At 41.6% G+C, this 71070-nt stretch overlaps 4 protein-coding genes across 6 annotated transcripts in view; 3 read left to right on the top strand and 1 right to left on the bottom strand.

The window, feature by feature from the left end:
• plekhg5b (pleckstrin homology domain containing, family G (with RhoGef domain) member 5b) overlaps nucleotides 1-12408 on the top strand; it is a 21695-nt gene extending 9287 nt beyond the window's left edge. The window contains exons 7-18 of the mRNA XM_030768665.1: nucleotides 5048-5233; nucleotides 6953-7120; nucleotides 7757-7852; nucleotides 8069-8269; nucleotides 8551-8661; nucleotides 9116-9265; nucleotides 9427-9564; nucleotides 9897-10016; nucleotides 10146-10278; nucleotides 10634-10749; nucleotides 10889-11043; nucleotides 11406-12408. Coding sequence (XP_030624525.1) covers nucleotides 5048-5233; nucleotides 6953-7120; nucleotides 7757-7852; nucleotides 8069-8269; nucleotides 8551-8661; nucleotides 9116-9265; nucleotides 9427-9564; nucleotides 9897-10016; nucleotides 10146-10278; nucleotides 10634-10749; nucleotides 10889-11043; nucleotides 11406-12408 — 2577 coding nt within the window. The remainder of the gene's footprint in view (nucleotides 1-5047; nucleotides 5234-6952; nucleotides 7121-7756; nucleotides 7853-8068; nucleotides 8270-8550; nucleotides 8662-9115; nucleotides 9266-9426; nucleotides 9565-9896; nucleotides 10017-10145; nucleotides 10279-10633; nucleotides 10750-10888; nucleotides 11044-11405) is intronic.
• An 8968-nt stretch (nucleotides 12409-21376) lies between these two features.
• LOC115808357 (ankyrin repeat domain-containing protein SOWAHC) lies at nucleotides 21377-37786 on the top strand. 3 transcript variants are annotated; one of them, XM_030769706.1, is made up of 14 exons: nucleotides 21377-21581; nucleotides 23934-23995; nucleotides 24622-24933; nucleotides 27102-27224; nucleotides 29422-29478; nucleotides 29732-29833; nucleotides 30082-30094; nucleotides 33058-33062; nucleotides 35004-35090; nucleotides 35344-35346; nucleotides 36202-36204; nucleotides 36458-36530; nucleotides 36950-37039; nucleotides 37173-37786. In XM_030769706.1, exons 1-14 carry the CDS (start codon nucleotides 21458-21460, stop codon nucleotides 37346-37348), a joined length of 1230 nt encoding a protein of 409 aa, XP_030625566.1. In that variant the 5' UTR covers nucleotides 21377-21457; the 3' UTR covers nucleotides 37349-37786. The 3 variants fall into 3 exon arrangements, with proteins under 3 accessions (XP_030625566.1, XP_030625567.1, XP_030625568.1); XM_030769708.1 differs by lacking the exons at nucleotides 21377-21581; nucleotides 23934-23995 and adding an exon at nucleotides 24130-24256; XM_030769707.1 differs by lacking the exons at nucleotides 35344-35346; nucleotides 36202-36204.
• Nucleotides 37787-45318: 7532 nt separating this feature from the next.
• Nucleotides 45319-49154, top strand: irx7 (iroquois homeobox 7). The gene is made up of 3 exons (XM_030767672.1): nucleotides 45319-45525; nucleotides 45788-46477; nucleotides 48990-49154. Exons 1-3 carry the CDS (start codon nucleotides 45319-45321, stop codon nucleotides 49152-49154), a joined length of 1062 nt encoding a protein of 353 aa, XP_030623532.1.
• A 1001-nt stretch (nucleotides 49155-50155) lies between these two features.
• Nucleotides 50156-56409, bottom strand: cd40 (CD40 molecule, TNF receptor superfamily member 5). The gene is made up of 9 exons (XM_030769640.1): nucleotides 56322-56409; nucleotides 55631-55715; nucleotides 54970-55095; nucleotides 54596-54742; nucleotides 53799-53892; nucleotides 53109-53161; nucleotides 52192-52284; nucleotides 51532-51563; nucleotides 50156-51165 (listed from the first exon to the last, which is right to left on the bottom strand). Exons 1-9 carry the CDS (start codon nucleotides 56343-56345, stop codon nucleotides 50908-50910), a joined length of 912 nt encoding a protein of 303 aa, XP_030625500.1. The 5' UTR covers nucleotides 56346-56409; the 3' UTR covers nucleotides 50156-50907.
• Nucleotides 56410-71070: the final 14661 nt, after the last annotated feature.

The raw sequence follows: 71070 nt of genomic DNA, 5'->3' as shown, positions 1-71070 counted from the left end.
ACCTTGTGTTCTGGTGATCCTGACTGGGTCAGCTGACCCTCTCACCCTGTGTTCCGGTAATCCTGTCTGGGCCAGTTTTGGAGTTTTCTCTTTCGGAAGTGGACCTTGGCTGGTCTTCTGAAGCTTTGACAGGGATTTTGCTGAATGTCTTTGGTTGAATTCAGGAATAAGACAGGGTACACTGGGATAATGGTACGTTTTGGCCGTCTGTCTTCCTGGAGGAGTTGGGATCTTCTTCACATGGTCCCAGAGACCCTGCCAGAGGCAACACCCCACCAAACCCCCTCTTCCACGCAGTGTCAGGTGAGCAAAGACCCCCCCCCCCCCCCCCCCCCCCCAGCCTTCTCCAAATGTTTCATTCAGTCAGACGGCCAGCGGTTGTCCCTGTGTAAAGTGATCAGCAATGAAGGTTCTTGATCAAGACATTTGTAAGAATGTTTGTTTTGATTTGACAAACTGGACAAATTTCCCAGGGCTGTCATAACGAATCCATGGCAAACTCAGTGTTTTGTGTTTTCAGAGAAAATGTGGTAAGATCCTTTGTCTACATTCAGTCTCCAAACCCAAGCATTCCATCTGTTCCAGGGAAGGTGTTATCAGTCCTCAGCGTGATGTTTATCTAGCATCTTCCTTGGCACTGGGGGGGGGGGGGGGGGGGGGGGGGGGGGGGGGGGGGGTTGGTCCTTTTTTGGTTATGACTTTGTGATGTCAATCAAGCGTGTGTGTGTGTGTGTGTGTAATGGAATCACAGGCTCAAACTTGGTTTCCCACTGACAGGCATACACAGCCTTATCTGGGTCAGATGATAAGAGTCAACCTGGTCATTGCTGTTTTGATCAGTGAGCACTCTTTTCCTCTTTTCTAAAAGGTCCTTTGTTTAGTCCCCCACGGCCCATATGGGACGTGCAGGTTTGATTTATGGATGTGTGTCTTGTTGACCCTGAAAGCAGTGCCTTGTTGAGAGTGGAGAGATAGGCAAGGAGAAACGTGACTTGTTTGTCTCCGTGCTTGTTTGCATTTTGGTGTGTGTACATTTTGTTTCCTGGTGTTTTGTGCTCTGTGTGTGCATGCATGTGTGTGTGAGTGTTAAGTGCATGGTTGCTAGTGGGTGGGTGTGTATTTGTGTTTGACCATGCGTCCACACTAGTTAATGCTTCACCACTTTCCCATCGTTAATCAGAGTGTGATCAAAGGACATTCTTAATTTCCCCTTAGTAGAAACACCCCCCCCCCCACCCCCACCCCCACATATTCCACCTGCCATTTATACCCACTCAATCCACATGCTTGAACAGTTGGCTGTTTTCCTGGAAAAAGTGTGCCCCCTCCCCCCTTTAGTTCCTCTGAAGGCAGGTTAAACACACATGCAGTGGAGATAAGATAAGGGACCTAGCAGTAAGGGGATTTGATCTCATTAACTTGGCCTGTAGGTAGGGAGCAGAGACCAGTGCAGTGGTTCCCACACATGCCTCATCATGAGCAGCGAGAGTTCAGGGTTGTCTGTGTGCTGATGAGTGTGGCACAGAGGCCAGGGAGACAGGCACCTGTAAACAGATAAGGTCAAACTGCCTGTAAACAGACGAGGTCAAACTGTCGCCCCTTTGCTTGAGATGGGCAGGCCCAGAGCTCTTGGTTAAGAAAAAAACAAAAAACGGTATTATCAACAGGGCCTTCTTTTAAAAAACTGAAGGCCTGTTTTCAGGTATGTTAATGATGTTTTTGAGCAGCTGACCTAAATTTTACTGAAACAAAAGCTGTTCTGTATTTAAAAAAAGGAGGTAACGGAATAGCAAACATCACAACTTGAACCTTTAGCCAAATAAATGAATCCCTTAGTATTAAAATCATTTTATGGAACACAGTTAAAAAAACAAAAACTTTTATTTAGATTATGCAGACTAAACAAATTCTATTTGTAAAAAGAACTGTTTCTGTACTTGTAAGCTGGCATTATTGAAGGTTTGGTGAGTACCTAATGAAAATATCAGGGCTTTGTAATAAGTTACTCCAAGTCCAAATTAGTCCAAATCAAATGTTAAACTTCCAGATTAAACAGTGACAGTATTCACATGGAAATCAGAGTTCAGGAGCGCACAGTGGAAGTCGCCATACAGATCCGACAAGGAAAGTGAGATTGTCGGCACATGCACTGATTTGGGAATTCCCCACAACACAGATTCCCAAGGTCATTTCCTTGTTTAGATAGTTTACCCTGGAAAATCCTGCTTGAGTGTAACAAACTCATAATAATACCTGACCCTCACTCTACTTTCCCATCTTCAGTATATCAGTGTATCAATATGTATGTTTGTATGTATGTATGTATATTATTACTATTGTACCGGAAGGGTCAGAAAGGGCAGATAAGGTCAGGTGTTTCTGGTATATTACTTACATTGCTTGTCTGTTGTTCTATAACTTAGATGGGACGGTGGAAGGGAGGGGGGCATTCTAAGTGAAAAACCGGCATCTCTAAATTATATCGGGCAGTCCAGTTGGCCTCTAATAAACTACCCCATTCCTACTCTCTCCCCTCCAGACCCCGCCTACCTATGCAAAATGACTGTGCATTTCCTTAACCCCTCCTCCTCTTTCCTGCTCCACACAATAGGACAAGATCCTCCTTGTTGCTAAGACATCGGGGTAGTCCTCAAAGCTATGCAGGCAGACAGGATCAGTTAGCTGGCTTTTCCTATCAGCACTTCCATAACGCTAGGACACACACACACACACACACACAGTAAAGTGGTCCTCACTGCCTGCTCTGATCCACTTCACATTTGACAATAGAGGGAAGAAAGAGGAGTAAATGTGGACTGCTTGGTCTGCTCTGTCACTGTGCAGACAGCGGAGCAGCATCAGCGCGCTGACAGCCCTGACACTACACATGTATTTGTGAGCGGAGGGTTTAGGGAGGAGGGAGGGGTTTCAGAGGGTGTAGCAGCTGGCTCTGCTGGGAGTCAGGCTTGTTAAGCTCAGCTGAAGGATTACCATGGTTTTCCATGCTTTTGACATGCCTCTCGCTGCCATGGTGAGTACGCTTCTGCACCCACTGCTTAAATTGTTGGTTACACTGTCCAGTAGTAATCCTAATTTGTTGTTCATGTTCTCCAAGTAATCAATTCTCAGTTCTCAAAGTAATTTAATTTGTTAGTTATTCTCTCCAGTAGTAATGTTAATTTGATAGTGGTAGTAATCTTAATTTATTATTCGTTACCCCCAGTAATAATTTCAATTTGATGGTCATTCTCTTTAATGACATGATATCCTAGAGTTTAACTATTATTTCCCCAGTATTATTATTGTTGTTGTTGTTGTTGAAGTGAACTGCTAGAGGATTTCAAGCTTTTACTAATGAAAAGGCAGAAGGCAGAAGTTTTTGCTTTGCCCTTTATGAGTGTATGTGTGCATGTGCGTGTGCACAGGTGTACAGGTCTTCTGTAAGCCGGAGGAAGACAGGTGATGCTGTGAAGTGTTACCAGTGCAGTTTTATTCTTACAAACAGGATTGTAGTACCCTTCAGATGACAGTTTCACCCTGGCTAAGCATCCGTTGTCTTTCCTCCCTGAAGAGAGATGTTTCCTGACATCTGTGTCCACGTCCTCTTAGCCAAGTTTCATCTGAAACCCCCTCATTAAAGCCGTGGTCAACCTATTTGTCCCAACACGGCAACTCTAAATTTAGCAGGGGGAGAGAGGGAGGGAAGTGGGGGTTGTCTGAATGCTTGTCCTATGTCCTTGTCTGGTTTGACATTTTTCTGGAGGTTGGAGGAGCTTAAGAACTGTACTGAGTGGTAAGAACAGGAGAAATCTCTGTTGGAGCACTCAGGCCAAAGATATGATGTTGAGGGCTGTGATGTATGAGAGCAGCATACCTGCTGATGGCCGAAGTGAGAAAAAACGTCCGTTTAAAGGGACGTGAGAGCCTTGACTTGTTTGTGTGGTTTTAAAGAGCATTAAGGCATTTGTTCTGAAAACCAGCTCTTGCAATCCACATACAGTAGAGACCCGGTGCAGAGCTGCTGTCGTAGGCCTCTCTGCATTTCTGTAAATTACTCAGCTTCAGTGCTACTGACGGTCATTTTGCTGAGGTATTTTCCCCTGCTGCCACACTCCATACGTCTTATTCCATCTGAACATGGGGGGAATCCCACTGTTTTCCCCGGGATCGTTTCCTGTTGTTACACATTCCTTCTTTAATGTGCCTGAGTCCTCTCCAGAGGTCATGGAATGCCGAGAAGAAGCATTGTTGGGGGACATCGACAGACAGAGAGGAATGTCATTGGTTTTAAGGAGCAGTTTCGCACATCAGGACCACATCTCTGCCGTGCGCCAACGACAATAACAAGCACTTCCTCAGATACTGCAGTTTGCCGGATTGTTTGTTTGGTTATACAGCACTCAGAGAGTTGATTAAGATCTCTGGACAGTTAAGTTTTGTGCCAGCAGAACAATGCTCACCAGAACAATGACTGACAGCACTTGTGCAGGCTAGGAGAATTTAGTTTAAGGACTAAATGACTTCCACCTTTACATACGACGGCAGAGGAAGCTGGAGCCTTGCATGGAGTCACTCTGTTTTGCTCAGGTCAGGGATGGCCGGTTGTAATGACTTGACCACGGGCTGCTGAGGTCATTCTGTTTTCAGGAACCCCCTAGATTTCCTACCAATTGTGTAGCCATCTTCTCTCCACACATATTCCTGTCCAAGCTTTCCGCCTGCAGTCAGAACGTTGTTCGTCATTGTTTATGGCACCAATGTCATTTTGTGATCTTTTTTCCTCATTTCCTCTTGTTTTTTTACTTTCCTTTTTGCTTTCTGTCTAAGTTTCTGTCTCTGTATGAGACTTAGAATCCCAGTTGCCCTCTCACAGCTGACTGGCATAGTCACTGTTCTCCACCTCGTTCTCTCAAACATTACACATTCCCCTCTTCTTGCCTCTCATTGTGTACAAGTGTGTGTAGAAACTCAGCTCTGCTGCTTTTTACAGGGTTACCCCAGAACTCTGGCCTCACTCTCAGTGCTTCTCTCTCTCTCTCTTCGCCAGGGTCAGGCACGACGCCGAAAGAACATGACCGAGTTCTTGGGCGATGCCAACATCCCATCCCCAGATTCGCTGGCTCAGCTGGGTGGCTCACTGCCCAGTATAACGCCCCTGACAGCTGGGCCGGACAGCTGGAAGAACCGTGCCGCTAGTCGCTTTAGTGGCTTCTTCTCCGCCGGAGCGGGCAAGGTGAGAGACACACACACAGACAGCGCCACAGAAAGGTTTTTTATCAGAGGTCAGAGGTTATGTTGGCTCAGCTTTCCGTGTGGGGTTTCCCCCTTCACACAAATCCCGCTCCTCACACACACACACACTCACACACAAACACAAACAGAGAGAGATCCAGGGAGGCCAGTGGATGCTGAGTGGCAATGTAATGTTATTGCTTTTATTGTAACATCAGTAGAATTGCTGATAATGGAGATGATTAACTTGTAGCTTATCGTAATCTTCACTGGCTACTCCCTCTTTTAAATACCACCGAACAGAATGGGTGGACGAGCAGAATGAGTCATATGGCCACACACATTAGAGCTATAGAATAGAATGAATTGACTAATATTTAGTAGGACATAATTCCACCTAGGGCTTCATCACTCATTCCGGTGAAATGTCTTGTAGTTCACTGTCTGGTGAGTGTCTATAAAACACTTTATGAGAAGACTTAAGAAAAAAACCTAATTATATACTCATTCTTCTTCTGACATGGACACTTACATTAAGCTGTGTGGTGAGTCTTTGTGTGAGGTGCAGTGAATCTGTAATCTGAAAAGAACTCTGTTGTTTGTTTGGGTTTTTTTGTTTATTTGTTAAGATAGCAGGACATCTCCATCATACCAGTAGATACACAGTTGGTTGTTTGTGGTATGCTTGTCCACGGTTCTCTAATGCTCTCCCAACCCTTGTGACTCATATGCGCGGCGTGATCTGTCCAATGTCACACAGAGACAGTAGCTGCCATTTTACAACTCATTCACTCTCACAAGGGCAGGAACCAGCCCCAAAAAGGAGGGACCAGGAGAACAGGCCCAGTGTCCTAGTAGGACCTGCCCTCCCCTGAACTACCCCCCCCCCCCCCCAAAACCACCATCACCATCACAACTGTGTGTTTCTCTGCTCTATTGTCTGAGACCTCAGGGGAGAGTGTCTCGTCAGAACAATGGCTCACAGGGGACCTGGTCAGTCAGAGGTGTGTGACAGGGTGTAAGGAGTGTAATTGGACACTAAAGTAAAGGGTTGGAGAGATTTGAGTGGCATGTTGGTGGAGTGTTGTAAACATCTGTCAGAGAGATTCTTTTAAATGAGGATGCAGACAGCCAGCTCTGTGTCTCTCTCTGTCTGAGTCACCTGAGGTCAGAGTGGTGCTGTGTGGTTAGCTCTGTGGCTGCCATATGGAGGGAGGAAGAGTTGATTGCTGGGGGGGGGGGGGGGGCAGCTGGGCACAGTTTTGGTGCCATGAGTGTCAGAAAACTGACGAAGACATTGCACCTTCAGGATGAGGTTTGTGGTTTGTTTGGAGACATGTTTACGGGAAAGCTCTCTCAGCAGATAAACAGCTTATCTTTTCAGTCACACACTGTCTTTCCTAGCAGCAGATATTCATCAGAAAAAAATCTGTTTATGTAAATAACTGAATTGGAGGAAAGATTTAAGAGATAAATGTACTCATTTTGCTCCTCTCACTGTGTACGTGTGTGTGTGTGTGTGTGTGTGTGTGTGTGTGTGTGTATCTCTGTGTGTATCTCTGTGTGTATTGCGTGTGTGTGTATTGCATGTTTGTGTGTGTATTGCATGTTTGTGTATTGTGTGTCTGTGTGTATTACGCGTTTGTATATTCTGTATGTGTGTGTATGTACGTGTGTATTGCATGCTTGTGTGTGTGTGTGTGTGTCTATGCTTTGTTAGGAGGTGGATCGAGTTGAGCAGCTCCAGAATAAACTGCAGTCGTACACACACTACGGCCTGCCCAGGGTACCAGCACAGCTCTCCTTCCACCATGACTCCTGGGAAGAGGAGGAAGAGCCCAGTCTGACCCTGGAGGACAGCTGGCAACAACTATTAGAGAGCCCAGAGGTAGTGAACGCACACACAGAGATTCGTATCTGAGCTGGCATGAGGCTTCATGTTAAACCCAAAACATTGACTTGCGACATACATATAGACCCATATACTCGCTCAGCTCTCTCTGTTAAACAAAATCCTTCACCTACACCGATGCATTTCACTGTCCTGCTTAACAGAGCAGAAAAATGCATTCTCTTCAAGAGTACACAAGACCTAAAGACAATGTGGTAACATCATTTTCAGATTAGCAGACTTACTTGTAGTTTCCTCCTGTAGTGCAAATTTATTTTCATCCATCACCATTCATGCTGATGTGTGCACTCACATTACCTCAAACAGCTGTTTGCATAATCAGAACAAAGCAAAAATGTTTGCATATGTTTGAGAAGGTACAGCTGAATGTCTGTGTACAGTTCTCCCTTTCAGAGGCTTATTGCGCAGTTAAATAGGTGGCTTTTAAAAGCAGACACACGTGCTGTCAGTCAGCGGAGCACGGCATTGGTCTGTCTGTCATGCTATATCCATATCTCTGAATGTACGTTTTCCAAGCATCATGTCTCATATAATGTGCTAATGCTGTTTTTTGTTTGAGCTGTTTTCTAATGGTCAGTCCCTCTGTTTGCCTTTTTTCCTTTTTTCCTCCAGACCCTGAGTAGGCGTCAGTTTCATCAGCAGGAGGCGATATGGGAGCTGCTGCAGACAGAGGCAGCCTACATCAAGAAACTTAGAGTCATCACTGATGTAGGTCCATCCAAAACAAGCTCTCTGCTCTTTCACGGCACTCCTCTCCCTCCATGCTCAGGCCCATTCCACCGTTTGTCTTGTACATACATGTTTCAAACTGTCTCCACCTATTTAAAGTATAAGCCATGGGTGCAATGTGGTCCCCCTGATGCAGCTCCATGCTGAGGCTCTGTGTGTGTGTGTGTGTGTGTGTGTGTGTGTTCCTGTGTGCAGTTGTTCCTGTGTGGCCTGTTGAACCTGCAGGAGAGCGGACTCCTGGGTGAGGTGGAGTCTGTGAAACTCTTCAGTAACATTCAGGACATAGTGCGTGTACACACAGCCCTGTGGGTGCAGGTGATGCAGCCGGCGCTGGAGAAAGCCAGACAGGCTCGGACGCTCCTTAACCCAGCCGACCTGCACCATGGCTTCACCACTGTGAGTTCAGCAACACTTACACAAACCTAACTGGACAAAGATCACTAACTACACTATGTGGCAGCTGTACAGCAATGCAGTAGACTTAACAAACACAGACACAGTATACACAAATGCACACACACACACACACACACACACACACACACAGAATGCTCACACATGACTGCACACTGTTCTAGCACCCCTGATACTCTATTTTTGTTGAATTGTATCTGACTGTGAGTTCTGATTTTTTTGTGTTTGTGTGTGTGTGTGTGTGTGTGTGCATGTGTGCGCAGTTTGCCTCCAGGTTCCAGCCCTATATTCGTTACTGTATGGAGGAGGAGGCCTGTTTGGAATACATGCGTTCTCTGCTGAGAGACAACGAACTCTTCAGGATTTATGTGACGGTGTGTGAGCCCCTCTGTATACTCATCTATAAGCATCCAATCACCATTTCTGTCTCCTCTGTATTCACCTATGACCGTCCAATCACTATCTCTGTCTCCTCCATAGTCACCTATGATTGTCCAATCACTATTTCTGTCTATTATATACTAATCTACAAATGTCCAGTCCACATTTCTTTGGTGTGAGCTTTAGGGCTGATCTTATTTGTATCATGTATCATGTAGATGCAGTCTGGGTTTATTAGGTTAATTCAAGTCTAATTCCACATATTCTCTAATGGACTGTTTCAGACTCTATAATATAAAAATATAAACTCAAAACATGAAGGTTCTCATCTCAAATATTAATCCTAACATCAAATGCGCATTCTTTTGGTCCATTTCCTGTAGTCCTGTGTGTAGCCTCAGCTGTGTATATTAAACTGTGTTAAGTGTGTTGCCATTCTGTGTACAGTGGGCAGAGGCCAATAAACAGTGCAACAGGCTCAAACTGGCAGACATGCTAGTCAAACCCCACCAGAGACTCACCAAGTACCCACTGCTACTGAAGAGCATCCTGAAAAAGACAGACGAACCCACGACCAGAGATGCCCTCAACCACATGGTGAGAGAGAGAACACTGGACGCCACTGGCTCTTAATCTCTTTATGATTGTATGGACGTAGTCTCAGTCTGAATAGTTCCTTTACTGACTGGAGAAAAGGAGCATTGTAGTGAAGGGAGCGATGTAACAGGGCGTGACGTGAGTGGCCTTGTGTTTGTCAGGTGGTCTGTGTGGAGGGCTTCATTAACAGCGTGGACGCTCAGATGCGACAGCGGCAGGAGCAGCAAAAACTGGCTGCCATCTCGGCTCGGGTGGAGTCCTATGAGGCGGTGGAGGGGGGCAGTGAGGAGGTGGAGAAGGTGAGGAGACGACACACCAAAATGTTGTCTTTTTCTTCAGGGATCTTATTCATGAATATGCTTGTTCATGTCTGCGTATGGCTAGCGAGGTCAAACTACATGTCCCTGACCTGGAATGTATAACACTGTCCTGCAGAGGTTTAATATTACATTTTCTTTGCTGTAAACACCATTGGACTTCACTGAACTGAGATACCTAATGCTCAGCGTTGAAACAAAAACACACAAACACGAGGACCAGTGAAACACCTTACTGAGATCTGCTTTAGCCTTCTGTCCCAAAATAGCGTAACAGAGTGGCCCACAGTTAAAGCTCTTTTCCCCGACTGCAGGCCCTGAAAGACTTCAACCGCTTCGACCTGATGGCCCCCATGTTAGACGTTTCCCCAGAGGAGACCAGACAGCTGCACCTGGAGGGGGCACTGCGCATGAAAGAGGGCAAAGACAGCAGAGTAAGCCTCACAAGTCAACTGTGAACCACCCATTACCCGTTTACTTCATCACCAAACGAAAAACACCGACAGTCACTCCATGGGCGGTACAGAGCTGAGCTGAATGTTTTTCTCTCTTTGTGTCTGCAGATGGACGTATACTGTTTCCTGTTTACAGATCTCCTACTGATCACTAAACCAGTGAAGCGTTTAGAGAGAGTGAAGGTCATCAGACAGCCTCTGCTTATTCACAATGTGGTGTGCAAAGAGCTCAAAGATCCAGGTAGGAAACACGCACGCACGCACACACACACTCACAAAGCAAGGATGTCTCCATGACATTTAAAAAAAGAAGATGCATTTATTATGTGTGTAGGGATCTAAAGTGCAGAGACAGAGATCATTAGTAATATTTATAAAAGAGAGCTCTAGCCAGTGAGTATTAAACATGCTCTTCACATATAAAAACCGTGTATGTAGCCATCCCTACAGCCACCTGAGATTCAGAAACTTTAATGTAAATGTTTATGTGTCTGTGTGATGAATGGTGTATGTTAATGGAACCGCTCACAATCATCATCTCCCATGTTTGTGCTCTTTCTCTGTCTCTCCACCCCCACACACTCACACCCTCGCAGGCTCGTTCGTACTCATCTACCTCAATGAGTTCAAGAACGCTGTGGCTGCTTACTCTTTCCAGGCCAACAGCGCCACCCAGGGGCGAAGCTGGGTAGATGCCATCTGTAACGTCCAGGTATAATCCCTCGCAAACTTTTTTTTCCTCTCTGTCAGCTCTAATAAATAAATAAATAAGGTCATGAAGACCAGTGTTATTTAAAGTCCTGTAAGTGCACAAATGACATTTATGGTGTGTGTGTGTGTGTGTTTTGTAGAATCAGTTACAGAGGCTCCGGACAGAGGAGGCACACAGGCGACAGGCCTGTTTGAAACAGAGACTGGAGGAGGAGGAAGAGGAGGTGGATGAAGAGGAGAGCAGTAATTCTGCCACAAGCTCTCCAAGCCTAAAACACAAAGAGCAGAACAACAGGTATCATTTGATTCTCATCAGCCTTTTAAAGACTGGCATTTTAAGGAGCATCTGGTACAGCACCATTGAAACAAGCAGGACCATAATATAAAAAAATCATAGAGAAAATTCTGGATTCTGTAATTGCTATTTGCCACATATCAAAGCAACATTTTCTGTTCCCATAGTAATGTTTTTTGGCAGAAAAGATTAGAGCGCTTACATCATAACCTAAAATTCGTTTTGACTGAGGAGTAATTAAGTTTGTAATTTATTATTATTGTTATTATTATTATTATCAGTGAGGTCACTGATTTGACCTTCCTCCTTCTCTTGTCTCTTTCCTCTCTTAAATTCTCTCCTTTCAACTATCCCTTTGTCAGTCTGTCAGATGGCTCCACGGAAACACTCTCAGTAATGGACACGGAAGATTCTGGAATTCCCTCCGACTCCTCCACCCCACAGACAGATCCAGGGGGGCCATGCACCATCATCATAACGCCTAATTCGCCTGTGGCCACCCACCCCCCCGCGGACTACCCTCCAGTGCCCGAGTGTGAGGAGGGCAGGGTGTCCCCCCAGGACCTCGACCCCCAGTCCCGTTCTCTCTCCATGGACAGCGCCTACGGCACCCTTTCCCCCGAGTCTCTGCTCGACCTACGGGGTCGCACCGTGGCCAGCGAGGGGGAGGACACGGAGGCAGACGAGGCCGAGATGGAGGGAGAGGAAGAAGACATGGACAAACAGAGCCGTGTCCTGAGAGAGGAAAGAGAAGGAGATGAGGATGATGATGGTGAGGAGGAAGAGGAGGACAGGACGTCATTCGGCTCTCAGCTGTCGGTGGCACACTCGCTGAAGCCGCGGCGTAGACCTCCAGTGCAGTCACGCCTGCACTTCCTGCAGAACCTGGCCCTGAAGTCCCGGTCTGAGGACAACCTGTTACAGTGTGTCCATGAGCGCGGGGGCGGTCGCAATGTTGCCAGGGCTGCCACCGCATGCTCCGCCTCTAAACGTGTGACAGATGGGTTGTCTTACAGCAAGAGCATGTCCGAACTAAACCATAGCAACGCGGACGCTTCTCTTGGTGAAGATGGTGAGAGTGAGGACAAAGAGCGACTGACGTGTAGTCTTCCGTCGCACATACTCTCAGACACACTGAAACAGGACGAGGCCCGGGTGACCCAGAGGAAGCGCCCGGGCAGGGAGAGCAAGAGTCAGCCCTCCAGCAGTGGTTCTGATGGAGAACTAGCCTCCCACGCCTCTCTGGATGAGGGCTTAGATAGCAGTAGAAGGTTGCCTGGGCAACAGCACAAGAAGCTGACCTTGGCTCAGCTCTACAGAATACGCACGACATTAGTTCTCAACTCCACACTCACTGCCTCGTAAGTCTCCCTCACTAAACTGTCTGTGTGTCTGTGTGTGGGTGTGTCTCTAAGTATGTATGTGCATGTCTGTGAGTCTGTGTGTGGGTATGTGAGAATGTATCCTTGTGAGCCTGTGTGTTTGTGTGTGAGTCGCTGTGTGGGTATGTGTCTGTGTGTGTTTGCCTATGTCTGTGTCTATCTGTGTGTGTCTCTGTTTGTATCAATGTGTCAGTCAACATGAAGTTAATGATTTATCTGTCATATCTCAGAGAACTACTATTTTTTGTATCGAAATTAACATCAACATCATGAGGTTTTTTTTTTGTTTGGCTGTATTGCTGAACTGTAGTTTTTCTGTCTTTCTCTGCAGGGAAGTGTAGTCTCACAGACACACGATCAGCTGCAAAACAGCACCTGGGTGGCGCCAAACTCCTCATGACAGCAGTGCACTCTAACCAATCAACTTGTGGAGCTTGCCCTATGCCTTCCCACTGCCCAATGAACTGAGTTTTGATACTCGTCATGTCACAGTGTCCTTCAGACCTGGACGGACCCTTTTTTTCTCCTCTGCTCCTGCCCCCGGGGGAAAGAGCAGGGCACAGACTGCTTTAAACGTTTGCACTTTCTAACACAAGGAACTTTGGAAGAGGTCAAGGCAGGACTCTTAATGGTAAACGGGACCGTTATTGAGAGATTGCGAACAAACAGGGACCCAAAAATATAAGCGGAGCCCAGAGTGGCTCTGCTCTGCGGAAAAGCCAAGATAATATGGATGGAGGAACAAACGAATATGAGATGGGCTCTATTAAAATGAAAAGAATGAGGCATGACATGAAATTTCACTTGAAAATGTGGTTTAAAACATAGCACCATTAAATCTCCTTGAATTTGGAACAGCTCTGATTTCACTCATAGAACATGTATGTAAAAAGAGAAGTTGGAATTGCACAGTTTGTTTCCTTGCGGAAACAGTAATCAAAGGAGCTGTCTTTGAAACAGAGCATGTGTGTATGGGTGCCTGTGCGAGTTTGTAAGTTTGAATGAAAGAGTGTGTGTGTGCGTGTGTGTGTGTGTGTGTGTGTGTGCGTGTGTGTGTGTGCGTGCGTGTGCGTGTGCGTGTGCGTGTGTGTGTGCGTGCGTGTGTGCGCGCGTGTGTGCGCATGTGTGTGTGTGCATGTGTGTGTGTGGGTGCGTGCGTGCATATGTGAGAGAGAAACCAAAAACCTTGCAAACCAAAATAATCACTTTAATTTGACTTAGCTTTTTTGCCCAAAGAGGACTGAGAGTGTAAAGACAGTGAGCTGTTACGGACCTGTGTTACACACGATGCAGTAATGACTGAGTGAACATGCACAGACTCAGAGTCAGTTAGTGTGCATGGAATATCTTACACTGCTTCACTGCATCATTCACAGCATTTCTCTCTGCTCCTGTCACCTTCCAGGAGCTTCCAAATCATATGGCTTACATGCGTATGTTATTATCTATTTGACCAGAAGAGGTGAAGAAGGAAAATACTGATGCTGGTTTATGCATCTTCAGGATAAAGGATCTCAGAGATAGGAATGGATTTGATTTGTGAAGGCTTTATGTGAGTGTGCATGGACATACAGCCTTCACCAACTGTAATCCACCATGGAGCCATGACCTCACTGTATGGCCGTGTATAGCATTTCACCATTAATACAAGGAATAAACATGACTGTTAGGTTGTTATGGGTTTGTGTGTGTGTGGGTGGGAGGGTTGACTAAGCATTAATTCTGTTACCACTCAATGCAGGTGATTCTTTTCCTTATAATGGACCATACAGGAGTTGTAGGAAAGAAGCCTGTTCCTGGATCAGCACTAATGAGTGCACTCACTAAGAGACTGTCATTAAGACAGTGCATTTGTCTGATCAGATGTCAGTTTCTGAGTATGAGCTCTGCATGGAAGACCAGCTCACAGTGTACCTGGACTGATTACATGACATGCATTTCCTCCCATAAGAATTGAGCAGAAAACTAATGATACAGGAGGCCAACAGGATTGGGCTGAAACTGTGCTTGAAGCATTACTGAAATCAACCAACATTCTTCACCTCCTCCATCTCTGACATGTTGCTCAAAATGTGTTTAATATTTGTTTACTTTGAGTCTTTTTGTGTGTGTGTGTCATATTTATTAAGCTTGCCCTCTTTATGTGTGTGTGTGTAATACAATTTGTGTTGTTTCATTTCATGAATTTGTACATTATATATTTTTTTTAGTCTTAATTTGTTTATTGTTAATCTGTGTTGTTGTTTATTATTCATTTTCAGACATTGATCAGCTCTGAACCAAAATAACATTTTCATCTCCCGTATCAGGCAGTGTCCTCTAAATGTCTAATAAAATAAAGCGTATTTCAATGTTTTCCATGTATAGTTACTGTTCAGAAACTGTGTAGCCAATCCCTATGGAATGGCCTCTTATGAACCACTTGTGTCTCCAGTGGATGAACTCCAAGAGTGCCTTCATCACTGTTTAAAAAAGAAAAGAAAAAAAAAAAGACCAAAATGTTTGATTATGCAAAAAGTTGTAACGAGAACTAGTTTTGTGTTGTAATTTACATTTAATGGACTGAGGCTGTTAATGTAGGCACATAAACAAGGTTTTTTATGGCGTTCTCTGAACTCCATTGTCTGCTTTTCAATGAAATACTCCTAATGATAATGTGGCTCGGTGCTGAGAGTGATACTGTTACTCCATTGTGGTCCAGTAACAACCCATTAAAACATTACTGATAAGAAATTGTTGTATTCGGCCTCTTGTGTGTGTGTGTGTGTGTGTCTGTGCGCGTGTCCGTGCGTGTTTTAAAGTGAGGGTTAGGCTGTTTAGTTCTACACGTCCTTACTGTGGGCTGCTAGTACCTGTACCTGTAGGGGGCGCTGCTGCTACAGTGTTGCTGCCATGGGTTTTTTGTCTCATTGATGCTGCCGATGTGGATTTCTGTTTGGGGTCAGTGTCACTCCGGTAGATTTCGTCTGTGCCACATTTTGTAAGTTAGGGACCAGTAAGTTAAGGTTATTTGCCAAAATGTTTTAAAGAATAACAAAATTCACATCCTCAGCTGCAATTCTCATATGCCATTAACAGTGTTGGGGGTAACGAGTTACAAAGTAACCTGTTACTGTAACTATATTACTTTCCTCCATAATGAAGTTAAGCATTACAGTTCCTGGATTATTAAAATGTCCTTTCCTGCGTGACACGCCTTTTCAAAAGAATATTTTTCGTGTCGAATATTTAAATTAATTTATAAAACGGATAGTTCCGGTCCTGGGTGCTCGTTGGTCACTAGGCCTACAGTGTTCCAGCAATGTTAAAACAGGCCTACATGATTATAGAAGCAGCTATGATGCGACACACTCCTGTTCACCTTAATTGTGTTTCTATAATATGACTACCCACTGTCACTAAGGAGAAACTGGGTCCTTGACAGTAGCTCCCGTTAAATTGGAAAAGACCGACAACTGGTTAAGGCGCTTTCGCACCGGAGAAACTTTTCCATAGTTCTTAGAACTGTTGGAGAAAGTACCCCCTTTTTCGCGTGTTCGCACCGCAGGAACTTAGAACGATTATAGTTCTTAGAACTCCGTTTTGAGGGGCTTTTTTAGCTCCTACTTCAGGGTAGGTACTTTAGTTGGCTAGCTAGCAAGGTCTGCTACATTTTAGAAAACCCCAAAATACGGTGTAGCCAACCAGGACAATAATATGGAGAGCTTTAATGTTACTTTTAATCACAAAATACAGACAACGCAGCTGTCGGCTGATGATGACACCAAAATGTATTATTAACTACCTCAGAAACTATCGGTAGTTAACGCTAAATGACAACATCCGGATTGATGTACCCTATAGTTGTCGTTAGATGGTTAAGCTTGTGTCTTCCTGTTTTTTGTCACTGGTCAAAAATGAGCTCGACATCATTGCATAATGACATTAATCATTATCTTTCAAATTAACATTAAATACCTACGCGTCTTACCACGTTATTAACAGTTTTTAATTGATTGTTAATTGATCGAGACGTAGCACACGGACAACCACCACTGCGCAGAATCAGTCATACAATCAAAATCATCATGGTCACATCTAAAAGGTTAGCTGGTTCACTCAAGGCACTCGATGACATCAGGTGGCCAAAGAAAGTATTCCAGCTAAAGAGGTACTCCAAGTAGGGTTAAACTGACAACCGTTTTTGTAAATTGTAAATGAGTGACTATTGTACTCTTACGTAAATATTTTTCGGGGGGAAGAGGGGTTCCTTTACCGTACTTAGAATACTTTATTAACAAAAGTGTTCCTACTTTTACTTTTGTCATCTCTGGACGACATCGATCACCGATGAGTAATATCTTTTGCGTTGAAACTGCTCTGCATTGATTAAAGTTGTGATTTCTGTACCGGTCTGAATCCGTCTCTCCTTGTCCCTCCACATGGCTTCACAAATCTGGTGTTCTTTTGACGCAGGGTGTATATTTATGTCCCTTCCCAGTGTCCACTGCATGCTTCCAGTAGTAAAATATACTAACCGTGAACGTGGGGGGCATTCTAAAACGCTTAACGTGAAAAACGTTTAACGTGGTTTACAGTACCAAGTATGACAGGTAGACACTCCAAACTGCTCACATATATAGCTATTCCATAGTACTAAATACATCCAAAAGCTTGAGAACGTAGTCAGAGGGGAAATATTTTAATTATTGATTAAGTCTGTCAAGTTTGTCAGGAGCTGTATGGGTAAAAATTCAAAGCTATTTTATCCTATATGATTTTTCGCATGCATATTATGTACATGTTTGACACTATGGCAAGTATATGTGTATAAGGCAAAGCTGTCCTTTAGGTCCAGTTCACTCATTTTAAATATATATATAAAATTTTTAAGAACCTGAGCTGTTAGGAGGGGAGTCCCCTATGCTCACCTGGCCGGGCAGAGACAGGTTGGGCTGTGTGCAGTGAGGGGAGTCTCCTATGCTCACCTGGCTGGGCAGAGACAAACAGGTTGGGCTGTGTGCAGTGCAGGGTGTATTTACAGATGATTAGATCAGCTAATCGCTGGATTACAGCATGTTGACTCTACATAAGACTCTAATCCGCACAGAAAAGACAGAGCTCTGGCCTCCGGGATTTTTGCCTCTTTAATCCGATCCTAACTGCCCCACCCTTCACCACATCTGGCCCTGCAGGACTTACCGATGTAATCTTCCATTTTAAAACAATTTTATTATGCTTTAGCGCTGATACTCTGGACTTTAATTATAAAAATGCAGATTTTCCATTTGAACTCCAAAGTAATTACACAACCCTATTTCCCTGATTAATTAGCTGCTCTTACATGTGGCCTATGTGTGTGCATTTGTATGCGTGTTTGTATGTGTGGTTATGCACAATAATAGATTGTACAGAATGGATTTTTTTTGTAAGAACACTGTTACTTTAATTGTGCGTTATCATAATGTTTACACTATTCTTTTTTTGGCCCAGATGAATTTGGGGCTTGTCATATTCTGGCTGCAAGTAGAAAATGAGATCAAATTTCTAATATTAAAAAGAGACTGTGCCTGCAAAGTCTATGGCGAGAGTTCTAGGAGGAGGGTAGTCACACAGAGTTTGTCACTTCTTTTCAGTCACTCATACACAGTTCAGCCGCAGATATACCATTGCTGTGCACTTTAAAACCAGTGAACTTTGATTTTGCCTGGCATGCGTGACAGCACATGCTGGTGTAGTGTTTTGAGTCTAGAATTGAAATGTTGTTGCTGATTTGACATTGAGCAGCCTGGTCCAAGAATTCTGTGACATTTCAGACTGGCTCCATCATATTTTAACATTCTACATTAAAACATCAATATTTGTAATGGCCGTTAATTTATGAATCACACGGTAAATTAGTGTCATCCATGTAAATCAAAATAAGTTGTGACAACCAACTCCCTGACCATGTTCAGTTTGTCATCGTGCTTTGGTACAATTGGTACATTGTGTTTATGGCTTTAAGGACTTCTCACAGTGTTGTGTAGTCTCTCTGGTTGTGGAAGAATAAAGTCTATTTAAATCTAAAGTAATCCCTTTTAACAGTCTGAATGTGATTAATGATGAGTTAGCCTTGATGGGCAATATGCTTAATTCTCAAATCCTGCATCAGGATTTATGTTTCAGTAACTGGATGTTCTGGTTCAATAAGTGAATGTCTTTGAGTGTCCGTCATAAATAGATGAGGTGATGACATCATACAGAGCCCTTGCATTGTTCTCCTGAGATTACATGAATGCTTAAGATCAGGAGTCACTGTTTACCATTCTCCAACGTCAGTGAACAGACTCAGCACACAGTCACTCACACCAACTTTCACTTAGTCTTCAGAGGCAGAGGGACATCACAGGGTTAACATTTCTCCCAGGCGACAGATTGTCAAAAAAACATCCTGTATAAAAAAAAGTCAGATTACCACAAAAGGGCACTTTGACAAATCCCGCTTATGGAAGCACTTTCATTTATTAAACGCCAGCAGTCCTGGCACTCTTTGCCGATAGCCAGGATTAAAATCAGGTAGACACCATTGTCTGTCTAAACAATCCCCTGCTCTAAGCCCCTGGCCACGTTGGAACGGCATGGACAGGGAGGGAGAAAGAAGCTGTAAATGCTAGCTGTTAGAGAGGCTTACATGGATGTTGCATCTCTCTGCGTTCTCTTTAATCAACATTATCCCCTTTAAAAGGCCTAGGTGATAGGATTTAGTCAATGTTTGTACAGAGGGGGAGAGAAAAAAAAAAACGGGAACAGCACACTAAAGCGTGTTTACAAGGGCTGTTCCTGTGAAAAGGCCCTCAAACAAGATACAGCCATATGGAGTGGATCACCATGAGAACAGCTGCCCGCCATCAGTGCATGTGCATCACCGCCGGCGACTGATCGACCTTCATGTTTGTCACTTGGTCCTGCCAAGCCACATCTGGCCACGTTGATGGAAATACAAGACTGTCCCAGCCTAAAGTGTTAGCTTTGAAAGATCTCTGTGAAGAAAAAGATACATCAGTAAGGAAAAGCAGAATGTAGATAATGACTGTTTTGTTCTAGGCAGACAACTGAACTTATCTTTTCGCTATATTTGTGCTTGTTTGAAGCATATACACCTACAAACATAGTCCAGGATCTATGAACAAAACATATCCCACTGCTGACACCAGGGCAAGATTCACCTGTAAAACATGTTAACACTTCTCTCTTCTTTCATCCTTGATGCTTTTTTTTTCATAATACATTGATAAACATAACAATGTAAGAGCAAATTATTAAGATGTGTAGGTAAATGTAAAAATAGAACATCATTTTGGCCAAAAAGTAACAAAAACAAATCATATAGCTTGGTTTTTATTCATGAAAGCATAGTGAATTTTTCCATACTTTCTTCTGTTGTCCCTACTAAATCAAATCACAATTAAAAAATACACACACAGAGACACTTATTTTTTTTCCCCTACAGCCAATATGTTCATGGGGATGAGTTAAGAGAAAACCACTAGAACTCCAATGTTCTGCATTACTCATGATAATTTCATTTATAATCTGTCATAATACACGTCAATATATATTTAACGTAAAGCATATGTGTCGCTCTTCATGACTGTTTATTATTGAGGTGCTCTGAATGATGAAAGTGACCATAAGGCACAATTTGAAACAATCTGAAAGATTATTGTAATTGTATCAGGTCATAAGAGGCTTAATGTCATTTCAATATTGTTTTTTTAACGGGGTTAAAGCATATGAAAATGGAAATCACCAGCATATTTCTTAATTAAATAGGAATCCCTTTAGAAAGGAGAAAGCCGCAGACTGTTAGTGAAAAAAAAAAAAAAAAAACGACCGGCAACATTACAGTATATCTGCAGTACACCGACACAATTAATCTGGCCCACAGCAAACGAATAATACCTTAACTGACTATAACAGACCCACCTCTATCCAGGCCTCTCTCGTTTCTCTCCATCACCGCTCTCAGAGCTGCGAATGCACACAGACAGCGAGCATGTTGCTTTCTGTTGTGGCCGCGTTCGGAAACGAATGACAAGTTTACGTTGGTTTGTTGAGAAGAGATGACAGCTGATAGATAACATGTTTGGTTATCGCTGGCTTGCCATCCAAATTCCACGGCCTAACACAGGGGAGTAAGACTCAAGTTAAGAAAATGGCCATTATAAACGTGCATCTGAAAAATACAGTATTAGTCAAATTAAGTTTTTAATGTTAATGTGCCTTGCCACGTTTGAAGCTGTATCTGTACTGTTCTAAAGCGACCTCGACATAGTTTTGTGGTCCGCCCTGAACTACAATGTCAGTTTTCCACTGAGAACAATGATAAATGTGAAAGAGGAGCGCGAGGCGGTCTTTATGAGTAGCCTACTGTGTCAGCTACATGTGTAACGAAAAAAGGACAGTGGTCTCCAAAAATTCTGCTGCTACATTTTCACATGTTCGACCTTTCCAGTTCAAGTTGTAGTTAAACATTGACGATCTTGCTGATACCATGGGAACCTTGAAACTTTCCATACAAAACCTTTTCAACATTTTAGTGACCAACTAATTACAATTACTCAGAGTTTTCGTCATATAATTAGTAGAAAATGCATATAGTTTCACAATTAATTTCATAATGATGCCAAATGTTTTTGTAAATTTTGAATATTCAGAATGTATTGATCTTGATTTTACTAAGAGCACTTTGCATGCATTTATTTTTTTACAAGGCTTCAATGAGTTTATATTTTGATATACACTTCATATCTCAGTATCTATCTACTTTCTAGTATTTGTGGTTTAAGACAGACTTCAATGGGTTAAACTGTAGGAGGCGTGCTGACCGGATTTGGGTGGGGTAAACTTTGACTGGCAATGTGTATACTTTTTCCCTCCTCTTTAATTAGCTAGTGTAGTGTAGCGTCAAAATGTTTTAACGGGGAACGCTCTCGTAGGTATCCCAGACTGTTGAGTAGGATTTTTATTAATAGATTACTATAATATATAAAACTAGCCATTAGTCAAATATGGGTGATATTAGCGAGGCGTCTTTACTGGATTACATCTATTCCTCTGGAGGAAAAATTAAAAATTCAGACTTGTTACAAACGTATAAGCACTTCATAAGCCATAACGACTTGCAGCTACGTGGTGAGTAACTGTCGCTAGTGTTTAGTGTTTTATCGTTTGTTTGTTTTTTGTCCGTTGCTTGTCTAATGGTGGAGCGGATTCTTGCCCGCCTCTGACGCGTCTTGCCCCTATTGAAAGCTCATCTCTTGCGCTTGGCATGTGGTCACATCTGCTAAATACATATTCCACTGATCTCCGCATGTAAGCGTCAGATGTTCGCATGTCCTTTAACTTGCTTGTATTTCTTTGTGTTTAACCGTTTCAAAGCGCCCAGTAGATCCCCTGAACCAAATCTGTTAAACATCTGCTTTACATTAGAAAGGGTCTGTAAACAGATACAGTTACACAAGGAATTCTGTCATTTCCTCTCGCTGGTTTGTGCGGACCCTGGGAGTGCCCGTTACATTTTCACATGGTGACTGTGCACTGTATCATACTAGACAGTCCGTCCATTTTATCAACAGGGACGACGAATGGCAGAGAATGTTCGAGGCAATGACAGACTTTCAGTCAGATGAGAATAATGCTCACTCAGGCGTATCGCTTGACATCTGCACACCGCTTAGCACACTGGTGAACAGTGCCGAGGTCAAACACGAGTAGCATTGATCTGCGAGTAGTGTGTGTGTGTGTGTGTGTGTGTGTTTTAAGTTTAAGTTTTAAGACTCTAAATATATATGTTTGGCGAATATGTAATGTGATAATTGCATGTAATGAAATTACTCATGATCATTTAGAGTATAGTGGTAGAATATAGTATGCCTAATGTAAAAGAGAGCACAGCTCCCTGAAAAAGCACAGAATGATTATCCTGTTTGACCTCAGAGTCCAGATGCTCTCTGTGTCTCTGGTACAGTTGTGTACAGAGGTTCTCTAAAGCTGCTTTCATACCCCTACCATCTGACACCACACTCCAATAATTATAATTATTTCCATATACTCTCAAGTCCAGTATGTTCTGTGTTCTAGGCACAAAGTAACAATCGTTTTCTGTGACTCTGGCCAGTTTATTTTGGTGATCTCAGAAGATTGAGCAGTTGCTATTTTTTCTCTGTGGGAACATGATGACATTACCAGTGAGCAACTGCTTTTTCTGAGACTTTCTGATCATGGTTAATGAAAAAGCATTAAATGTAAATGGTCCCTGTGCTATCACACCAGGAACACGAGAGCCAAGTGGCAACTTCCCGTGGATTTCCTGTTGTTTTGGATGCTGTGTGCATCTGTCTCCTCTGCTTAGAGTTTCTTTCCCTGGGCAGGAAAACGGAAAGGGCTCAATTGTCCTGGGCTATACATCAACAGGGAGACTTAAAAAAAATACCTCAAGAATCTCTGATCCAAATGACCTTTACAGGGTCCCCAGTTTGGCTTGAAATGTGTTTGTTTGGCTTGGTTATCGATAAAGCGGAACAGTTTTGGACTGTGCTCTGGTGGCCTGTCTTAGAGAACGTTTGCTGTAGACTGGCGTTGTGACCGAGCAGACTGGCTGTATGGAGTCTTATGTAACCGCTCTTATCACTCAGAGTAGTCGAATCAATGAGAAACAGATGGAGAACAGTTTATGACATAAAGTTAACTGCAGCTGTCAACACTGCTGCTGAGGAAACAGTCATGAATGAACTCTTCTGGAGAAAGTGACAAACTGCAAACCAGGAATCTAGTTTTTTTCTTTTCTTTTTTTTTTTTTTGCAGTGTAATTTCTGGATCTAACAGAGCTTGGCCTCCTCTTTCTTTGTTCCCTCATCATTTTGTTTTCGCTAATCTTGTTGGGTAATTTGAAACGCCTGTGTCTGAACATTTGAGTGCCTTCTTCCTGGTGCCTTTGGTCTGTGGTGAGGTAGTGTAGACAGCGTAATATACTGCAGATCATCCATGGGTCACTACAGGCCAGAAATCTTAAAAAGCCAGCATGCATTCCTCAACCAGGCCCTGAACCCACCACTAAAGCTCTTATCTGACTGATCTAAACAGCTTCAGGACACAAGCTCTTAAGATACATGAGGGGCCAAATTGTCGTTTGCATTATTTACATGTAGAACTTGCCCTCAAGTGCTGGCCTGAGAAGTCTGTGTCTGTTTTCTCCTAAAATGGTGGTAGTTTGCATTAGAGAACTTGAAACTGGTCTAGATTCTCCACTTATGGGTAAACGGCTTGATTGAGGTAAAGATATTTCACTAAATGTTTTTGAAGATCCTGATTTGATTTATCATGCCAAAAATTGTAACAGTGCTCTAATGAATATTTTGCTTACTGTGTTTTTTTGTCCCCAACTCATAGTTCTTGTTTAACTCCCTTGGAGAAATGTGAATTTTGAGGCCTGGAGGGGGAAAAAAGGCCATGATCATCTAATGCCAACTCTCTGTCTCTTTGCAGCCAAATACAGGGAGGAATTCAAACTCACCATTGACAAGATTGCTGTGATGAAATTAGAGAATGTAAGAAATGTATTTTTCCCCCCACAATATATCAGCCCACAGACATTCCATACACCCCTTTGCATCCATCAGTAAATTGTAATTAATTAATAATCAGTATTCAAATACAGATTCTTTTACTGTAGCTGGTTCTGAACCCAGCTGTTTCTTTCCTCTCTCCATGTAATCTGAGTTTCCCAGTCCTGTTCCCAATGGCAAATCATTATGTTGCCCATCTGGATGACTGGTATCAGTTTCATTCTGTACCACACCCTTACTGGCGTACGTCCTTTTGCATACAGTCCAGCCAATGCTGAATGTCTTGAAAGGCAGTCATGTAAATGTTGTCATTCAAAGCAACTCATTCATGCATTGTATAGCCATGAATGCTTTAATGTTCTTTGTTGTGCTACCTGTAGCTAGCCACATTCGGGTCAAAAATATCAAAATGTAACAGTGATGAAAATAATTGTTTTCTTAATTGTACTCATTTCTCTCATAATCATTTCTTTATTTAATGACCACAGAGTTTGTTTTCTTGTACGCATCTATTACCTTTATGTGTTGTGTTCTTTTAAAAGTCAGGCACCTGCACAGTAGCCATGTTGTAGTGATCTGCTGCTTACTGTCTTCTGCCACTCTTGTAGGGGGAGAAATACCTTGTTCTGAGGAAGAAATACAAACAGTTAATGCAGGAACGGCAGAGAGAGCAGCAGACAGAGAGGGAGCTGCAGAAGGAAGCTATCATCTCCAGACCCTGTGCCACAGTGCAATGGGACGGTCCGGGAGGCTCATCTGACTCCAGAACCCACGGGGAACAGCCAACTGTAATGTCCCAAAAGCAGCAGGGTCCAGCTGTGGTGCAGGTGACAGAGAAGGGAAAGCATGCACAGGTGTCCTGGTGTGGTGGACCCACGATTACAATCACTGAAGCTGCAGAATCAAAGCAGTCAGAGGAGGTGATGGCAATATTTATTATATAATTTGGAATATATAGACCCATTCTATTCTATTCTATTCTATTCTATTCTATTCTATTCTATTCTTTTGTATTGTATTATATTGTGTCCTACTCTATTCTGTTCTACGTTGCTCCAAATGTGTGGTGTGGGTTGACAGTTAAACCAAGGACATACTAATCAGGGACATAAAAACATTATTTTTCCTTCGTTTCCATCCTTTGTTTGGTCTTAGAGATAACAGGAAAACAATTCACCTGCTGAAATCTCTACAGTCTAGGAATTCTTTAAAATGCTTCATAGATTCATGGAATTAGGCAGAGATTTTGGTAAGGAGCGTCATATGGGTGTCTCTGAAGTCTGTTTCCAGTCAGAGGTTGGAGGTCATGCCAAAAGACATAAAGAACGGTAATGTGTGTCGTACGACCGGGTGCCTCTGCCGCTAAGTTTAGCCTGCTGAATTATGTGTGTCCCAGGACTGCCTGCCTCTAATGCTATGCCTAGCCTACTGAATTTTGGGAGACAGAGGGAGGGAGTTATTCTCAGTGTATGATTCAGGGCATATCAAATTATCTCGCTGGTTTGTGCAACCTTTGATATCCTGGTCAAGCATAGGCTATGAAATGGGAGAGGATCCAATTAGCTGTGATTCACCGTGGTTTAATTCCGGATATGAAAGTATTGCAGAAGCAGCTCAGTGTCAGCTTGTTTACAATAGCTGCGGTAACCCTTGATACTCTGCTGTGGAAACAACAACCAGCGTCAGATGAATGTGCTTTGGATGATTTCGTTTGACTCTACGGTCAGATGAGTCTTCCTGGAAACTTCGTAGGAAATCTTACATATTGTGCTTCTTCAGGCCAGCTGCTGACCGCTCCCTGTGATTGAGCACATACTACTGATCTGTGATAAGGAAAAGTTTTAATCAAATAAACACGCCTACCTTTTTGCTGAGTACTCAGCTGGTTGATTTACTTCATTGCTGCTATAAACCAAAATGTCAGAATTCTTTGAGGGCCGATTCACTGTATGGATGCTACAACTTCAATTAACTCTGTGCTCCATCTCTGTGTTGTATAGCAAAAAGTTCTGTTGAATGTTTATTTCAATTGTACAGAGGTTATACCTCGCATCGCTGTTTGTCTGTCTAATTTGCCCAAATTAAAACATTTATTGAGCATTAACATAGATTCTCATTGCATTGAATGTTAATAACTTAAATGTACCTTTCTGCAGGTAATTGATTATGCATAAAGAGCTCTGTATTCCATTACTGAGCTCTTTGTTGTTGACCAGTGCTTCTGTAAACTTAGCACCAAACTTAGAATACATCTGCAGAATTAAAATGCGGAAACAGCACATTTTCAGTATTTAGCAAGAGGAACACATCGGCAAAACAGCAGCTCCCCAACAAACCACTTTGGTTTGAATGGTACTGACTGCTGTATTTCACACTGCCAGAGTGTGAATGAGGTCGAGGTTAACAACTTGATCACGTGATGACGCACGATATGTCAACACTGACGAAGAGTTCAGGGACTGAGTGCACGCAAGGAAATGAATCCCTTCTCAGATCTATTTTGTTGTCACTCATCTCAAGACACTGAGATATGGTATGAGGACTGGCTTAATCCCTTGTCCCAATGCTAATGTAGATAATTATTCATTACTCATAATACAGATATTACTCAGGATTACATTATTCATTACATTATTCAAGATTGTAATTTACTAAATGCGATGTAGCCTGTCTGTGGAGGGCTGCAGTGAAAGTCCACCTGCACTTTCAGGTGGATTGGAAGGTGGATTGCTCACCCTGAGTTTAAGGGTAGTGGCATTTGTGTTAGGGTAGAGATCGCTTGGACAGACTGGTTTGATGGTCCTATTGTGTAACTAATCTCACAACAGAAATACAGAATGAGTTGACTGTGATTTGAACGAACAGGCTCCGTGTTAGGACAGTGAAACAAATTAGCAGGCAGTGATGTCATAGAGGAACATCTGGTTACAATTCAAAACACACAGTTTAATTGAAGTTAGTTCCAAGTCCAGTTTCTTTTCTGGTATCTATTCTATTTGACTTATTATGGTCGTAGGGTCCCACTCAGATTGTGTCAGAGTGGGAGATGATGTTGCTCCTTTGTAATGAAACCTGCTCCTTTCTCTAGGAAGAACAGACAGATGCCACTCCGTCTCCATCAGCAGCGGAGGAGACCACAGAGCCCATTTCTGAGGAGCCCATGGAACCCACAGATGGAGAAGACGAGCTGGACAAGGACTCTGGGTCAAAGGTTAGAGACAGCAGAACTTTCTGCTCTGGCTATTCTGTAAAAGTTTCTTATTCTACATTTCCTACATTTTTCACTCATCAGTCCTCCAGCCCTGATCCTTAATCAGTAAGTTATTCTGGTCCCAGATCAGTGGCTCACACTTACCCCATTAAACAGTGCTCAAAGGTCTAGGTTGTGCTACTCTAGATGACCAGTAGATGGCGACGTCTAAATGACCTGGCTGTGAGGTGAAAGACGAGCTTGTGAGCTGGGGTGATGATGTGAGAGGAGTGTGGATTTCCATGTGAATGATGCACTCCATTCTTGTGTAAAGCAGCACCATGCTCCACCTCATTAGACAGAAAATGATCCTGTGTGTTTTCAGAACATTCGTATGCAGATGGTCCCAGAGGTGAGGACAGCATCATTTTAAAAGTGTGTTCCCACTATTTGGAGAATGAGAGAATGAGGAGATATCGTGATGCAAATGGAGCAGAATTCATCATTTTTCAATATCTCTAATAAGGAAATCCAGGATCAGGTGAAATATAATGAGGCAAATGAAAAAGTGAAAACTTATGGACAAGATGAGGTCACTGTTAAACCTGTAACAGTGACTGTAGAGTGTAGACTATAGACAAACCCCACTGTAGCTCATAGTGGACTTAAATGTAGACTAAATGTGTTCTACATGTATTTAAAGCCAAAAAACAGTCTGTGATGTGAGTATTTTGACATTCAGGGCCTTTGAATAATGTGGATTGAAAGAATTCAACTCTGGAAACCTCCTCTTTCAACACTCCATGGAAACATTCAGATTACTTTACCCAGCAGCCCACCAGAAAAACAAAACAAAACAAAAACAAAATACCTGTCCTTATTTTAAAATGGATTTGAATTTTTCTCTGTTTTATTGTGTCCGTCCAGTGTAGTAACCAAGCCAATCAAAATAATGAGTGCATTTTAGTTGATGAAACGTTAATGTTGTTTTAACAGGGGATACATGTGATATGATCTCTGCAAAATCTATTAATATCCTCTTGTTTTGGTCTTGAATTATTTCTTAATATGGGCAGTAGTCTTAGGCAGCGTAATAGGTTCTTTATGCTGACGCAGGTCAGAAAAAGGGAGTAATGTTAAAATGTTCAGTTTTCTCTCCCAGTATGACAGCTTACTCTCTCCTTTTCTTTATTATTTGTCTTTCCAGGATAGACAGTTTTTGGCTATGGTCCTGGATAAATTTATACAGACAATTTCTCCATGTGCAGTTTAGAGATGTCTTGAATAAGTGTGTGTGTGTGTGTGTGTGTGTGTGTGTGTGTGTGTGTGTGTGTGTGTGTTTCTTTCACCAATTGCATGACTGAACACTCCCCTCCTTCCCAGAAGAGTTAGTAACGACTTGTTTTGCTAAAGTGAGCGAAATGCTTCATCTGTTTTCACACACACACATACACAGACACATTAGTGTGAATGACAATTAGTGTGAGAAACTGGCCTTCTTTTCAGTTAATAGTGCTGACCTCTTGTTGATGAAAGTGTCAGTGTGAACAAGAAACAACTTGAACAATTTTGCAATTATTGTGTGTGTTTTTAACTAATTACTCTTCTCTGGAAAGTTCTTCCCTCCTCTCTGTTGTAAGAGCACTTCTCATCTCCCTCACCTATATTTAATCTACTCTTTCTCTCACCTGCTCCACTTTTGGACTGCTCTGCAATAATCTGAGGGAAATATTTCTTGTTTTATGATGTGCTGAACAGTTGTTTTGTCTATTTAGTGTGTGTGTGTTGACAAACAAATTTGTTGTTTCCTGTCTTTGCTGATCAGTAACTGTTTGGTCTGTATACTGTGTGTGTTTGCGTGAGGACTGCTGAATACAATGGTAGTTTAGTCCAGTTGATTTGCCCTGTTTTAACTGGTCTGTATACTGTTTCTGTCCTGCACCTGGTAAATCACCCACTGTGACGCTGGGTTTTCCCCTGTTCACACACTGACTTTCAGAGAATCTGTGGAGAAACACTGCCTGCTGTACCATACCATGACTGTACTAGTCTGATATTATGCAACTCTATACACATAGCATGGCTCATCAGGTTTCAGTATAGATGATTATAGATCTTCTTGGTAATTGTTCAGTGAAGCTTAAATGTTCTCTCTCTGTCTATCTCCCTGTCTCTCTTTTTCTCTCTCTCTCTCTCACTCTCTTTTTCCTTTTTTTAGTCAGAATCTGAGCAGGAGGAAGAGTGTGTTGGAAGCGTGGGATCAGCATCAGTTGCTGTAAGTGTCTGGGTGGGGGGGGGGGGGGGTGACCTCTCTGTTGTAAATCAGCTTTTGAGAGTATCCTAAATGCATTTTAGTCATCTTTAAACTGTTTTTATTTTTCTCATTTCATTTTTGCCTGTTTATTTTTAGTTTTTTCCCATCAAATGACTTACAGAACCTAAAAAATGTGTGGGATTTATCCAAGTAGCTCTCTCTCTCTCTCTCTCTCTCTCTCCCTTTCTCTCTCTCTTTATCTGTCTCTCTGTAGTTGGATCCTATAGAGAAAGAGTGGATCTACTCTGCGGCCTGTGCCAGACTCTCTCATCTCACTCAGCTGCTAAAGCAGGAACCTTCGCTGGCCAACAAAAAGGTTTCCACTCTGCCCACTGACACTACAGTTACTGTGGGTTATTGACAGTGTCCTGACCAAGAATGTGTTTCTTCTTTACAGTCTATAGATGAATTCTGAATTCTCAGAACCTCTTAAGAATATTTGGTCTGGAGATACTAAAATCAGACAGATTCTATCATAGGATTTGTACATAGATCAATTAGATCTATGGAAAAATGCTAATCCTTCCCTTTCCCATTTACTTTTCCATGTTGTGACCAAACCAGGACTTTACATCAGTGAGTACTTATCTTACATTGTCACACACACACTCTGACTGCTGCGTCACTGTCTGGACTCAGACATACTCATATATGCATACAACAGTGCTCCTGTATATCTTTATGTTTTCATCTGCTCTTTTAGAAGTCTAATCTCTTTTTTCTCTCACTTTTTAATCTTCGGTTCCACTCCTGTGTCTGATTTCTCTCCGAAAGGGGGTGAGTGAGTTGAATCTGATTACTGTATAAGTAGTGCTGAGTAACATTTTGCCTCTATATTGTTATTTCAAGATCAAAAAACCAGTACTGATAAGAATTTTAGAAGAATGCGAATTGTGAATTTATCAATCTGTTGGCTTCCACCAGCAAAAAATCATAGGATTCTCAAGTGCATCCCATTTTTCTTAAAGCGTTTAGCCTCAAGTGTGTGATTACGTCCCGTTCTCTGCCTCACATCCAGGTACTTGTGAGAGGAAAGAAAAGAATGTTTCCCGATCATGCATTTCAAAGGTCCACTATCAAATGGCTTATGGGAGATAGCTTTTTAGCTTCTGTGCAGCCCTCCCCATTCAAACAAGCTTCAGTCCTTTGTGTTTGTCCCCTCACTGTGCGCTTAAGAGCTTTGGACTGCAGTGTTTGTTGTCTCTCCTTTGGCTCTGAGGTTCTCACACTGTCCTGCCTCAGACCACCTTCTAAGAGCCTGCTAAGCCTTCCCCAGCCTGGACAAGATACAGCGGACACCATTGAAGTGCAGGGGTGGGGGAGTTGGGGAGAAGGGGAGTGGGGGGGCAAGATTAGGAATGACCTCAAAGGCTTCAGCCACTTAAGGATAATCTGAAAGTAATAGAGCAGGCTGGGATTAATTGGCAAGACAATGACGGAGAAGGTGGTCAGGCCCAAGTCCAGGCCTCTTTGATGACACTCCTTACTCACAGCTCTCGTACAGACACACACACATGCACACAGGGTTTCATACAGCTCACACACACACATATGCATACACACACACACAGTTTCATACAACTCAAACACATACACACCAGGGTTTCCGCTAGGATTTTTTCTTGCCGGTCCGGTGTCCAGAAAAAATGTATTTTACTGGACAAATTGGAAACTCACTGATCACATTTCAATAACGGTCTATATTACAAATGTAAATATAATGTACACTTAGGTTGACGAAAGAATGACAGCAACCTCAAATCAGTTTGACTATTTGATGAACAGTAACAGTTAAGCAAAACGAACAGTAACGATTGAGCAAAATCTCAACATTAGCTGCTAAAATGTAGACCAGGCTATTACAAAACATCTGTAACTTCTAACAGCTGCAGCCTGTTTAAAAAAAAGGCTAGGTCCACATGGCATCAAATGTAGCCTATAGGCTACCAGGTAACATTTTATTTTCTCCTTCTTTTCATTTTGGCAATGTCCTCTGCTGCCAACTTGAAATCAAATGCATCTTTGCAGCTTGCAACACACATAAGCCACGTCACGCTCATATGTTTTGTATGAGCATTATTATCGGACATTTTGAACAGCAAGTTTTTAATTTATTGTTTTTTTATAAATTTTACCAGGCAAAACCCGGCAATTACCAGCTAATGGAAACCCTGATACACATGCACACGCGCACACACACACACACACACACAGAGTTTCATACAGCTCACACACAAACACACACACACACATGTTCAAAATGATTGAATTAAGGGATGGTGCAGTCACTTTGCTCAGCTAATGATGGGATCAGTGACCAACAGCCAGAGAGTGTCTGTAGGCCATTAACAGGTTTGAGGAAGGCTGTGTTTTTTGGGGAGAAATTCCTGGATGACTCTGGCTTTGTATCAAACAGTCCAGCAGTGAATTCAGCTTTGCTGAAGAATGCAACTCTATGCTCCGACTTTTCTGACCTTACTCGTAACCTGACACAAGCGTTATCTTTTGTTTTCCTTTCGCACATTTGAAGCGGCCAAAGGGGAGAAATTCCAGCTGAACCCTCTGGCAGTGTGACCCATAAATAAACAGTCTAGATCGGAAACATTCTTTCCTTTCTGAGCCCTTCATGCTGATACCTCTTTGTATCTGTCCATCAACAAGCTAAAGACAGACATGGTTGAATGAAAAGCCACCTGTGTCCTGTCCTAACTGCCCTCTCTCTCTCTCTCTCTCTCTCTCTCTCTCTCTCTCTCTCTCTCTCTCTCTCTCTCTCTCTCTCTATCTGTCTCTCTCTTTCTCTCTCTCTCTCTATCCTGCTTCTATTCCATGGGTCTTCCTCCCTGATGGATGGCCACATCACCTCTTCCTGTTGTAGTTTGTGAGTATATCTCTTCCTCATTTCTCTTCTTTAAAAGCCATGGTCCATAATGTGTGTCACACCCCTTTGAGTGCTGGGGTAATAACCCCCCCCCCCAAACACACACACACACACACACACATGCACACATACACACCCCGGTTTGGGACACGCAGACAGTATGGACTGAGTGAAGGGAGGGGACAACCTGCCAGGTCTTGGACAGGAACTTGAGGGACGAGGACAGGCGGAACCACATCCTGTTGGCCCTCTCGTCCGTCACTCCTTCCCTCCGTGAGGCCTGTCGGGCTGCCACTCAAACGGCCCGCCGGCCAATCCATCTGCCGTATGTGACAGGCAGGACAAAAGGAAGTGTAGAGAGAAGAATCAGACATAATCTGTCTAAATCTGTCCCTCAGGAGGGGTTTGGACATGCATACGACACTGAGGCCCATCAAAGACAAGGATTCAACATCAGCCCATAACCATGAGAATATGAGAAAAATATTTTAGCCCATGTTTTTGGTACAAATTCCAAAGTTATCCCACGTTTCATAATTTACATTTAGAAATACAACTTACTTCAGTGACAGTTGTGTGGAGGAAAGCAACAAACTGCAAACTGTATTCAGGCTTAATTGGCATCTATGTTTAGTTGAATGTTGTGATGTGTTTGTGGAGGTGGTTTGTGTAATGAGAGAGCTTTGTGTATAGTTGAATGTTGTGATGTGTTTGTGGAGGTGGTTTGTGTAATCAGAGAGCTTTGTGTATAGTTGAATGTTGTGATGTGTTTGTGGAGGTGGTTTGTGTAATGAGAGAGCTTTGTGTATAGTTGAATGTTGTGATGTGTTTGTGGAGGTGGTTTGTGTAATGAGAGAGCTTTGTGTATAGTTGAATGTTGTGATGTGTTTGTGGAGGTGGTTTGTGTAATGAGAGAGCTTTGTGTATAGTTGAATGTTGTGATGTGTTTGTGGAGGTGGTTTGTGTAATGAGAGAGCTTTGTGTATAGTTGAATGTTGTGATGTGTTTGTGGAGGTGGTTTGTATAATCAGAGAGCTTTGTGTATAGTTGAATGTTGTGATGTGTTTGTGGAGGTGGTTTGTGTAATGAGAGAGCTTTGTGTATAGTTGAATGTTGTGATGTGTTTGTGGAGGTGGTTTGTGTAATGAGAGAGCTTTGTGTATAGTTGAATGTTGTGATGTGTTTGTGGAGGTGGTTTGTGTAATGAGAGAGCTTTGTGTATAGTTGAATGTTGTGATGTGTTTGTGGAGGTGGTTTGTGTAATGAGAGAGCTTTGTGTATAGTTGAATGTTGTGATGTGTTTGTGGAGGTGGTTTGTGTAATGAGAGAGCTTTGTTAAAGTGAAATCACGTTGGGTGGACTGACTGGCAAACAGAGCAATTATACTCCGCCACGTTCTCATTGATTTTAACTGAGCAAATTTCGCTTAATTACCCATGACACAGTGCAGTTAGACTCACTGCAAAGAGTGAGAGCACACACACACACACAAACACACACACACACAAACTGAGTTCAAACAGGACAGGTGCATGAGTGGCATGTGCTGTGTGTTCAAACACATGGCAGACACAGTTTTTGAATTTCTGTTGCATATGACTGTTAACAAGTATGCATTTATTTCTGCTATGTTTTAGCAAATATAACCATCTAAACATATGAGCTCAAGGGAGTTAGTGTATGTGTGTGTGTGTGTGTATGTGTATGTGTGTGTGTTTGTGTACGTGTGTGTATATACGTGTGTGTATGTGTATGTGTTTGTGAGAGTATGTGCGTGAGTGAATGTGTGGATATGTGTGTGTGTGTGGTGGTGCTCTGTTCTGTTTGATGAGCCCTTGTCATTGGGCTGATGTGTAGTTATGTCCCCTCAATCACAGGGTCATACCAACATCATCAATCTTTCCCTCTGTGACAGGGCCCCTCCTAGTCCCACTGCTCCCCCCTCACTGGGCACACTGGTTTGTTGTTTTGTAATTAGGCTGCACCGTTAGATGGCAGGAAACCGTCCCCTCCACACACGCACACCCACCCTCCCTCCCCCTGTGCACAGCTGGATCTTTCCAGCAGCAACCAGTGGGAGTGAGTGGACTGCACCACTCTGAGGTCTGATGGGGGTGGTGGGGGAGAGTGAAGGGTACAGTGGAATCCTGGGTAACATGAGTGTGGACAGGATGAACATCCACTCTTTGCATCATGGGCTCAGACTTTCTGTGATGTGGTCTGGGATGTTTTTAAAAAAGTGTAACGGAGTCAGAGTTAATCATACTGATATGTGTTGTCTCTTGTCCTGCGTGACAGCTGTTTCTGAAGTCTCACAGGCATTGCATTATACCACAGAGAGCAGAAACAGAAACAGTGTTTGTATGGTGACATGACGTAATAGTTGGAGATGATTTAATCTCTCATACATGTGTTCTCATATGTGAATCCTTTACCGCTTGTTGCTTTTCACTAGGCCAATTTGAAGTAACACAGTTTCTTGTAAGTGTGAGCATTTGCTGTTTGTTCTTGTATGAATTGATTTTTTTTTTCTTTTGGCATGGAGATTTGGTTTTAAGGCTGTTTTAGCTGCACGACTGATGTCATCCTCTGTTGTCATTGGTTACAGACAGCGCTGCACTGGGCAGCCAAGCATGGCAGGGAGGACATGGCCACAGTGGTGGTGAACGCTGGGGCAGACGTGAATACCAAAGCTGTGAGTTTATTTTGAATGATCCTACCATGCTGTCCATGCACCTGTCACTCACTCCTGCAAACAGATGAATGCCTGCCTTTTTGGCTTCTCTGCGTGTTCCTCTCATTAATTCATTAATTCATTAATTATTTAATTTTAAAGTTAGCTTTGAAAGAAGCAGATTTTTTGTTTATAGTTTTTATGCTTGTGAAAGTTGGTGTCATTAATTTTGTGTTGTTTTTGTCTCCCCTGTCTTTCCTCTGCCCCCTTACAGCATGTAAGTACCTTTCCCCTCACATTCCTTTAACTCTGGAAATGACATGAAGTGTGTGTGTGTGTGTGTGGGGGGGGTCCTTACTATATAAATAAGGATTGGAAGGGGAAGAGACGGTACCCATAAAAAGCAAAACCTGACAAATTCTTTTGTTTTGACAACAAGGTCCTCAAAAGTTTAGGCACTTCTTAAAATGAAAGTTATTGTTGTAATTGGGAAAAGTATGAGTGTGAAGCTGTTTCTGGTTAGGGTTACAGTAAGTTTCCTGTTCTTTACTGTTAGTATAATGGAGCTGAGTGGTCTGTCCCCAGTTTTATATAAAGATAAACATATGATTGTGTGTGTGTGTGTGCGCGCGCGTGCTTATAAAAGTGAATGTAAAAGAAGTTGAGAGCAGTAGGCCAAAGACTTAATATTTGAAATCATGACAGGTCATGTCTGACATAATGCCTTTCAAAGAGCCATGTTCATGGCCAGCTGTGTAAATGATCCACAGTCCTCTGTGTGTGTGTGTGTGTGTGTGTGTGTGTGTGTGTGTGTGTGTGTGTGTGCACGCGTGTGTGTGCATGACAGTCGTGAGACTGTGTATCCATAAATCACACTATGTCATGTTAACTGCTTCCCCTAAACAATGTCCTCATGTATTCCTACATCCACAGTAATTTCACCCAATTACTTTGCAATTATGATTTAGTCATTAGGTCCTGTTGCTGTAACCTCAGGTAATTTCTCTCTCTTCCTCTCTCTCTCTCTCTCTCTCTTTCTCTATCTCTCTTCCCCTCACTCTCTCTCATTCTCCCTCCCTCTTTTCCATCCACTCTCTCTCCTTTGCTGTTTTTGCGGTTTGGGGTGCACCAGGGGGTAAGTGTAGGAATATAACTCATGCTCACCTTGTGAATTAGGACTTTTTTCCTGTGGTGTCACGTCATTTCAGAGATTACTGTAAACATTTCATTTAAAGGCAGGATGTAAGATCTGCCTGATAAACTCAGTTTGTCATCTTTAACCAGGTTATTCTTTTCATGGTGACATGCAGTCTGAAACTAAAACTTCTGGGCTGATTTTGTGTATTCTGTTTAGTTGTTAATGGTGTTTTGTGCTCTCTTTCTCATAGGGATACACTCCATTACACATTGCCGCTCTACACGATCATCGGCATATCATGGACCTGCTCATCAACACCTACGGTAACACTAACTGCTGACCTCTTGAACTCTCAACATCTGTAACCATTAACATCTTATATTCTCAACATCTCCAAGTCTCAAAATCTCTAACATCTCTAACTCTCAACATCTTGAACTATTAACATCTTTAACCATCAGCACATTGCTCTAACCTTCAACATCTTACATTCTAAACATCTTTAACTATCACGATTTCACGCCCTGAAGATCTTTAACCTTCAATATCTTGTGCTCTCAGCATCTTTAACCTTTGATATCTTGAACCTTCCACATCTTTTACTTTCTGCATTTTTAACTCTCAACATTTTTATATCTCGACATCTTTACTGACTGTTTCACTCTCAGGTTTTTCACTGTATTTGTATGTAATTTTGATCCCTTTTTGCGCCGAGACCAGATTCTCTCTGTTTCCCTGTTAGGGGCCAAAGAGAACGTACGTGATTACAGTGGTCACCTGGCCTGCCATTACCTCAGCATCAGAGAGTCCCATGATGAGGACAGCGAACTACGTGAGTTTCCCTCAAAATCCACTCCTGCGTGTCTTTCTTTAGCCTCCCTTGGAGTGAATGTCTTTTTTTGTGTGAGTCATCTAACCATCTACTCTCTGTCTCCTGCCCATGTTACTTTCTTTTTCACTACAAGTCCCAGGATGCTCTGTGAATCAGGCAGGTGAGCGAAGGAACAAGAAGCTGACGTCATTGTTCCACTCCAGGAAGAGGTGGGGCTCAGCAGAGGAGCTGGCCCCAGTGCCGGAGGAAAGGACAGTGCCTCACCAACTCATGATCCCTGCGTTCAGAACCAGGAAATTCTCCCGTTAAAACCCTGATACACACTCACACTCACACACACACACACACATACACACCACAGCCTGTGACAACACTTCTTACTGGTTGCCTAGCGACCATAACCCTTACCTTTGGGTATTCAGGTGGATTATGTGTAGTGTAATTTTTAGTAATAACAACATAGCTTGTTTCTGAGAAACCTCTAGGTTTTTTTTTCTCTTATCGTTTATGACGGTAACCATTTGTTATAGAACCGAATTGTAATTTTCAACTAGTTTTTTTTTTTTCTTCGGCCGCATTTGTTTTTCTTTTTTCCCCCTTTTCCCCCTTGCTTTGTATAAGCTACTTTGTCTTAGAATGTTTTAGAATAGCTTTTTTATGTTACTGCTTTTCTGAATTTCATGAATGTTTCATTTGATAGAAAATTCCAAGGGGGGGAAAGAGTGAGAGCTGTGTGTGTGTGTGAGAGAGAGAGGGAGAGAGTGAGAGTGAGAGAAAGTGTGTGTGAGAGAGAGAGAGAGAGAGAGAGAGAGAGAGAAAGAGCTCATAAACTTGACAGAGACAGTGAAATGTTGTTAACATGACCATCCTGTAACATCACACTCTGCTCAGTCTGACCTGACCTGTTGTAAAATACTAAAACTTTATTGAATGTGCTGAGTGGAATGTTTAAATAAGTAAATAAGTGATGTCTTGCTTTTCAGGAACACTTTCTACTCATCCACTCTGTGCAGAATGCACTGTTACATACAAAGGTGAACCGATTTCTTCTCTATTTTGCTACAGATAATTACATATTTTGTTGAAAAAAAAAACCTTAAATGTTGATATTTTTCTTAATTGTGTAGTGAAGATAGACTTGTGTTATTGCAAACATTTCTTAAAACATTTGGCATTCTTTTTTGTGGCTATATACCCAGTTTAGAGAGCTGTCACTCATATGGTCTCTCTCTCTCTCTATAATTGTGCCCTTTATGTCATAAGGGAAAAACAACCATAAATGCTTTTGCTAAAGCTTGTTTTGCACACTCTTATTTATAGTCCAAATTAAAACTATTTTGTATAATCTCAATGCACAAGTGGTGTTTTCTTAATGCATCTTTCAGTGTTTTCCATGTAGCCTCAGCCAGCAATTTTATGGGGTTTTTTTTTTTTTTTTTTGGAACATTATCATACTTTTTACACCATAAGCATGACTGAACTGAGGCAGCCGCTCTCAGCATATGTTGTGTATTGTATATTTCATACGTCTCAGGTATATTGTATTCATTGCTCAGATGTCACTTCTGGCTGTTGCTTGTATGTCTAAAAACACATTTGCACATAATAGACCGGTGGTACATTTGACCCTCTGCACTCAGTCTTTCCAGTCTAGAGATTTACAAAACTTTACAAACGTAAAACAACCCAAAAGTCGCAATCCGAAGATGTTAACAGGATTATATCCCGTTCTAGATGGTATCCGGTGTGATCCTTACACGCTCTTTTCCGATTCACACTTTCCCAGATATACTCCAGAACAACATGGGGGGGCTAGTTTCTCTTTTTTCTCTTTACAGAAAAAAAAAACTCCTTTCACCTCTTTTCTCTCTCCCTTTGATCTCCATCAGTCTTGGCGTGGCTTTGAGTCGCCCAGATGGAGGAAATATGGGCCTTTTTGGCCCTCCATACGGCATTAGCCTTTAAATCCAGCTTAGCCACAAAAAGCAGCCACTTGCTTTTGGGGTTTGGGGTATCAGAAGACAGAGGAGGGGTGGGTGGGGTGAGTGGAAGAGAGGCAAGTGGGTTTTCTGGCCTCATGTAGTGGAAGCCAAAGGAGGTGATTTTGGGTTGGGGAGTGGGGAGTTGTTGGAAGGATAAGAGGGAGTGTCTGTAATAGATACTTATCTGACTGCCCTGCAGCTCTCAAACACAGTTCCCCTCTGAAGAGATTAGAACCCAGGGAGGGGACATTAGCTTTAATCCCATGCTTTGAGAGGCCTAGACCCCCCCCCCCCTTCCCTCTCATCCCAGCAAAAGGGAGCTGGGGGGTACGGGGAGGGGGGGCTACCTTGTATCTGGTCCATGTTTAAGGAAAGCCTAAACATAAGGTGTGTGTGTGTGTGTGTGTGTGTGTGTGTGTGTGTGTGTGAATGAGGGGATTGAAAGGGAGGGGTGAGGTTAGTGTTTCAGTAGTGAGCTGCCCCCTGTGAAAAGCATGCAGGGGTACACATACACAGCAGTGTATTTGATTCCCTCCTCTCTGAAGAGATTAGGACTTACATTGTTGAGTTGGTTGCTCATTTCCATCAGAGCACAGTGTCACCCCCCTCCCTTGTGGCCCAGTGCAGCTTTTGTGTTTGGAGGATTTAAAACCAGGAGCCTGATGCCTGCAGCTTCCTTGTAGCTTTTGTTTTTCAAATGGTCTCAAATGTAGATGTCACGTCACAGATGCCTTAAAAGAACACCAGGTATTAACTGTGCTGGTAAAACTGGAAGGAAACTGCTTAAATACAGTGTATTTGTTCATTGCAGAAAAAAAGCAAGTTACTACTTTCTAAATTTTAGCTCATGTAAATAAATAGTTATCATGCCATGAATTAAATGTATAATGATCTTAATTCAGCAGCAAATGAATGGAACAGTATGGGAAGGTTAACTCTTTTTTTTTTTACAACACTATAATATTGCAAACATGTTTTTTTTTAAATTGTATATTTTTTTCAAGCAATGACCATTATGAAGTAGAATTAAGGGTCTTTGTTAACTCACACATGCAGGACAGAATGTGTATTTGGCATCTCTCAAAACAGCCCTAAACTGAACACTGAGCTGTAAATTGACCTGAAATTGCTTGTAAAATAGCACAACTTCAGGAGTAATAATTATTATATTGATTAATATTCAGTGAACGAGCATCTACGTTCTAGCTACAGCCTTTCACGGAATGTGGTAATTGACCTTACTAAGTCATCTTGTAAGGTTAATTGTCAGGAGGAAGCTTGTGAAGGTGTGACTGAGTGTGATTAACAACAGCAGTGTCCTTCATTTCTGTTCACTCACACACTATTCTGCTCATCCAATGAATGATAAACCGTTCCGCTTCCAATGCAGATCAATAATACACCTATTCCTACCACCTTACACCATTTCTTCTGTTCCCTCCTGCCTGCTGCTGGATGAGGGCATGTAACAGTGTTCATTTGAGCGTCAGGAACTTGGGGCGGGGGGGGGGGGGGGGGTTCCCAGCCCACCAAGGGGGGAAACACTGGTGTCCCAAGCCAGAGTCTGGATGAAGACCCCAGCTGTCCCTGCTGTCCGTCAGAGGCTAACGAATGCCGCCTGTCACTCACCCTACCAAGGGAGCCATCAATCAAACTTCCCTCAGGAGAGAGGGGGAGTGGGTGGGGCAGGGGCAGTGGCCGCCTCCCTGACAAAGACATTCTCTCAACGGCAGGCACTTGCCGTGCCAGTTCTCCGCAAAGAGGAGTGATCGAGTTGGTGTGATAAGGGAGAAAACGACAAAGAATGGATGGATAGCAGGGGGGTGAAGACTGATAGAGAAAAAGGGTGGGAGCACCTGATAACATTCACATTCAGTTAACATACATTTGGTACCGTGGCCTTGATAAATCCCATTAGTGCCGTGAATAAGGGAAGCATATGGGCTCTGAGCTGAGACCATTGTTTACTGAGTGCCAGACTTTATCTGTGATATCAGTGCACTTCTCTGCTTCCAAGATGGGTTGTCATTAGGTTCTTGACAGCAGATTTCCAAATTTCAGCCATGTTTTTTAAGCTGGGGATGTGCGGGAACCTAGTGAAGTTATTTCTTCTCTTATGTCCTGATCATGCTTCAAAACTAGTGTGAATCAAAAAGAGAAGTTTAATTTTTTGTCAACTCTTTCAAGAAAGTCATGAAACAGAACCATACGTGGTACTGTTCCACTGCCTGTAACTTTTCCCTCTCTTTTCCTGAACTATGAAAAGGCAAACAGTCAAACCCCATTTCTTGCTCTCTCTCCCTTAACCCAGAGAAAAAGTTAACCTGAAAGAAAAACTAACGAGAAGAAGGTGTGAAATTGCCTCTCTGTGGATTCCTTCCAGGCTTTTGTTAATGTTACTTATTTACGGCTGTCTATAGACTGCTCTAATGACCTAACAATCCCTTTGTGAAGCCAGTGCAAGGCGACGAACGCTAAATGAGTTCACACCTCCTCTCATTATCATTATCACTCATTATGTGTTTCTCCTGCAGTCTGGGCTTGGCTTCTTCTGTCTGTCAGCCTGGCCAAGCGACGCAGCCTCTTTGGGTGTGTGGACAGTTTTCATGATGATTTAATAATAATGATTTAAGAATATCACATTCAATGAATGGACTGTTATTAGTGCTGTTTCATTCAGAAAGAATTTGTTTTTATATTTTATTAAAAAAATGTATACATATTTTTTTAATTACAAAAATCTTTCTGTATATATATAGATGTGTGTATGTATATGTATGTATGTACGTGTGTATGTATGTGTGTATGTGTATATATACACACACACACACACATACAATGGAAACCGCTTATAGTGATCACGTCTGTCCGTGTGAAATTAATCTCTATAAGCGGACGATCATTATAACCGATTTCTTTTCCTTTATTTCTCATGCAGAGTACCATCTAATTGACATTTGTATATTTATCACATGAATAAAAGGTAATGAAACCAACAGCGTCGTTATTTACGGAATTTTATGGACTCTTTCAAAATACCGTAGGCCTACGGCTGTTTCAAACGCTTTTCAAATTACAGTACTGTACAAATTAAATTACTGAACGGTGTATAATTCAAATCCACTATAATACATTACAGTATTGTATTTGAAATATAGCTAATTGTAGTTCAAATTGTAATTAGGCTATAGCCTAAAACGTAAAAGTATTGTGCGGTTTACAAAATACAGTAACGCCAGTAGTGCAAATACTGTTTCAGTGCATTTCTCAATTTTTAACAGAACTGAAAATAAACTGTAGGCTATCAATGCCGAACTGGTGGCAGAGTTTGAAATCAAACTTAGCCGTAAAATATTCTGAGGAACACCAAGTTTCGCTGCTTCATTTCGTTGGCTCGTTTTTGGCAGTTTGTCATAAGCTTCGATGAGTCTACGTTTGTCACTGAGAGAAGGTGACTTTCTTTTTCCCGTCATCATTTATGTGTACGTAGCATTAGTCTCAAGTGGCTAGCCGGAAGCAGACGGCGAGACAAAGTAAGCCTATCAAAATTTAAAAAAAAAAAGGTTTACCGTCGTTTTAATTTTTATCTATATGTTGTCATGTGTAATAAGAACCAACATGAACACTGTAAGCGAACTACTTGATTACTAGGCCTATAAGCGAATTATACAGTACTGTACTTGTATAGGAATGATTCTATCCCAAGGTTTTTGATCCATATAAGCAGTTGATCACTATAACTGTGATCACTATAAGCGGTTTCCACTGTATATTCAGCACACTTCATATATTATTGTTATGTTATTAACAGCTCCATCTTTCTCTCTGTCTACCTATCTACCTGTCTGTGTGTCCATTTCAATGGGACAGCAATCTCTAAAAAAAGGTATTAAGGGCAGATGTAACATTTGCATTGTATCAGGTTCCAGCAACACAAGACAAGAAGAGAGAGAACCTCACTTAAAACTTCATTCGCTAAATCTTATCTCCGCTCTTAGCGTTGCCGTGGACAATCTCCGTCCATTTGGTCCCTCAGCAAACGAGTGACATCATGTAAGCAAACGATATTAACTCAAGCTGTCAGTAGGAGAGCAACACCTGTAATGTGACAGAGGACAGAGAGGGGGAGGGACTGAAACAGTAGTGTGTGAGTGTGTGGGACGGACACAATGAGCACTGCTTTAGCGGGTTGACCTCACAACAGTCGCAGCATAAGTCCTGCTCTCTTTGCCTGGCTCACTGAACAAATTTACTTTTTAAGGGGCTGCCCCCCCCACCTCTCTCTCGCTCTCTCGCTGCTATGTCAATCACCTACTGGTTTCGTCTTGTGGTTTCTTTCTTTCTTTCTAAAGACACCGAACAGTTATTCTGGTTGTTGCTGATTAAAAGAAACAGAAGATTACTGTTCTAAATCAAATTAAAAGTTGAAGCGGGAGGCAGGCCACTAGTTCTATGCCACAGGTTATGTGAATTTAATTTCACCGTCTACTTCTCGTATTGCCACCCTTTTCATCACTAACTAGGCTATATTTCCATGTGACTGCAAGTTAAAAAAAAAAGACTAAACAGATCCAAAACTCGATTCAATTATCATTCCCGTGTGAGAATCATTATAGTTTTATCCTGCCTACCTCATATATTCCAACCAGAAAAAAATGTCTTTCAGAATGAAATGTCTCCGAAAATGTCTAATTGTGATTCATATTGCAGAAGTATACAAGTATCTCTTAGTCTGTATCTCAGTTTGCCAGTTTAATTCCTTTACTGTCTGAAGGCCTACCATTTTACGTGCACAATAGCAAGCAAACGGTCCTTCAAAGCATGCCATGGATTTGTTTGGAATAATAACTTCCATGTCGACGATGTGTGACGCTTTGGTTTGGTTGTTTGCCCTGCTTGTCTTTGCGGGGGGTTATGGAACAGAGGTATTCGTATGTAGAGGAAGGAATTCTAATCTCATCCACGTATCTTTAAACAATCCAACTACCTCCCCGCATTAGCATCTGTTATCGCGTAATTATCATACACATCAGTCAACACCTGTTTCGCTTAAACGCATTTAATTAGGCCAATTGAAATGGTATGCTTGCGGCAAAACAAAGCCATCCTACATGTACATGTTTGTTGTTGTTCAGTCACAATAAAGCAACAAAATTGGTTCATACTGCCTCAGGACAATAATCTATTAAAACAGCTTGGTTGAGAGGACTCTGTGGAATGCCATTTTAATTAGTATACACATCGGTGAAGTTCAAAAAAAGATTAGAAGTCAGTACAAAATAACAACAGCAGATTTCAGTTGAATAAATCATGATTTATGACAAACGGTACTCATCAATGTAAATACATCTTAACGGAGTCGAAACAAGGCAATATTAAGCTATACGTTGATAAATCTGCTTAATTTTGCAGTCGTAATAGAAATGTTTTCAGAATTTTGACTTTTGTTGTACTTAGAACTAAACAACAACGTAAAGCTAAAAGAAATCTGTTCTCTTTTGTCGGAAATATGTCAAAGCAAACGTGCAAATGTGTGTCTTTCTCTCTTGCGCTAAGTAATTTAATTCGCAGCTTTCAATCTTCGGCTGAAACACACATTTAGAAAGGCGTCAGACGTAGCATAACATAGCGATGTTAATGAAATTGTAATACTGACTTGTAATGTCTCTTGTGTCAGTTTGCCTAGACGTGTGGATGAAATAATTGCAGTTTGAGTGAGGTTGGAGAATCAGCGTTCAATGGTGCTGAATTTGCAGGTTATAACTCGTCAATTTGGGGTGACCTTGGTCCAATCAAAAAGTTTGATTAATTCCATCTTAAAATAAATAGGCCTATATATATTTATAGTTAATTTTGAAAAAGAAATCATTGAGTAAGCTGTTCTACAGTCATAATGTCTATATAACATACAGAGTGTATGGTTTATCTTAAATAATCGGTATAGGATCATTTCTTAAGTCTTTTACATTACAGGGGGATTGGGGATGACCACAGATTGATGAGACTTTGTCTTATATCTGAAAGGAAAATATGCATTTCAAATGAAGTGCTACTATTTTCTCTACCACAGTGTTGACAAGAGTGAGATAACAATCGTGCGTTTAACGAATTTAGGATGCCGTTAAAAGGAACAGCAGCGTTCTCCTTTTGAAGGGATTTAGGCAGAGTGAAAGCCGTTGCTTTTGAGTTTGTGTCAATCATCACACTTAAGGCCCGCCCATTCACCCGCTCCACCTATAAAGCAAACCCTTGAGGCTACGAGATTGACATTCTAACTCTACCGCTCAGGGAGTCAGGATGCCTGGCTCACAAACTGGATTTGGTAACTTCTTCATCGACAGAAATATCAGCATGCCCGCTGGATATCATATATTGGGATGTCCACCTGGAGTACAACAGCCACCCCCGCACCTCGCTGCCGTGGCTGGGGTTGCCGTACCCTTCTCAAGTGTACCGGGATACAACTTTATTCCCTATCCACACCCCGGACCTGTGGCGCACATGGTAAATTGCATTTAGTGTTACTGTGAACAATGTTTAGATTGTTGTGATTAAATGTCATTGGCATGAATAGCTTCAGTTAAAGCCAAATTGTTCACTGCATTAATGGAATTAAATTAAATGACATTTATTGCTACATTCTGAAGGATGTAGTCTACGTAGTTACGCATTTGGCCTCTGGCACCAGTAAAAAACTCATGAAGCTTTCTTGCAGTGGCGAGTTTGGATGCTTGATGATTAACTAAGTTTTTATGTTTTTCCTCAGAGCAACACTTACGATCTGAAAGCTACCTCCTCCTATCACCATGCTCTCCTCGGCCGCGGAGAGCCATACTTTTCCCCGTACCGTCCGGTGGCCGCGGACGACCCAACCCGAGTCACCAAGGTGGCAACACGGGAGAGCACGAGTGCGCTCAAAGCTTGGCTCAGTGAGCATTTGAAAAATCCTTATCCCACTAAGGGCGAGAAGATCATGCTTGCCATTGTGACAAAGATGAGTCTGACTCAGGTGTCCACCTGGTTCGCAAACGCCCGGCGGCGTCTGAAAAAAGAGAACCGTGTGAGTTGGGCAACTAAAGGGAAGTCTGACGAGGAGGAGGATGAGGAAGAAGGGGGTGAGAGCGAAGAAGAAAGCTCTCTTCAGCAAGGCCAGTACTCGAAAGACGAAGACGAAATCGACCCACAGTCCGTTGATGAGGAGGAAGACTCAGCGGAACAGCATTTAGTACATGGACTCAATGAGCCAAAGGAGGGTGACAATTCAAAGACTGTGATCGTTAAGGTGGAGAGGCGCGAGACGGAGTGTGAAACGTCTCATAAGGACAGTAAGGAAAGTGCTGAGATCCAGAAACCCAAAATCTGGTCTCTTGCGGAAACTGCAACCTCAGAATCTGTGAAAAGGCCTCAAGATGTGGCAAATACTCGCAGCAATGGGTCAGACGTTGCGAATTGGTGGGTCAGTTGGGCATCAAAAAACTGTCTATATTCCTCTCCGCATGTTTTTTTAAAGCAGGGTCACGTGAACTATTAATTTCCGACAGAATTGGAGTCTTTTGCACTTTCCGAACTCGAGCTTCTGTGAATTTATCGAAACTGTTGGGGCGCAAAGTTTACATTCACTTTTGAAATTCTAGACAATCAAATGTCTAGTTCAAAGCCAAAGGATCGTTTTAATGTAAATAGTTGTAAATATTCTATTTCGCTGTATACAGTGTAAATTATAAATTCGTTTTCCTAATGCGATGAATTATTTTGCTAAAATAAAAACTCAAAATAAAACACTGGAAGGCCTTTGTCATTTTGTCAGGTCATTGAATTGTTGCGCTCTTTCTCCTCCCAATTTGGCGTGGTGAATCTAAGACATACGACTTCGCTGAAAAGGAGTTTAGCATTCAGTGCTGACTCATGTTGTTTTAAAAGATCCAAGTATTTATTTTTATTTGTGGCTTCGGTTTTCCAGCTCATTCACTACTCCGAAAATACATACGACCATAATTCTAAAAAAAAAAAGCCAGAGACGCAGTTTAGTAGTCAAACAAAACGTTCTGTTTATGGTGTGATTATTTCAGCTGACTTAATTGACTTCGGCGGGATATTCTTACAAAAGCACTGGCTCTCGGTTGCTTCAGTGGTCACGTCCTTTCACCTGAATGTATGCCATTGCCGTAAGTGTGCGAAAATCTGCCAGTCTTAAAAATAGTACAGATAGCCCATCATATAAAGATTTTAAATTAAATCCGCATTTTAAACAGTCATTCGTTTTTTCACATTTTAGGGAGAGTGGTAGGCCTAAGCATATTAAGGTTGAAGAGGAGTGGTTGATAGTGGGGGCATTCAGTTTGATAGGTGGTCTACATTGTGGCGAAAGACACATCGAAATAAACGTCTAAAGTTTAAAAAATGGGTTCTAATAGGTCTTCAAGGGGCGTTCTTCTCTCCAAAAGTGCCGACTCTGTCTTTCATGTTATCTGGAAACACAGTGCCATTAAGGGATTTACATATCAGACACAGATCTGATTAAGGCTACTCAAACTATCAAGGATTAGCCTCACCATTTGTTCCGTCTTGTGAAGTAATCATTTGATCTGTTAGACCTACTCACAAACTCCGGGAGGACCGGGGCGAGTGAGACCGTGCGTTTGGTTGAAAACCAGTAGGCCTATCTGATGTATGAAACACAACAACGGCAAATTTGACCTGTTGCCCACTTACCCAGTCCATGAAATAAAATAGGTACCTGAATGACGATTTAATAAATCCATAACGCGATTAATGCGAATAACCGCATTTTCCACAACTAGGCCTATTGCTGAAGATGGACCGATTTTTCGCGTTGCTCTGACAAACAGATGTTTATTAATTTTCGCTCTGGCGTACAGTAGGCTAAAACAGAGTCTAATTCAGATTTAAAAAATGTTCTTATCTTACAAAAGGCCCTTTCTTCTGTTTTGAAATGTCCACCTTTTCACCTTTTATCTTTTCCACATCAAAACACTATAATCCATTACTTTTGAACGATTTTTAAAAACATTCATACAGAGAAAGTGGACAGAATCTCACTCTCTCTCTCTCTCTCTCTCTCTCTCACACACACACACACACAATTAAGACCCAGGAGGACAATATTCTGTTTTTCTATCTCTTTCTCTCAGAGTAAGGAAAGATAAAAAGAAGTCTCTCCCCAGCTAATCACTCAGGTCCTCATGTAAATCCAAAGGCCTGTTCCCTGCTAATCCAGGGATAATGAGAAAACCCCTGGGTGCAAAATAGGAGGTCTGAAATGCATGGGACCCTTGCGCCCCACCCTCGTTCCTGCACTCTTCCCTCACACGCACACACACAGACACACACACGCACACACACCACACTGGTCTCAAATAATTACTCGCTAACAGTAGTTTTATTCTTTTCTTATTATTTATTTATTTATTCATTTATTACAAGTGTAACAAATTACGTATAATCCCATAAGCGACACAATGCGTGCACAATGGCATTCTGAGGTATTGACATATTTTTAGCAGACATATCGTACAAATATCTGAAATACATTCTCACATTAATTGCGTCAAAAGTCAGAACTGTAAATAATGACAAATGTGTATATATTGATTTGTGGTTGTAATACTTTATTTCTTGTTAGATGGTATTGTGCTTATGAGACAAGAGGCCAGTATTTTATTCCTTTTAATTGAACATTTTCCGGTTAAGTTAAATGTCGCTGTGATTTTGTCCTGTACACTTTGGGTGGCAATGCATAATGTTAGAGGGAACTGTATGTTTGCGATAATCACCAAAGCACCCAGATATTAAGTCAGTGGCTACTGTAAAGTTTGAAGGATGGATAATGGTCTGGGGCTGTTTTTCAGGGTTTGGACTAGGCCCCGTAGTTCCAGTGAAGGGTAACGTTAATGTCACAGCATACAAAGACATTTTAGACAATTGTATGCTTCAAACTTTGGCAACAGTTTGGGGAAGACCCTTTCCTGTTCCAGCATTACCGTGCCTCTGTGCACAAAGCAACATCTATAAAGACATGGCTTGAGGAGTTTGGTGTAGAGGAACGCCAGTGGCCTGCACAGAGCCCTGACCTCAACACCACTGAACACCTTTGGGATGAGTTAGAACACTGACTGCGAGCCAGGCCTTCTCATCCAACATCAGTGCCTGACCTCACAAATGCTCTTTTGGCTGGATGGGCATAAATTCCCACAGACACACTCCAAAAACTTGAAGAGTGGAAGCTGTGGAGAAGAGTGGAAGAGTGGAGGCTGTTATAGTTGCAAGGTTATGCCCATGGTTTTGGAATGGGATGTGCAATAAGCTCATATAGGTGTGATGGTCAGGTGTCCACGTACTTTTGGCCATATGGTGTATCTGTTTAAATTCGAATTTTTTTGTTAAGTCATTTTATGACATAGGTGGTAGGATTTGAGATTTAGCTTAATGGGTTGATCAAGTAATATTAAATGAGGTAAATATTGCTCTGCTATTAATTATAAGACTTCAATTCATGCTTTGTGTTCTTTTAACTCTAGGCTATTTTTTAACTCGAGCGCATGTAAATTCTGCCAAAACTTTACAAGTAAATGGGCAACATTACTATATATCTGATTTCTGCACAGTATTAACTAGCTCTTTAATATATCTGCATTATCTCTACATTACATATCTGTAAAATGAAACTGAGACAGAGACACTCGGTCTCACACTTTTTCTTTAGTGCACTGTGGCCGTGCTTACTCATGTAGCGGCTGCTCCCTCTAGTGGACACTTGGAAAAGGTGACAACGTTTAAAGGCCAACACACCTGAAGCTGTTATGCAAATCAGTGAATGACACCGTAACACCAGTCAGTAGTTTCACTTAAAATACACATCAGAGGTGATACAAACTGCAAAGGTTAGGTGCTGATTCACTGAGTTAGCTGTTGCCAATACACTTTTTCAGCACCAGAAAAAATGAAATATGCATCCAAATGAATCACCTGACACAAAAGTTATAAAAATGCAGCCCTCACCAGAATCTGAGCTGAGGGAAGAATTATTCAAAGTAAAAATAAAGTAAAATCATGCGACATTTGATCACGACTAAATTTATTCAAATAAAGAGAATATCACTCACTCACACCGATATATACAAAATGTTTTCATATAGTACAATTAACACAGACAGATCGGAGAACAACAATAACCAGAGTAAAAAAAATCACTGTTCATAATATTAATAGATTTAGTGCTTAAACATTATGAAACATGGTAAAACATGGAATGGCAGCTGCGACACCTCCTAAGTGATTTAATATGACACGAAAACAAACAAGAATTCAGCAGGGAAACAGAGAGGTGTTATTCCTATTAACATATGACAATTCAACATTCAATAAATGCTCTGGTACCCAACTTTCCCTCGAGTTCCTCAGAATTCCTCGTCTGATCCCTTGGGCCTGTTGTGAAATTTAAGATTAAGTGTCTGTGGGTTTGGTGTAAAGTGGATGTTAGTTTCTGTCTTGTGTCATTTTGAAAAAAAAAGAAAAAGAAAAAAAAGGAATTTCCGCAGTGTTACTTCTTACTTCATTCAGTGTATTAGCCTGCACAATTTGCACACAGAAACCTCAAACAGAAATGTGTGAAAACGCAGCTTGGGATATCATACTTATTTCGCTTTTTCTTTCTTTCTTACAATTCTGTACTCGACCTGTGGTTCTTTCTGCAGTGGTTCTTTCTACAGATATTTACAAAGCCTTCTTCAACAACATCAGCGGTGGTTCCGGTCAGGGGAAACTAACGCATGCTCAATAACATTGATTCCAGGACGCCTCTCCGGCTACCGCCAATGAAATAATGAAGTTATAGATGATGCCCAGCAGGTGGCAGTGCAGTCACAGTCAACATGAAAAGTCCTTTTCGCTGGCATCAGAGTAAGCAGTCTCCGGCTGTGCCACTATAGATCCTTTACCACGCTCCTGTGCTACAATCATCCCGTTTTCTGTTTTGGACTCTTCTGGACAAGCCTCAGTGTTCTCAGTGTTCTCCTGTGGTTGATGTAGTTGTTTTTCTTCATCAATTTTGTCTTCCTCTTGTTGCTCGATATAATCCCCTGTACACTGTTTCAGAAGTACACGAAATGTCTTCAGAAACACGTCCTGCAAATTCATAAATTCAATGCCAGCAATTAAGTTGGTGTGTTCATACATGGCATTTTCTGAATTACCACATGCACCACCTTTATATGCAGTAAGTTAGGACAACACATCATGAAAAACAGGACAATTTGAAAATGTTGCAGCTCTTTGTCAATTAAGAATGTGGAGCTCTGTAAAGAGTTTTGAATTTTGACCGGAGCTTTTTATTTGTGGAGCCCAAACATCCTGATTCTCATTGTGAACAAGCTGCAGCTAGATGCAGTTTGGCCTGGAATAAGTACGCATGAGATTTGACCCATGACAAAAAAAGAGGAAATCCGAGAGATACTCTGCTATGTTAAAATTAAGGGCGAAAAAGAAACATACCTGCTTCTCTTTCAGAGACGGACAGCAGTTACCTGCAGAAGGATAGAAGCATTTCCATTAATATTGACTCCAAATGTCTTTATTTCAGCTCCAACCCTGGTGACCCTCTAAGAGGCATATCTAACACAGGTCTAACACTCCTCAGGCAGTGAATGACCTAAGGGCGTGTCCACCAATACTAAAACTGGGACATGTGGGTTAGGTTATAAAGCACGACCACAACTCTGAGTGAGAGAAACAAATTACTGTCTAATGGCTCCTCTTGAAAGAAAGGTTAAAGCATTAGTTCAGATGAAACCAAAAGATCACGCTCCTTTAAAGAAGGTATCACTTTCATTTCTAAATGATGTCAAAAGACTGTCATCTTTTTATTTTTGTGTAACTAAGATAAATTCATATATACTACAAAGCATTTTAGATCAGAATTCAGAATATTCTAGAGTTGAACACATTGAGAAACAGAAGCAGTCTTTGTGACTCACCTGTGGCAAACTCAAGAATTGTGATATACTTTTTATAAAGAGTTACAGGATATGCAGGTTGATTTGTCAGTTATCGAAGAAGAAACATGATAGATGAAATATTTTTATCGTGCTGAGTAAGTCTGGTATGGTTGTTACTTAAAGACTCTGTAAGTTGTGACATATAAGTGCACAGTACCTTTCTTTACTCCGAACCAGATGAGTACGCCGATTAACCCCAGGATCAACAAAACAGTCAATACTATTAATCCTTCATGAATATTTTCCTCTTCTGTAACATGAAATGAGGAAATAGGAAAGAAAAATCAACTTCCAGAATTTCTACAAATTTAGTTGTTTGTGCATTCCTAGCTTTAATGTGTGAACATGAATACATATTATTAACTGATGGATGTACTCATTTATCGCCGAGTGGCACTGTATAATGTATTAAGACAACATTATGGTATAACGCATTGCACCTACACCCCTTTCAACGTTTGAGCAGAGATTAACTGAATGCTGTTGTAATGACTCAGGTATTACTTCAGAGCTATCTACTGTTTTCTTAATCACTGTATAAACGATGAGCCATCCTCAGCTGCCACAGCTATAAGTGATTTAAATAACTGCCTTACTGTAACAGCTACAAGAGTACCATACCACAGAGAGCAGATCATTATGACAGAATCCCACACAAAATGTAACACGACAGTTTCTTCTTTCGGTTCATCAGTCATTTCAAACAATAGTTAAACTAGCAGGATGGCAGATAAAATTCCATGGCAAAAAAGAGATGACCTATTGGGGAAGTCCGTAATGCTTGGACAAAACCCAGGCAGTGAGAGTGGGAAGGGGGCTGGGGAAGCTGGATCCCTCTGCTCTATTAGGTTGTGTTGCATGCTTATTCCAGAGAACTCTGTACTGGTGATTGTGTAACTCATCTAACGGAATACCAGTTTCTGTTCCACTTTCTCATATACTTTCAAAACCTACGGGTTTTGTGGTGTATTTTTATCCAGAAAAAAATGACGATGTTTTCATTTCACCTTTTTGTTTTGGTCATTTGTACATTCCCTTGTTTAAGTGCACTCTTTATTACTGGAATATACTTACTGCATTTTATGTCTGATGTTGAATTGCCTTCTGCAAGGACTCCATGTTGACATCTAATTTCAGTCAGATGCAAAGCAGAGGAGGCAAGATTACATGTACACAACTTAATATTAAGTTTGACTGAAAACTGTAAAGAGAAGACGGCACACCCCATTTTCTATCTATCTATCTATCTATCTATCTATCTATCTATCTATCTATCTATCTATCTATCTATCTATCTATCTATCTATCTATCTATCTATCTATCTATCTATCTATCTCAGATAGGTAAAAAGATACACATACACACACACATACATATATATTTTTAAAAAACAAACGCATTTTTTAAACACAATAGCCCTTATCACAGCATCAAATATGTGAGTCTGTGGTGATGTACTGTAATATGTGAGTCTGTGGTGATGTACTGTTATATGTGTGTCTCTGTGGTGATGTACTGTTATATGTGTGTCTCTGTGGTGATGTACTGTTATATGTGTGTCTCTGTGGTGATGTACTGTTATATGTGTGTCTCTGTGGTGATGTACTGTTATATGTGTGTCTCTGTGGTGATGTACTGTAATATGTGTGTCTCTGTGGTGATGTACTGTTATATGTGTGTCTCTGTGGTGATGTACTGTAATATGTGGGTCTGTGGTGATGTACTGTGATGTCATAGTGTGAGAGACTGGGACTAGCACTAACTTTGTCCACTCCTGACACACAGTGCTGAGTGATCTTGTTGGGGAGAATGTTCCTTCCTCACAGGCTGTGCACTTAGTGTTATCGAACCGAGTAGCTGTAAAGAGAAAAAAAAAAAAACACTTATCTTTCTGTCATATGTCATGCACTCTGAACTTAGTCAGTATTTTATTCTTTTTTTTAAGCTACTTGGTGTTTGTATCAATGAATTTTTTAACATGAGCATGGGTGTTTTAAACAGGCAGCAAAACATCCATGCTGCATTTTCATACTTTCATTTAAGCTCAGGCTAAAAATATGAAGCAAACATGTGACTATGACTACTGTAGTCATTTCAAGACAACAGAACTGCGCCAAGAAGGAAGCATTTTGAAGAAGAGGAAGTCAGTGTTTAACAGTCGAATGACTTGTCACTCTTGAGTGACAGTGATTTTTCACTTTATTTTTCTGAAGAACTCATGTACCTGTGAACATATACTCTGTCATGTAATGATCAACGTCTGTTCAACTGATGGTAACTGAAGTACACTTCCAGTCTAGAGCAAGAATCTAAATTTGTTTATGATACCTTTTCATTTTGTTGTTGCTCTATGGAATATTCAGTGGTACAAACACAAGAACAACACATTATAAGAGACATGCCATCACTACTTGGTTTTACTCCTTTGCTTTCCCATAAAGCTTTGTTATTTGATAGGATTCGTGTATCATGTACCACTGCCCAAAAAAATTTCCTTTATCTTCAATGGCTGATGTATGAAACACTGGTGAGAGTTATGGTCTGTATTGGAGATTTGTACCTTGCTGGAGAACTCTTTGTCCTGGTTCACAGTCTGAATTGATAACACAGGTGTCACAGACTTTGCTAGAACAGTGATAGCCCTCTTTACAGATGCAGGACACTTCTTCTATCTTACTCCGAAGGAATGGAACCTTAAAATTCAAATCTGGACACAAAAAAAAAAGAAAAGGCAAAATCATCTTTCATCCTCCATTTTGTGTTGGTCACAACATAGATATTACAAGATTCCAAAGACATTAGACATATTTGATGTTAACAATCAAATGCAACTGAAATTAACATGCTGAAATTGCCCCAAAAAACACCTGTTCAATTTATTTCTTGCTAAATTGCATGTTTTAAGAAAAGACAGCATAACTATTAAAAATGTACTTGGGTCGCAGTCTGGCTGACGTTTGCATTTGGTTTCTTTGGTGTATGTGTCTTGGTATTCCCCATCTGCACAGTCCAGACAAACTGGATCTAAACAACTGACATCCTCCACTCGCATCCTTTTCCCTAAGACAAAAGCACATGTCACCAACATTATGGATGTCTCAGAGGCTGTCGCAGATGGTTTTGGTGAGCAAGAGTGACACTGACAAATTTCTGCTTAGAGTGAACATCTGCAGTTAACAGTCCAATACTCAGGTATAATTATGTCCTAATGTATTATACTGGAATGCCCTCCGAAATATTTCTAATTGTTTAGAATGGCTTTTGACATAAGCAAGAAATGCTTTTCTGATTGATAGGTAGCTGTTTTTCATTTCTGTTATAAAATACAGTATCTAAGACGTATATGGCTAAATGTTTCCAAAACTGCTTACTCATTAAATGGGAGGCGCTTTGAGAACAAGACGTGGACAGTACACACAGCAAGTTTATGTATGACATGCCGGAGAGTGCACGGAATTATGCACGATAAACTCACGTTGGCACGAGCTCATCGGATAATGGACGACAAATGCAAACGCTTAAGAAATGAAAGGACGAAGGGACAATGATTCAGCAGATTAAAAACAAGAACAACAACAAAAAACCAAACCCATACCTGGTGGACACTTTTTACAGCATTTACCGCCGTTCTCATACTCTGTTAGCAGATCACAGCACAACACCGGCACCGGTGAAAAGATCTATAAAGTCGAGTGAATAGAAAACAAGCTCTAATCAGTGGTCCACTAAGCCACGTCCAGGTTTTCTTTTCACTGAGTGAAGGGCTTTGTCGAGGCGGAAAGTCCCCAAAAATCCCACCGCAGATGTTATCTTTGTTCTACGGCAATTTCAGTTTCAGGAGGAATTTGAAAAAATCTCTGTAAATGCTAAGAACTACGATATGTATGTTGAATGGACTTCCCATACTATTATCCGTTGGTAGAAACTTGGCTTTAACACCTACATGTAGCCTACATGGTAAAGCAGAAAATGATCAAACTGAAACTGAAAGTACGACCATGACCACAACAACGCATTATTGCCAAAACATAAAGCAAAACCAGTGAATAAAACAGGCGACTTGTTCAGTGTGATATACAGGAACAGTAATAGGACAAAAGTTAAATTTCATCGTAAAATTACTACACAAACGCATTATCGTAACATTTCGTCGCAAAATTACTGGACAAACGCGCTATCACGTAGTCGTTTTAATGAAACCGATAATCATTTATTTCATCCTCTAGCTAGTCTGTGTGCAAAGAAAGAAAATATCATGAAGGTCAAGGAATTAACGAACCACTTACTGCTACGAGAAGTAAGAATTTCATGATGTGTTTGCAGTCGAATACGTCTGGCGAACCTCACACTCTCACACTGCGCACTGGCTGCAAATGCAGCATTTGCCTGTCTATAAAGCACACGCTAAGGTAACGCCTCTTAAGCTGGGGATTTCCGCTGGTGCTTGGGCATAAGGAGACCACTCCATCAAGACAAAAATTCTCACTCACAGAGTGAAGGAGATCATTCAGAGTGTCTTTTGTATTTTTTTTTTCATCCTGTCTCCTCACTCAAACTGTGACTGAACCGACAGGAACGTGTACCACTAAAAATGAACACTCGGGCTACTGGGTTTCCTCTGGTGTGCAGCAAACATTGCTCACTTTGTAAAAAAATACGCAAAGGATCCGTCTCACAAAAGGACCATCAGCGGCTATGCACTACTTAAAAACATGCATTTTAAATTGCGGTAGATCGAACTTTATTCTATTATTTCTCAACATTAGTATTTCTCTATGAAGTCCCAGAAAGACTGACCTTGGCAAAGCTGCCTGTCTGCTCCCTAGAGTCAAAATTGCTGTCAGCTCCTTCAGAGCTGCTTATCTACTTTTCCCTTTATCTGGAGCCAGAGGCAGGAGCATACAGAGATCTTCGAGGCTTCAGACCACAGCCAACCCTGGCCAATGAGAGCTCTCTCTCTTTTTTTAAAGTCTCTGTGATCTCTTGTTCTAGCCATGGTACTGAGTGTGCCAGACAGTTTTAGACATGACCCAAATGATCACACGCGCGCGCGCACACACACACACACACACACACACACACACACACACACACATATTTACAAGAAACCCTAATGCCAGGTAAAGACCAGGACACTGAGTCAAAGGCATTCATTGGATTCCAGGGGATACTCCAAGGCTGGGGAACCCCCATCTGAACATCCATGAAATGACGGGAAAGGTCCTCCTAATGAAAATACCGAGCAATGCTCAGTTACTACTTCCTGAATCAGCCTGAATCAGTCATGACTCTGTGCTCATAGCGGTTGAGTTCTGTGCGAGTGTGGACATGTCACTGCTTGTGTGTTTTCTCTGGAATGTGCGTCACCTGACATCACACACGTGTTCCATTGTCTTTACTCTCTCTGAAACCAAGTCAGGACATACTACAACATGCAGAATCATCATTTTAAAAAATCTTATCCTCCCATCAAAACTAGTCAATGCATATGTTTGGCCTCACTGAGGTTATATTCTACTGCATATCGTAGTTTCATTATATTTCTGTAATACACTGTAATACACATGTTGGTCTGGCAAGCTTTCTAGTTTCCCAGGGCTGAACCCTTAGTCCCACAAAAAAAAGGAAAGAAAAGAAAAGGGGGAAAAAAGCCAAAAAGACCACAGATCAATCCCCGTAGTTGTTTCTGGACTTTCTGCTTGAGGGAATACCCAGACTCTAAGCTGTTAGACAGGTTTCACACAGAGACAGGGGGAGGGGCTGCAATCATATAAACAAGACTTGTTCAGTATGATAGTTCCTGTATGTAGACTCACAGAGGCACACATACACACACACACACACATGCATGCACACGCACATATTATTGTACGCAGGTTAAGAAAAAACTGGTGAGACACATCACAGCCGTCTCAGCATGGAGGCTTGCACATCCTCACTGAATAGCCTCTTTAGTCATTCATATTTCCAGTTATGTCTCCTTCCAACACTGTCCTTACACATAAGTTACCATAAATGTACTGTACAGAAAACGAATGGCTACTTCTCCCTTGTTGTTCTTTTATTTAAGAGGAAGTGATTATATGTCCAGAAGAAGCGGTGAAAAGCACAGTGGAAATAGTTTTACGTTGTTGGCAAAAACAAATGCACGCACGACTTTTTATGCTGTGATCAAAGTCCTCATAAGAGAACTACGTGTGTGTTCCAAATAGGCATCTCACTGATCCACTTGTCAGGCTGCACCAGTTGGCACACCTAGTATTCAAGTGAGGATAGTGATTTTGATGGCAGATTTATAGAAATGGTGGAGAGATATAGGATGAGGAGTGAGGTTAGGGCAGATAATGTTCTATCACAAGTTCGAAATAATTATGACCATTATGTTTAACAAATGTTTTATGTTGCAAGGGTTCGGCGCTTTAATTCCATAAAAAAATACACGTTCCACAAGCAATGGCATTGCCCCTTCACACAGTGGGTCAGTAAAACGCACCTCCAGACTTCTTCAGCATATTTGGTCAGAACTGAGTAAATATGTCTCAGAAAGCATTATGAATGAATAAGTCTGTCTCAAAAAGCATTTTTTAAAAAAAAAAATAAAACTCACTCTTAAATACAGTTATCATTTACGAGTAGTTTCACTCACTACTCAAATGCTCGTATGTAAGAATCAACTACCACAGCCTGAGAATCGCCATTTTAGACACGCAACTCTGCCCTCGGGTGGCGGAAACGGGGAACTGCGGTTATCAGATTTTACGACAGCGACAATACGGAGGGAGGAGACCCCCAGGACATTACTTACTACATCTGAGGGTGCGCTGTTTGATAAACCCAGGTCGTTTGGTGACGTAAGAATGATTTCTATACTTCTTTGGAGAAGAAAATTATTTTGTGTCAGTATGTTCATGAAGTAACTCTGTGTGACGTTTCCATATACAGATGTGAAATTTAATCTGTGGGTAGGACTAAGGTGAGCACATCCATTTCTTCCTTCTTTGGGCGCGTTTGAGGAAGTTTTTTGTCCCCTTTTTTCATTCGGAGCACTTTTGCCGGCGCGTTTGCCCCGTTTAGCCGTTCGCGACGACGTTCAAATGAGGAGAGACAAGTAACCCAGCAAACAATCCACTTCAGTATCAGTTTTGATGTTGATTTTACAAGCAGAGATTCACCATGAACTCCAAAAATACGGACAAACTGAAGATTGTGGACGTGCCACAGGTAAGAACCCTGAATTTACAACTAGACGTGTACCGCATTCCTGCAGTATTTATCCAGAGATGATCGGATGTTCAATGGATGTTCATAGGCAATCAGTCCAACAATCCATGATGTGTCTTGTGTTCATTATCACTTTAAAATTAAAACACAGTTGATTGCTGAAAAGTGGCCTAGCCTATACATTTTATGAATGCATTTGGTCAAATCTGTGAATAATTCAATATCCCAAAACTATTTGTTACCAATTTGTTTCGATGACATGGACTAGAAATCCTGCCATGTGTAATTCTAAGTGTGAAAATGACATTATTTAGTATTACTCACATGTTCTAAACCCATCCCTAAATGTATCAACCAGAGCATCTGTCTTTATTATGTTAGCGGAGGTAATGTGTTTTTATTGCTGGGTTTTCCTAAAGAACACAAGAGTGGGTTTTCTTAGTAACTGTCATTAACCGATTGACACCAATTAACGCCAATATTTCATGACTAAACGCCCATGCAATTACTTTATGTCTCTATGCATATGAACAACTTCCATAAATTTTCCTGTTGACCCCATTATTTAAATTTGAAAAGAGGAACTTAAACAATCTCACAAATCAAAATCACATTTTGTTGGTTGAAAAAAACAATGACAGGTACTTCCTTCTTCTAATACTGTACTTCACAAACGTATGATAGAACCAGCAAAGAGTCTTTCCTTATTTTCTCCTTTCCTTCCTGTCTTTCCTTTTTTAAACCTCAGATCAGGATTAGAAATCATTTGTAGAAGAGATGTGCCAACAATTTGATCTCTTTTCCTTTTCTTCTTGTTTTTTGTTGTAATGTCGTAATTTCAACTGTAAACATGGTTACATGAACATTAAACATGAGACTAATGAAACATGAAGTATGAAACTACTACTACTACCACTACTACTACTACTACTACTACTGCTAATAACTAGCACTGTTTCTACCTGTATTTTACCTATATGTGGTTTATTCTTTTACTTCCTTTCAACTTTTCTCGTATTTGTATCTGGTAGTCACTGAACTTTTAAGACACTTTAGATAAAAGTGTTTTCTAAATGAATGAATGAAATGAAAATAATGATGATGATGATGAGTGATAACAACAGTAACAACAACAACAGCAACAACAACAACAATAATAATGATAAACTGAGTATTATTTATCATATTATTATAAATGAACATTATTTTCTTACAGCTAAGCAATGAGATGCAGCTGAGCATAATGTTCAAGGTGAAGAGCGGTGAGCTGAGCATAGATGACGCCCTGAACCAGGCCAGGATGGACAAGCTGCAGCAGACCATGGCTGTGGAGGTACTGTGTCTCTCTGAGACTGTGGCTTTTCTTCACTTACATCACTTCCTCCTCAAGCAGCTGACTAATCAGTGAGCTGATAACGGTTGTATGGGAGAACAAAATGAAGTCCTGCTAAAGCATCATGGAGGAACTGGACAACAGGAGTTGCATCCTTTGTGAATAATCAAAAATGTTTCTTTCCCATACTTTGGCTACTGATATTTCAGTTATTATACTTGGAACAATTGATACGATGTTCTTGCCTTCCTAACATCAGCTTTACAAAACATTGGATACAGAACCATTTGAATACAACTTCTGAAACTATTATGTCCTTATATAAAATGTTTGTCATGTTTCAGAGATGATAAAGACAGGTGCAGATCAGAGCTGTGGAATTCAAGACAAGATGTTTTGTTCAGATAATAACGCTCTGGTGACAAGGGCTTTCCTGCCAAGTTCAATAATCAGTGTTAGAGATGCAGAGGAGGCCTCACAGCAGAGACATCTGATGGCCATGTGTTTGGGTTGGTCTCTCAGAGACAATGTCCTCGTTTACCAATCAAAAGATTTCTCTCTACACTCTCAAGCAGTCAAGAGCTCACACCTACTTTGGGGTTTATGGTACACCTATAATGGACTCTGTGTATGGCAGCAATCCCTGACTTTAGTGAGATTGGAAACATTCAACAAAAGGGCCCAGTGAAGCTGATTTGTCTCTTTTACAATATGACATTGAAATTTACCTGATTCTTTTCACAGTCTCTTCAGGATAGAGTTCATGGGCTTTTTACCCTAGTTGTCCATGTGTCTACTCATTAAGTTGCTTCTGTGTGCAATGAAACAGCTATGAACAAAAATACCAAACTATTTATGTGTTGATCTCTTGATAATACTTCATAACAATGGAGAAATTGGAAAACAAAACCAATTGTGCCTTTTCCTAAACTTGTTGTGATCTTGTGGTGTTTTTCTGGCTCCAAGAAAACTTTTCACATTATAATCCCAGACCATTCAATTGAACCATTCAGTTCTCTCCTTGGTGTTCATTCCAGGAGCAGGATACCACACTGTACAACTTCAGCGTTTATAAGTTCAATCGCTACCGATGGCAGAAACGTGTGCTTCAGGTGGGTCTCACTCAGGACTCTGTGATCCAGGCAAATAGAAAATGCATTATTCCAAAAGAGTTTGTCTTTTGGTGTCATTTCTGTTATAACTTGATGAGTTTTGCTTTAGAATTAACAAATGTATGGACACTGCTCTGCTGATCGTGCTATCTGTCAGTTCTTTGATTTATTCTATGGGTCAGTGATCGTGGGAGAAATTCGATAGGCTGCTTGACATTTTAGACCTGGTATATATACCTGTACATGCCTGTGGAAAAAAAAAAGGCCTTTATTGTTATAGATTGATTTCAGCACAAAGACAGTGTGCAGCATTGAGAAAGGAATTGTGAAGCGTCAGCTCTCCTTCGCTGATGTGAAAAACTGCCATGATGGACCAGGGACCAAATTCTCCATATCGTTCAAGGGTCGTCATGACTACGAATTAGAGGCCACCTCTGTACAAGACAAACAGAGGGTAAGAGTACGACTCCTCAGCCTTTTCAGTTGGAGGAATGGTGCCCGGTTGAGCTGTAATTGGATGAAATATAAAGAAGGTTATTGCTGATGACTGCTCAAGTATTCTACACTCAGTGTAATGGAGCTCCTCTGAATATATTCTTTATAGTCAGTTTCAGTGAATGAAACTTCTTTAATGACAAACTACTAAAGACTTAAGGTCTGACTTCCTGAAGATTTCCCCAAGTTCCTGTCAGCTGGTTTACTGACACATGAGTACACATCACTTACATGCCCTTAAATGACTGAACTACACTGACACCTGCTACAGTGTTGAGCTGTGAGTGAGGGTATCTTAGGGTATATGCCTGTGATTATTGAGGCAGTCTGTAAAAGCATTGATTGTCAGAGCTAAAATGTCCCCAGTGACATAGGAAAGCAAAATAATCCATCAGCATTGACTGAATACCTTATTGAAATGTTCTAAAAGTTCACATTTCAGCATTGGTTTCTTCTGCTCTCCCAGATGATGCTGCTGATAAATAAAGTTATCCATGGAAACATTTACAGCCATCCAGTGGACAAAAACGAAGAGCTCTACCAATCTCCTCCGTCTCCAAAGACTGTTCAGGAGGGCCAGCTGCTTCTGCAGAGAGGTGGTTTGGCTTCATTCAGATGGAAAAAGTATGTCAAATGGTCTTATGATGATCCGATTCAGTTGGGTTAGAATGTAGAGTCTCTGTGATCGCACACACACACTGTGAGCAGTGAGTAGTGAATTTAACACCCTCAATGTCCCTCTTTACACACCGGTGGTGAGCACACACACACATCAGGAGCAGGAGCAGCGGGCAGCATGCCTGTGTCCAGGGAGCAGTTGGTGGTTAAGTGCCTTGCCCAAGGGCACTTCAACTGTGGATGTTGTGGGAGGGGAAAGTTCACCCACTTCCCCCGCCCACATTTTCCCTGCCAGTCTGAACGGGCTGGTCTCACATAAAACCTTCAGAACATATCAACCAACCATCCCTACTGCAGACTGAAAACACTCAGTGCATTACTGTGACTGTAAGTTGAGATATCCTGTTTTCAGGTATGATGCTCATCTTCACATGGACCAGCTGACTCTGCTGCCAGTAAAGGGGAAAACAACAGCAGGCGAAGGTGATGTTTCCTTCTCGTCTGCCTTGCCTTTAATCATCCACCTGTCAGATGGTAATGCCAGTGTGGAGACGATGCCTGGTTGTGACACCTTCACGCTGCGTAGCAACAATAACGAATACCAGTGAGTCAGTGCTGAAGCTTATGGGAGTGTAGCATGTCTTACATGTTTTTGCCTTGATGCTAATGCTGAACAGTTGCACATATTTGTTCAGTTTAATCGCCATCATCCCTGCTCCAAGTCTGTGAGTGTTAAATCCCTTAATTGCCTGATTCAGGTGTTGTGCAGGTTGCATGAAGTAAAATGTCCTGAATGGCAAGTAGTCAATGAGAATCAGTTTTGGGAACTGGTGACTGCAGTGAGCTGATGTGTCACTATTGTGTGTGCTTTCCCTTGTGTCACTGGTTATTCCCATAATGAGTAAGTTTTATTAAAATGCTTTCGTATGAATACAGCTGTGTTTTTAGTAGCCAGTTTCTCAAAATCCTCATGATGTGATGTGTTACAACACACTGTCGTGTCCGGAAGGTTCCGTGTCCCCATTGCTGATCAGTACAGCTCCGAGGCTGTTCAGAGAAAGCGGGACGCCTGGGTGCAAAACCTGGATAACCTGTGTCTGGACTGGAAACGCAAATCCCAGGCAGAGCCGGTGGACGCGGAATTGAAAGAGTGGAGAAGACACAACTTCCAGAAACGGCTGGAAATCGTGGGGGACACCCAGTCAGACGATGACAAGGAATTGGACGAACTGCCAGAAACAGAGAAGAAGCTATGGAACAGCACAGCTACTGCGGGGGCTAATCAGAAAACACACCCCCTGCTGAAATCCATCACCGAGGTGCCGAAAGAAGTTCCAGTGCCGACAGAGACACCTGTGATGAGCCAAACCAATGTGCCTCCTCCCCCACCTGTACCCGCACCCCCCCCGCTGCCTGCAAAGAGCAGAGTGATTTCACCTTCAAAGAAAACCAAAGCTGTTCACTGGGATGCTGTGGCCTTGGACAAGGTAAGCTGTCTCCATTATCACTGTGTTTGGAAATTCAAATGTGGTTCCATCTGAGCAGGCTTTTCTGCGAACACAGTGAAGACTGTGGTTCCATCTGAGCAGGCTTTTCTGCGAACACAGTGAAGACTGTGGTTCCATCTGAGCAGGCTTTTCTGCGAACACAGTGAAGACTGTGGTTCCATCTGAGCAGGCTTTTCTGTGAACACAGTGAAGACTGTGGTTCCATCTGAGCAGGCTTTTCTGTGAACACAGTGAAGACTGTGGTTGTTTATGAGCAGGCTTTTCTGTGAACACAGTGAAGACTGTGGTTCCATCTGAGCAGGCTTTTCTGTGAACACAGTGAAGACTGTGGTTCCATCTGAGCAGGCTTTTCTGCGAACACAGTGAAGACTGTGGTTCCATCTGAGCAGGCTTTTCTGTGAACGCAGTGAAGACTGTGGTTCCATCTGAGCAGGCTTTTCTGTGAACGCAGTGAAGACTGTGGTTCCATCTGAGCAGGCTTTTCTGTGAACGCAGTGAAGACTGTGGTTCCATCTGAGCAGGCTTTTCTGTGAACACAGTGAAGACTGTGGTTCCATCTGAGCAGGCTTTTCTGTGAACACAGTGAAGACTGTGAAAGAGGGTAAAAGTTCATAAAAGGTCTCTATATATCAAAATGTCTCATACAATATGAAGTGTATCCAAAGGAAATGGTACGTAACACGTCAGAAAATCAGGGTTTCAAAATGCCACTCACTGTCTTGAGTCTTTTGCTTCAAGTGTGTACCTTGTTTGAAATTGAATATTGACTGGGAAGGGGAGAGTATGGTACTGTACTATACAGTACGGAGGTTATGTAAGAGAACTGATATGAAAACATCTCAGCACTCTTGGAACATCTTCTCAATGACATTGGAAGATGAAATGAATGGTCTCGACCTTCTCCTCTCTCTCTATTGATAGACACAAGGAGATGATAGGAGGGTATTTTCCACAGCAGTTGATGTGGGGAATGATAGTATTGACTGTTTCTCTCCATCTGCAGCTGGAGAAGTCTGTGTGGATGCAGGGCATCACCAGGAAAGTTGAAATTGACACTCTGCGCTTGTATGAGCAGTTTGGAGTCAAGGGCAATGAGGGCTATAGTGCAGGAGAGTCCAGCTGCCAAACCCAGATCATGTTGGATCAGAAGATTGCACACAACTTCAGTGAGTAGCTCAATCATATATTTGCTGTTGCAAAACTGCTATAACGACATTTTAGTTGTATGATAATATTGATTCTTCTTTAAAAATAGAAAATTTAATTCCCAGACTGTGCTTGTCTCAGAAATGTCTTAAAATGATTTAAGAGGGGTTCATGCAAGCAGGCACATAAGGATGCTGCAGTCTGCAGCACTGAACTGATTTTAATGAATTATGACACAGACAGCTAACTAACAGACTAACACATTATTAAGCATTACATAAACCTATATACATATTGGCATAGATTCCTACATAGTTACATACTAATGCCGTTATAGCCATGCACCATTTACTTTACTTATATTTGCAATGCCAACATGCCTCTGCTAATTGTACTAAAGTACTAGCATGTGTCTTATGGAAAGTTTTGTCACTGTACAGAGATCATAATTAATATTTTGTATTATATATGTACAGATTTGTTTGACCAATTAGGTAAAGCCAGATTTAAAAATTCAGATGTGCCCATTACGTGTTTTGACATAGGAAAAATCAAATATTCTAATTGCTTCAAATGTGGTGCAATCTGTGTTGCCTGCCAGTCAGCTGCAGTGGATTCATCATTGATTTAGAGGAAAAAAACTGCTCACTGGTCGACACAGCCATTAAAAAGTCCTCCGTAAGGGAGTTGCATAAGAGCGGGCCAAATTCAACCTTTAAAGCTCTCCAGAAAAGCTATGAGGTCTGACTTTTAAAGATGGCCAGATGAAGGAGAGACGCTAAAGACTGGATCCGAATTCTAAGGCTAAGTGGGAATGACATTTGGACACAATAAGGTTGTGCAGTACAGTGCTTTAGAAGGTATCCCTGGAATGCTCTGCGCTCATACACTGGCCTGGTAACGAATAAGCTTTGTTCTGCTGGTGTATATTTCATAACAACACAAGCTGCTGGGTCAAACACCTTGCATGACTTGACATTTTGAACCTGGAGCTGTAGTTCAGTCTCCTGCTGGGATTCAGCCCTGGCAATGCTGCCAAACATTTATATCTTGCTCATCTAATTGGCTGTTTCGAGTCATGCTTGAAGCCTGGTAATACAAACAAGCTTGAATTAAAAAGGTATATTTCCATGACCATTTTGTGGAGGGCTAGTTATTTTTCTTATCATATGTGCTTATAGTCAGTCCTATAAGACATTATTAGTGCTCTGTAAATGTTTTTAAAAATTTATAATATGTTATGAATGTAACATTTAGTACATGTTGCCCACGGTTTGAAGTGCCTGTAAGCAGTGTGTTTAAAAAAACAAAACAGAACAAAACAGCACTTCAGACCACCACTAGATGGTAGCACATCATCAAAGTCAAATGCATCTTGAGATTCAGACCACACACTGATAGGTACCAGTGCAGAGGAGATATCCACACTTTGGTACGGAAACAAGTCTATATAATTCCCACCACTTCTTGCTGGATGACAATGTGTACTGAGGGTGTGTGGGTAATCGCACATCTACCTGTCTGCTGAGTTGTCCTTTTCCTCAGCTATCTCCATTAGTGCCTAAAGATCTAGAACATTCATATGTTCCATCCTAGTCTTTTGTTCCATAACAGAGCTATTTAAGTCTTGTTTGTGACACTACAGAAGATGAAATGAAGTCTACCATATTTTATTTCAGTGGCCTCATTTGCCTTTTACTTAAGAATGTTACATTTCTCCTTAGTGCTCCTTACATAAAAGGTATGTCAAGCTCTTTTTAGCATTCTGCTTAATCTGTGTCTGTCCTTATGAAGCCTCATGAAAAACTATGGATGTGGTGCAGTTCCAGAAGTTGTCTGAAGCATAATTTGGCATCAAGTGGATTTGAGATCATGTGCCAATGTTAATCGGTGCTCTGCATACTATGAACATCTCTCTTTCTCTCTCTCTCTCTCTCTCTCTCTCTCTCTCTCTTTTTGCGATGTTAATCACACTATTTTTTGCCAAAATTCATCACTGCCTGGAGATGCTTTGCGGAAGATAAGAGATGGAGTGTTTCTAGATAGCTTCAGTGTTTTGATGAGCAGATGCAGAACTCCCAGTAGAACATGGGCATCACGCACTGCTCAAGGTCTCAGCTTCTGTCAAGAAGAAAGAAAACAGGTGAAAACAGGTCTGCAGAATATCTTCAGTTAAATTAAAGAACACAACATGAAGTGCAATGTGTCTGAAGTGCAAAAACAAAAAGTAAAAACAAAACAAACAAACAAAACAACCCCCCCAAAAAACAAAACAAACAAACAAAAAACACCAACAAAAGAAAAAGGTTTCTTGTGCAGACAGGACAATTAGAGAGATAGGGCTAATGAAAAATGCATGGGCTCCCTGTCTGACCTGTTTGTCAGCCCTTAGTATACATTCCTCCTGTGCTGTGTAGGAGGAGTATATATATATATATGTAAATGTGCTGTTATGTGTAGAGGCAGTGTACTGGTGAAGCCCCACTGACATGCTGGGGGAGCAGGGGCCTAGGGCCCATAACTCAGGGCCCAGGGCAAGCTCCAGGCAATCCATCTTCCTGCCGCCAGAGCCAGGGAGGGTGAAAGGCGAAGGGCTCCTTCACAGCACGCTCTAGCCAATGATCTCCTTTCCCCTCGTCTGAACCACGAATGTTTAGCGGTAATAGAACAGTACATAGAAAGCCTCATAGAAAGTCAGAGAATGAAGAGAGAATGAGAGAGAGAAAGAGAGAGAAAGAGAGAGAGAGAGAGAGAGAGGGGGGGGGGGGGGGGGGGGGTGAGAGAGACGCATGGGATTTAAGAAAGGGAACTGTCTTTGTTGTTGTTCCTATAAAGGAAGTATTTTCATTGCTGATGCTGGACAGAAGTGAGGCCAGTCATTTAAATGCATGCTGGTCTTTCTCTTTGTTTTCAAATCCACAAGTGCCTTTATCCATTTTTCCAACCCTGCAGATAATCCCGCTGATAAACTACTGCTGTTAGCGAGGAACAGAGACAGCTAACCCAGCTAATATACTATCCTTGTTACGGAGGAATCGTGGCAGCTAACCCAGCTCATATACTATCCTTGTTACAGAGGGAAAGAGACAGCTAACATAGCTAATATACTATGGTTGCTGTTAGGCAGAACTGCATGAAAACAGTAATGTTTCCTTGGAGAGAATGAACATGTTTATATCAGCTATCTTAGCACGCTTATTTGCTTCAAGTTAACGTATACGAAGAGAATACTCTGTCTAATTATATAATTTTATTCAACCAAAGAAATGATCATTGATGTGTCAAATCAACTAGAAGTATTCCATTTCAGTGCTTCATTATTAGTGTCTGATGCATAATTCACTGTAGGCATAGATAATTATTATGTAGCATGTATCCTTGGAGACACACTATACAGAGCTTATAGTTTCTCACTAAACCAGATGGCGAGACAGTTAATGTACAGATGGAGCTGTGTTAGAATATTAAAGGCATTTCCATTCCCACTGGGTGATGTCTCAACTACTGACAGATATTTGACAGGACGGTAACATATGAAATGGCTTAACAGTGGAACACACACTTAGGAAATCTTTTTTTTTTGGCTAGTTCATCCCTCTTTTTTGCTCTCCATAGGAACAGAAGTAGCTCCATCGGTCTAAAGTTTGTCCCCCCCCCCCCCCCCCCAAGATTTATGTCTTTTTAATGATTAGAGTGGCATCAAAGGTTCGTAACCTGGAATTGCTTCTATGTGTTTGTGTGTGTGTGTGTGTGTGTGTGTGTGTGTGTGTGCATGTATCTTGTATTTTATAGATTGACTCAAAGAGTTGCAGAGATGAGTCTGTGGGCTCTAAACACTGAGCAAGTGCTTTCATTAGGCGCCTTAAGCTTTAGTCTTCACAGGACCAAGTAATGAACCACTGTAGCTCAGATTTCATTTCAAGTTTTTTTTTTTTTTTAATTTTCACACAGAAAAGTTTTGCCACAGCTGTGCCAGGTGCCTCTCCATGTGTACTATTTTGCATAGTGTTCATAAAACGTAAATAGTATATATAAATTTGCATAGCCTATGACGGACTGGCATTCTGTCTAGGGTGTTTCCCCGCCTTTTGCCCAATGAGCGCTGGGATAGGTTCCAGCACCCCCACGACCCTAATTAGGATAAGCAGCTTAGAAAATAAATGAGTGAAATGAAAAAAAATTGCATAGTGTACATAAAACATTAATTGGGTTCTATGTGATGCTGGTACTGTTCGAGAGATGTTTATGAGAATTATAACTGTCTATTACTTCTGTGCTGTAAAAAATACTGTTCAACAGTTCCCTGTCCAAAAGACGGAAAAAAGCATGCGTTTAAAAATACAACTCTTCATTCAAATGTGTCTACTGGTGGCAGTTTCTGCCTCCGCTGTGGCAGGTAAATCATAACCTTAGAGCTAATCCTCATCTGAGGCAGTCTCCGCTCTCAGTAGTGTTTAAGTGTAACCACATGCTTAGGAAATAAGATGAGAGCTGTGTAATTTCTTCTAGGGAACAAAAGTGACAGATAAAAGCCTTCGGTTCAAGCCTCAGGGGAAGGTATTATGTTTCTGAGCTTTGGGATAGACTTTGGGGACACATTTTGTGCTTGCTTCTCTCTGAGTGACTCAAAGAGAAACTGTAGCCGATCTTAAAAGCACAGCCTGAAATCTCTGAGATAACACTTGCTTTGTTACTCACAATATAATTAAGTGTAATTACATGTTAAGTGAAATTTCATCTCTGTGAAAGAACTGACTTTTATAATGACCAGATCTTCAAGTGAGAGTTGAATGTCTTTCAGTTTTGGAAAAAAGGAGATTTTTTTCTTCCAGGTTTTGATGGAATGTATGTCACAGTGTCTGTAACTGCCCGTGTACCATTCTGTGATTCATGGTGACAGGTGATAAGGGTCAATAATTCTTAAATTCAGTCCATTCAAAAATTATTGAATACATTTTTGCATTGGTGGAGTTTTATGAAATGTTAAGAGATTTATAAAAATGACATGTTTCCTTTTGGCCCTGTGCAAACATGCAGTAACATCATAGAAAGAATGACGTCAAGGGATTCCTTCCTGATTTCTATGAATTTGAAACAAATATTTGTCTAACACTGGGCAAAGCACTGTGGGGGTAGAGTGTACTATCTTGTTCAACCGTATCCTTGAGCCTGGTGTCATCAAAATGTGAAAATATGTCCATAAAGAACATTTTTTCCCATTTACCCGAGTGAGACCACCACCGAGTATTAAAGGGCTTATTTTCCCCCCTAATCCAGCTTCAGCACACACTGCAGTGATTAAGTGAACCAAAAGATTCCATGCACAGTGATGTTTTATACAGTGTAAATCAGACTGGAGGTGGCCCCAAGGCTCCTGTGAGGAGGTAATGAACCACAGAGGCCTGATGCCCTCAAAATGAGCTCAGAGGTTTTTTCTTTTCTAAGATCATCTCTTAGTCAAGAGATATGTTTTATCAAGTGCTGTTAGGTACTATGATACATGTGTAGAAGTGCGTGTGTGAGTGTCTGTGTGTGTGTGTGTGTGTGTTTGTGTATGAGAGTCTTTTTTCTCTTTTCATTTCTTGTATTTTCCCCCCCCACA

Source organism: Chanos chanos, chromosome 3 (genome assembly GCF_902362185.1).
Source record: "Chanos chanos chromosome 3, fChaCha1.1, whole genome shotgun sequence".
Lineage (NCBI taxonomy): Eukaryota > Metazoa > Chordata > Actinopteri > Gonorynchiformes > Chanidae > Chanos > Chanos chanos.
This window is presented reverse-complemented; position numbering and strand designations above follow the sequence as displayed.

Bases quoted from the DNA above. Each gene is read 5' to 3' on its own strand.
- LOC115808357 (XM_030769706.1), top strand. From the start codon at position 21,458: ATGGGTGATATTAGCGAGGCGTCTTTACTGGATTACATCTATTCCTCT. The intron at 21,582-23,933 runs GTGAGTAACTGT...GTCTCTTTGCAG, and splicing joins TAACGACTTGCAGCTACGTG to CCAAATACAGGGAGGAATTC. The intron at 36,531-36,949 runs GTAACACTAACT...TTTCCCTGTTAG, and splicing joins CCTGCTCATCAACACCTACG to GGGCCAAAGAGAACGTACGT.
- irx7 (XM_030767672.1), top strand. From the start codon at position 45,319: ATGCCTGGCTCACAAACTGGATTTGGTAACTTCTTCATCGACAGAAAT. The intron at 45,526-45,787 runs GTAAATTGCATT...GTTTTTCCTCAG, and splicing joins CCGGACCTGTGGCGCACATG to AGCAACACTTACGATCTGAA. The intron at 46,478-48,989 runs GTCAGTTGGGCA...CTTTGGCAACAG, and splicing joins CAGACGTTGCGAATTGGTGG to TTTGGGGAAGACCCTTTCCT.
- cd40 (XM_030769640.1), bottom strand. From the start codon at position 56,345: ATGAAATTCTTACTTCTCGTAGCA. The intron at 55,096-55,630 runs GTATGGGTTTGG...CTTTTGTCTTAG, and splicing joins CTGTAAAAAGTGTCCACCAG to GGAAAAGGATGCGAGTGGAG. The intron at 52,285-53,108 runs GTAAGTATATTC...TTCATGTTACAG, and splicing joins AACATCAGACATAAAATGCA to AAGAGGAAAATATTCATGAA.